This window comes from Geotrypetes seraphini, chromosome 1, assembly GCF_902459505.1.
Source record: "Geotrypetes seraphini chromosome 1, aGeoSer1.1, whole genome shotgun sequence".
Lineage (NCBI taxonomy): Eukaryota > Metazoa > Chordata > Amphibia > Gymnophiona > Dermophiidae > Geotrypetes > Geotrypetes seraphini.
In genome coordinates this window covers 243,910,667-243,982,755 of record NC_047084.1, presented here as the reverse complement: position 1 = coordinate 243,982,755, position 72,089 = coordinate 243,910,667, and positions in this window count along the sequence as shown.

The following is a 72,089-nucleotide window of genomic DNA, read 5'->3' as shown; positions in this document are numbered from 1 at the left end:
GCTAAACGCTAACACGTGCATGTTAGTCTATGGACGCATTAGCGTATAGTGTGCGCTAATATGATTAGCGCACCTTAGTAAAATATGGGTTTTGTCTTTCCATTTAAATATATTAAGTAATTTGATAAAAAGTACTTTATACACTCATTGTTGTGCAATGATTAAGAACTTGAACCGCTTTCAAAGGTGGGCTTTCTAGTTCACTGACAGGGTGTTTTTACCTTGTAACGGTTCTCTGAGCACAATACAAGTGTGACTTAGTAAATGCTGTGAATATTTTGATATATGCCCAGAGTGTATTCACTTGATCCATTTTCAAAAATGACCATTTCCTAGATGTGTTTGTTCTCAGTGCATCTATCTTTTTGGTCAATATATCAAAAAAGATTAGCAGATTAGCCACACAGACATCCCAGCGGAGCAGTGGGCATCCTAGGGGGTACTGCAGTGAACAGACCCGGGCTCTGGGCACAAGATCTTTTCTAAGAAAGTAACAAATTGTAATAGCAGCAATGTTATTTACATTTTGCAATGTCCCTGTAAAAAAATCTAGGTGGGCAGAACTAGCAGACCCATTAGAATCCGTCTTAATGAACACAAAACACGTATAACAACGATGAATGAGCAAGCCCCAGTCGTGGAACACTGGATAGAAAAACAACATACCCTAGCAGACTTAAAATGGCGAGTAATAGATCAGATTGAGGTCAGGTGGGAGGGTGGTGATCTTTCAAAGTTACTAAATTACAGGGAGCAAATATGGATCTTTACATTAAATACAGTTATACCAGCTGGATTAAATGTTGAACTAGAATGGATGACGTTCGTTTGAAATGAGGAGTGTTTGTGGGTGAGTTCTGTGACTGGATGAATGAGTAAAGAATGGGAAATAAGAGAGGAATTAGAAATGCAGCAGCCATTTTAGACATACACAGAGATAGTGGTATATTTTCTTAAATGGTGAGTTTATGTTCTTTAAGAACTTTAAATATGTTGAAGCATATAATTTATGACTTTACAGATATAGATTTGTTCAGTATACTGAATATTGTATTGTAACATTGCAGGGGAACTATCCTTGAAACAGCATATAATGCGAAACACTGAATTCACGTCGGAGCCCCATTCAGTGTATATTCTTAAAAATAAGATAAGTTTTTCACTAAATCTAACTTATATATTTATTTAAATTGAAGTCAAGAAAATTGTTCTATAGGACGATGAGGAGGCTGGCTACTGATAAGCTCTAGTGTTACATGAAATAGAACACTTGAGTGTAGCCGCTGAGGCCATAGAAGTCTGATGAAATGACTCTACAATGACTATGGAAAGATGAAATAGTATATGAAATGAATGAAAATTTCTGTAAATTCAAAAGTGGTATTGATAATAAGTAAATAGAACAGAGTGTGGCATGATTTGTATTGACTATTGACCTTGAATCTTAAAGAAACTTTGTCTGTGTATGTCTGTTAATTCTTGCTTAAAGATCCCATCTGTAAACTGTTTCTACTGGTTTGGTCCCTCTTAGACTTCGCTCGAAAACTCTCTGCCCCTCAAACAGCTGGTTTGACGCGGACCTCCTGACCATAAAACGAGAAGTCCGGAAACTTGAAAGAATCTGGCGTAAATCAGGGACTGATTTAGACAGACTTACCTGGCGACTGAAAGTCAAAGAATACAAAAAACAGATCATCGATAAGCGCAGTAAACACTACTCCCAACTAATAAACTCCCCTTCTCTAAACAGCAAAGCACTTTTTAGACTAGTTAACTCCCTATTCAACATAGACTCTCACAAACGCCCCACCTCCGACCTCCCTCCCTCCGCAATCACTCTAGCCGACCACTTCGCGAACAAAATCCACACTCTAAAACTGTCTCTTGTAGCTCACAGCCCCGAACCTCCACTCAACCTACACGCAGCAGATACAGAAGGTTCAATAGCCGACATGGCCTGGACCTCCTTTGAAAATCCTGACTGGAATCTATTCCTCGAACTTTATTCTAAATACGCCAACTCCAACTTCCTTTTAGACATTTGTCCTCCCACCATCATGAAATGCGCCCCCCTCTTCATTCAAAGCAGAACTCTTCAATTGGGTATCTCTATGCCTGTCCACTGGTCACTTCCCGTCTGAACTTGGCCACATCCTCATTTCCCCTATCCCTAAACAACCCAAGAATCCAATCTCTTCCATCACCAACTACAGACCCATCGCCAGCATACCACTCTTCCAAAAACTCACGGAAGGTCTTATCAACAATGACCTCACGAATTACCTTGACAAGTTCAATATTCTTCATGACTCCCAGTCTGGTTTCTGCCCAAATCATAGCACCGAAACCGTCCTAGCTGCCCTGACAAACTACCTCCTCCACCTGTTCTCACTGGGCAAAAGCGCCCTGATACTTCAATTCGATTTGAGCAGTGCCTTCAACCTGGTTGACCACGACATTATGCTCAACTGCCTTGACTCCATCGGCATCTCCGGACAGGTAATAGATTGGTTCACAGGCTTCCTAACCAACCGTACCTACCAGGTCCACAGTAATGGAGCCTTCTCCCACCACTGGCGTAACCCTTGTGGAGTCCCACAAGGATCTCCCCTATCCCCCTCCCTATTCAATATTTACTTGACCCCTCTGGCACGAAGCCTAGCAAACTCAAACCTAAAATCGTTCATATATGCAGATGACATCACCATCATTGTTCCCATTACCTCACTCACTCTAGAAACGGAAAAACTCATCTCATCTATCCTCACCAAGTTAGAACTGTGGACCTCAAAACTCAAATTAAAATTGAACTCTGAAAAAACCAAAATCTTCCTAGCGAGTCCCAACCATAAATTAACAAACACTTCCCTCAGATTGAATGGGCTAGATTACCCTATCCTACCCACTATAAAAATCCTTGGAGTCATCCTGGACCGCACCCTGACCTTCGATGACCATACCAGTACCCAGGTGAAAAAATATTTCTGTATCCTCTGGAAACTGCGCACCATCAAACGTTACTTCGACCACCAAGCCTTCCGTCTACTCGTTCAATCTCTGGTATTAAGCATATTAGACTACTGCAACATTATTTACCTGGGATCCTATAAAAATACCATCAAACGTCTTAGAATAGTCCAAAATGCGGCCATCCGCCTCATCTATGATCTCAAAAAATACGACCATGTTAGCCCCTACTACACCAAACTCCATTGGCTTTCAGTAGAGGCAAGGATCATCTTTAAGTTCGCCTGCCTCTGTTTCAAAACTCTAACAGGATCTTCCCCAATCTACTTGTCTGAACACCTTGAAATAGCAGGCCCCTCTCGCACACGAAACGCCCACTTATTCACCTTTCCCTCCCTAAAAGGCTGCCTCTACAAGAGATTCATTGATAGAACCCTAGCATTCCAAGCGGGCAAATGGAACAATTGCCTTACCGCCCTCATCTCCAACTCCCCGCCCTACCACCTGTTCAGGAAGTCACTAAAAACCTACCTCTTCGACAAATTCCGCTAACGCTGCCTTCCCTCCCTCCCTGCACCCTCCTGACCTCGATATGTCTCCATTCCCTCTGACTTCGCCCCCCTCCCAAGCCTCTACGGCCTCTCTTACTCAATCTCTGTTTTTATCTAATCGCCCTGCCTTTTCATTGCCTCATATTTAACATCTCTGTAAATGTATCACCGCTATAACATGTAACTCGCTGTATACGTACAGTCTCTTCTTTAGTATTTGCCTTTTTATTACTGCCATTTATGTAACATCTCTGTAAATGTAACAACACTGTAATATGTATCTTCGCTGTAAATGTACAGTCTCTTCTATTGTTAACCGCATTGAACTTCCATGGTATTGCGGTATACAAGAATAAAGTTATTATTATTATTATTATTTTATACCTGCTCTAAAAAGAATTAAATTTTTAGTTTATTGGTAAATGTTCTGGATCTTGGTCCTTGATTCATATATATTTAATTACAGAGCTGAGTGTTAATCAAACGAACTAACTTTCCCCAAATTAATAGTTCTTTATAAAATATATTCCTCTCTATGAGAGTGATATATTTTATTAGTGGAGATAATTTTTATAACATATTTTAATAAAGAGAACGTGGACAGTAATTATAACATAATAATAGTTTCCACTATCGCAAATCTCTTGAGCATGGGCCCATTTGTGCTTAATTGTAAGAAGCCACTGACTATAGCCCTCACTCGCAAATAGTATATATTAAAGCCATTTGATTTTGATGTTTCCATATCACATACATAAAATCTTATTTCCTTACGATTATCACATATAACAGACATGTCTAAACAACATTATTAATCGTCCCTGTTTTAAACGGGGATAGAATGCAAATTCAATGAATTCAGAAATACACGCAAGCACAAAAAATTAGCACACTTTCTTAAAAGGGTCCTTATATGTTACATGCATATCTCTGGCATTTAGACACTCGCACACAATTCTTTATTGAATGAGTGCCACATAGATGCTCTCTGGGTACCTAAATATAGGCAAACAATTATAGAATTTCCTTCTTATACTATGTTTCAATAATAGAGCACTCATTAAAAAAATTATATTAAAATGAATGTGCGGAACTAACTTTAAAAACACCCTAAACTGGGGAAATTTTTTTTTAAAAACCAGCCAATCTGATTTCCTCATGTACACTCGTAGCAATTGGTTTCCTTATTTCCACTTACATTTCAGTTTCTAAGTACCTCTGTCTGAAGTCTGAGTAGTATTGATTACACACAGTGAAAGATCAGCATAATTTGACTGTCTGAAAACAAATAGAAGCATGAAGGAAAATGTGATTTTTCAGAATGACTGTCTGTGTGGTTTTGTATTCCACAGTATTAAATACCTCTTGACAGACATATTGATTTTTATATTCTCTGGTAATATTGCATATACAAATGGAATTGGAAGTTGCCTAGTATGTCACACTTCCTACTATCTTAGTCCTGGTGCCTTAAGATACATATTCTTGAAAATAAAAAGAAGCCTAGAGAAGATATTAAAATTCTGTTATGTGATTGTGAATGAACAGGTGGTTTGTAATATAATTGATAACATATTAACACAGTCGATGTCAGCAAACAAGGACTACTTTGCCTGTCTATTTTGCTGATTTCTCCTGCTACAAGTATACCGTATTTCCCTATATATAGGCTGTGGAATATATATGGGTTTTGAAAGCCTGCCCAGTGGGTACGGCTTGCATAACTGGGGCGGTTTATACTGTTTTTTAAAAAAATCATCTCCCTCCCCTTACCTCTCTCGCTGGACAGCAGACGACGGACGGCTGCCTCTTCGAATTTTGCGGCCAGCAGTGCAGGGCAGAAGCGATCTTTTCAGTCTTCAGCCCAGTCCCGCACTGCTTCCTGCATGGCTTTGCCATCAGTTCTCAAGGGACCGGTTCTCACGGGACTCGCGGTCCCGTGAGAACTGATGGCAAAGGCATGCAGAAAGTGCGGGGCCAGGCTGGAGATCAAAAAGATCGCTCCTGCCCTGCACCCCTGGCCGCGAGATTCGAGGAGGCAGCCACTCGCCATCCAGCGAGGGAGGTAAGGGGGGGTGAGATGATTTTTTTTAAAACATTATAGGCTGCTCCAGTTACTGGTTGATAAGCCATAACTAATAAAATGGGGTGGCTTATCTACCAATTTTAAAACTTGCATAGGCATTTTCTGCGGCCTATACGGTACATGGGGGCGGCCTATATGTGAGGAAATACGGTACTACTGTAGCTAAGGGTAGCTCTCAACTGTCATAAACTCAAATCTCATCACCTACAGGATATGAGATTACTATTTTTATTGTTATTCTATGTCATTTGAACATATTAATGTAAACTGATTTTGAGCTCTATATATAGACAGTATATAAATATTTTGTTGTTGTTGAAGGGGGTGAGACTGGTTGACTGGGTATCAAAATGACAGATGATGTTGTGATGCATGTGAGAAAGAGGAGCCTGAACTACAGCTATGTGATGCAGGGTTCCACGTTAGTAGTCACCACCCAGGAAAAGGATCTAAGTGTCATCGTTGAGGATACGATAAAACCCTCAGCTCAGTGTATGGAGGCAGCAAAGAAAGCAAATAGAATGTTAGGAATTATTAGAAAAGGAATGGAAAAATAAAGATGAGAATGTTATAATGTATTTGAATTGCTCTATGGTGCTGCCGCACCTCAAATATGGGTGCAATTCTCATCGTCACATCTCAAAAAACATGTAATATAGCAGAATTAGAAAAAGGACAGAGAAGGGCAACAAAAATGATAAAAGCAATGAGACAACTTCTCTATAAGTAAAGGCTCAAGAAGCTAGGGGGTCTTCAGCCTGGAGAAAAGATGGCTCAGGGGAAATATCCAACAAAAGTCTTCTTGCCATGAAAGTGTGAAGAACTACAGATTCATAGGAAACACACTAGGGATATCTCAGAACGCTACTCTGATAATGTAATATCAAGGTAGCAGCAGTCCTCACCGTGTGCCTTTGAGTGTGTTCTCTTTGTATCTTTTTTTTATATTTTAAATAAATTTCTAATTTCTATGAGTTCATTTTGTTCTGATTAGTTTTCATGCATAACTTTTTATAAGATTTTTCTTAACATTCCACATTCATATGTCTTCATATATTATTCCTTATAAACCTTTGAATCCTTAAAGGTCAAAGATGCACTTAGCTTTTATGTAGCATTGTTCAACTGAATATTATACTGCCTCCCATCGACACGTTTCACCACTTCATCAGGACGGGGCTAGTACTATCACTACATCAAAACAGCAAACAAACTTCATATTAATACACAGCAAAACCTCAAGATTTAAACTATACTAAACTAAACTAAACCTTAGGTTTGTATACCGCGCCATCTCCACAAGCATAGAGCTCGGCACGGTTTACAGAGTTAGGATAGAAAGGAACTCCAATGAAGGGTTATAGGAAAGGAACAAGAAGAGAGAGAGAGGGACAAGGGTCCCAGAGAGCAGGAGGTGTTAGATTTTTGAAAAGATTGGAGCCAAGTTTTCAGGTGTTTGCGGAAGAATTGGAGGGAGTTTGAATTTCTGAGCGGGGATGTGAGGTTGTTCCAGAGTTCTGTGGCTCTAAAGGGGAGGGATGTTCCTAGTTTTCCTGCACGAGATATACCTTTTGTAGAAGGGAATGATAGTTTCAGTTTTTGGGAAAATCTGGTGGAGTTAGACGAGTTCCAAAGGAGTGGAATAACGGGAGGAAGGATGCCGTATAGAATCTTGAAGGCTAAGCAGGCACATTTAAAGAGGACTGGAGTGTACTGGAAGCCAGTGGAGCTTGGACAGGAGTGGAGAGACGTGGTCGAACTTGCCTTTTGCGAAAATAAGCTTAGCCATGACGTTCTGAATTAGCTGAAGTCTATGGAGGTTTTTCTTAGTTAGGCTTATAAAGTTGGAGTTGCAATAATCCAGTCTAGAGAGGATGGTGGATTGAACAAGGATGGCGAAGTGAGAATGATGAAAGCAGGATCTCACTTTCCTCAGCATATGAAGGCTAAAGAAGCATTTTTTTTACCAAGGAGTTGAGGTGGTCATTGAAGGAGAGAGAGGAGTCTATGATGATGCCCAGGACTTTGCTTGAAAACTCGAGCTGAAGAGTGGGGCCGGAAGATAAAGGGATGGAGGTGGGTAAATGTTCTAATATTGGGCCTCGCCAAAGTAATTTTGTTTTGGACTCATTCAGTTTCATTTGTACAGATTAGACCCAGGATGGAGGTTCATTATACATGCGGATATGTTCTCAGCGAGGTTAGTGAGGTTCGAGTCTCTCGAGGAGGATGAGGATGTCGTCAGCATAGGTGTAGAGAGTTTCTAGGGGGGATAGGTGGAGGAGTTTCAGAGAGGACATGTAGATGTTGAAAAGGATAGGAGAGAGGGGTGAGCCTTGCGGGACTCCACATATCGGCTTCCAGGGGGAGGATGAGGTGCCGTTTATGTTAACGGTGTAGGAGCGGAAACGTAGGAATTTCGAGAACCAATCTAGGACTGTGGAGCTGACCACTCATTTTCACTGCAAACCCACTGACCTGGTAGGTTATTCCTTTCCAATCATCTCATAGCCATTCTAGCAATTAAATATGGCCACGGCATCCTTCATATACCTTTTATATTCCTCCCCCCTGACGTCATCAAACCGACTGACTAACCCCAAAGCTACATTTCACTTCCTATGAATCTGTAGTTCTTCACACTTTCATGGCAAGAAGACTTTTGTTTGATGTTTAATAACGCTAGCCATTGCCAGTTTATCAGGGGAAATATGACAGAGGTCTATAAAATGCTGAGTGGAGTGGAACAGGTAGATGTGAATTGCTTGGTTTACTCTTTTCATTTTCTTTTTTTTTAAGTCTTTATTCATTGTCAAACTTACGATAAGTGTGACAGTAAGTTAAAACATTTTAACATTAAATATATCACTTAATATTCAGCAATAATACAAATCATATAACCTTAACTCCCTCCCTTCCCACCCTTTTATAATAAATATTTTTATATGATATACTAAAAATTATCCCTCCCCCACTCTGAATATTGAACTTATAAATTTAAGGGAAAAAAATGGCATCTATCCATTACAATATTTTGTTAACGGCTCCCACACGTCTTGAAATTTCCTTACATACCCCTGCTGTGTAGCTATTACTCTTTCCATTTTATATATATGACACTCTACTCCAGTTCTTTCAGTTACAAATAATTTGTTGTATGGCAACCTCTATCATTATAAGCAAAAGCTTATTATTATTCGAAGATATCTGACTCTTTGCTCTCATTGACATGCCAAATAATATAGTATCATAGGTCAATACCACTGGATTTTCTAATAAACAATTAATTTGGCCTCAAATTGATTTCCAAAAAGCCATAATAAATGGACAATAGAACAATAAATGGTCTAAAGTCCCTGCTTCAAGATGACAATGCCAACATCTATTAGACTTAGAGCTATCCAACTTTTGTAACCGAATAGGGGTCCATAATGCTCTATGCAACAAAACAAAAAAAACAAGTTTGTCTCATAGTTTGTCTCTTTTCAAAAATACTAGGACTAGGGGATATGCAATGAAGCTTCTAAGTAGAAGATTTAAAACAAACCAGAGAAAATATTTCTACACACAATGTGTAATTAAACTCTGGCATTTGTTGACAGAGAATATGGTGAAAGCATTTAGCTTGTCAGAGTTTAAAAAAGGTTTGGATAATTTCCTAAAAGAGAAGTCCATAGGCCAATATTGAGATGCCCTGGGAAAATCCACTGCTTTTTCCTAGGATAAGCAGTATAAAATCTGTTTACTTCTTGGGATCTAGCTAGGTTCTTGGGACCTAGGTTGGCCACTGTTAGAAACAGGATACCGGGCTTAATGGACCTTCAGTCTGTCCCAATATGGCAATTCTTATGTTGTTTTATTTCACTTTGCTTTGCTTATATCATTTTAATATTGTTAAAATATTGGTGGTGGGCAAGATGGCGTTCTGAGCAGTTTGCTGAGAAGAGAACTCCCATTCTGAGGACGAATTTTCTGAATTAATATAGGGGAAAACTTTTTTTATGCCTAAAAGAATGGGGAAACAGAGGGGTTTCCCTCCACCTACCTCTGGCTCTTCAACGCTTCGGCAGACTGTAATTACAGCTTTTACAGTCCAACTTTCTTCCACTTTGGGCGTATTCGCTGCTGCGAGTGGGGAAGCTCATAGCTTGGACAGCGAGTTGTCTCTCTCGCTGAGCCTGCAATGACCGCACACACCCCCAATGCCCGGAGAAACATTGGCAGGGCAGATAATGCAGGAAGGCTCGTCGAGCACATCGAATGAGGCACGCTCTGCAGCCGAGGAAGACCCGGAAGTGATTACAATGCCGACTCCTGGGTTGGAGCCGTTGCATCCTGTGAGTGTGGAGCCAGTGGGAACAAGCGGTGGTGAGGTCGGTGGAACCCGGAGTTCATTCTCCGGGGAAGAAGTCAAAGAAAATCCAGCAATTATCTCCCCCCTCAAGTCGCTTGTGAGACCAAAAAGCAGTAATATTGGATTCTATCTGCACGGCGATTGAGAACTTACACTCGCTATGCACAAACTTTGTTTCTATTACCTTAAATTGTACCTCTAGGATAAGTCTTTTAGAGACTTCTGTTCAACAGCACCAGGTGGACTTGAAAAATTTAGAGAAGTTAACAACTGAGACCAAGAATTTGGTTACCAAACAAATGACTGATAAAATGATGATTTTAAGGAAGATTGAAAACCTAGAAAACTAATAAAAAAAATTTGAATTTAAGGATTCTTAATTTTCTGATATACAGAGAATTTACTATTTAAAACAAATGCAAAAGGGAAAAGTTGTTGCAGCTGAAAATACACAAGTGGATGTTTCTGCTATATTGCAATCTTCTGATATTGAAATTCAGGGACGGGCGACATTATTGGTCTCTTGTATTTCTACAGGATAAAGAAATGCTGTTGAAATTATGCTTTAATTTTTTCCTTTGGACTGGATCAGAGACGGAACTGATCAATTTCATACAATGGATCAATACGGTAGACCCCAATCTAAAGTTTACTGCTACATATAATTGGTCTCAAATTGATTTTTTGGACGTCACAATATACAGAGTGGGTACTGCTTTTGAGACCACCCTGTATAGAAAACCAGTGGCTAGAAATACTCTGCTACACTTCGGTAGCTTCCACCCTCACAGACTCAAAACTAGCCTCCCCATCAGCCAGTTCTTAAGAGCTAGACGAGTGTGTTCAGACATAAATGAGTTCCAGAGGGTAGCTAAAGACATTAGCCAACGTTTTCGTTCCCGGGGCTATCCAGAGAAATGCATCCACCAAGCATATGTAAGGGCTCGTTTTGCCCATCGGGACCTCCTTCTTCAAGATTCAGACAGGGGCTCCTGTCCGGCTCGGGAGGAGGTCGAACTGGTCTGCGTATTACCATACTCGGTAGTTGTCAATGTCATGGTGAGATCTATTAGGGAACATTGGCACATCCTAAAAAATCTTAGGGGTCTGGTTGACTCTCCCCTTATTACATACACGAAGGGCATTACCATTGGTCAACTATTAAAACGTCGCAGACCAGATCACGAACCATCTGGCCTTCATGCTCCTTGTTCTCACTGCCAATGGTGTGACAAGACCATAGAGGGTCATGTTTGGAAGGACCCAGGCACCGGGAGGGTTATCCAGGCTAGAACACATACAACATGTAAATCAGCCTGGGTTGTATATGTTATAGTCTGTCCGTGCCCTCTGGTATACGTAGGTCGTACTAAACGTGCGATTCACCTAAGACTCAATGAGCACAAGTCTAGAATAGTGACAGGAAATTTATCTGCACCTTTAGTCCAACACTGGCAGTTGAAGCAACATCAAATAGACCACATTAGATGGCGGGTCATTGATTCTCTCAAGATTGAAGGGACACAGGGCAATGTGGAGGCTAGGCTTAACTATTTGGAACAACAGTGGATATACCGTTTGAAATCGGTTATCCCCCAAGGGTTAAACCTAGAATTAGAGTGGTCATCCCTTCTTTGATTTTCTGCTGGGAGTATAAATGTCCTCCCCGATACCAATATGATAGGAGGATAGGAGAGCAAAAAGCAACAATGTATTTACCTCCCCCTTCCCCCATTTGTGGGTGTGTGTAGAGGTTGGGTTTGTCCCTCCCCCTTCCCACCCCACTTCCGGGGTTTGGGATATTTAAAGTCATTTTCAAGCACGCCGCGGCCATCTTAGTGAAACTTAGATCGGGTGGCCAGCCGTGTAAAATTAACACAAAAGGTATGATAGTATATATGTATGGTGTGATTGATACTTTTATATGTCATGCTCAGCGTTCTGTATATTTAAACAAGGTTTCTTGTTTGCAGGGATAGTAGCCCTGAAGAAACCCCCTTTCTAGGGGTGAAACATGTTGGCATATGTATCCCTTACCAACAGCTACTAACCATCCCGGTGAAGCTAAGTATTGACCTTAAACTCATTAGCCATATTTATTGTTTTAAAATTAGTAAAGAGAGTTTAATACATACGAGCTAAAATTAGTAAAAGTAAAAGCAAAAAAACAAAAAACAAAAAATGTTCACATCATTGTCACATTTGATATTGACCCGATGACGATAGGGTGTGTAAAGCCAAGGGATATGATCATATTGATCCCTGGTGGCATCTCTGAGGGCCATTAAAATTGATTGAATCACTTTAGTCACAAGGTATAAAGGGTGATTTACCACATCACTTTAGGTGGCATAATTAATAATACCTTGTACAAGTACATTGTTTAAGCCTATTGTTTCCAATTAATTAAAAACAAGTCACCTATTTAGGTGAAAGGGTATATATATTCCCAGACATCTCAAAATGGACACAAGCCAGGAGGAAAGAATTTTTATTATTTCGTCCAAAAGTGATTGCCTTGGGGGCAGTGTTTCAATTGTGATTTCCATGTAAATGTTTTGTTTCTTATCAAGGGAGTAAATATATGTTTTTTCGAACCTGCCCAAATAGGTTTTTTCTTAGAGTGTAAAGGAGTCTTGACACAGCCAGAATGAAACATGTTATTTAGTGCGGAGTTTAAATTAAATGGGTAGGTTAACATCTAATTACTGCTCTATTTCTTCATTCCTTATTTTTTTCTTATTGTATATGAATTCCCTCTTCCCAAGGGGTTTTCCTAATTTTGCATCTACTCTCCAGATTGTGGACTGTATTAAGATAAATTTGTCATTGTTCTAATTCTTGGTGCTTAGTCTGAATAACTTACAGCCTGTTTTACAAAGCCGTGCGGCAACAGCCCTGAAGCCCTATAAATCTCTATGGGCTTCAGGGCCAATATGGCGTAGCAGCCGTTCATGCAGCTTTGTAAAACAGGCCCTAAGTGATGTTATATTTTTGTATTTCCTTTAACATCTATGGGCTCCTTTTACAAAGGCGCGCTAGCGGGGTTAACGCGTGTGACTTTTCATCACGCGCTAACCCCCGCCTGCTCGAGAGGAGGCGGTAGCGGCAAGTGCATCCAGCGGTTTAGCGCACGCTGTTACGCGATTAAACCGCTAGCGCGCCTTTGTAAAAGGAGCGCTATGTATACTGGATGTATTGAAATGATAAAGAGAGAAAAGAAAAAAATATTGTTAAAATATTTTAGGTATAAGTCGGAGAGTCATATGAGTAGGTAGGTCTGGAGAGAGCAATATATAATTTGTGTTCTTCTGGGACCTTTTAAATAATTTTAATAATTTTAGATTCCACTTAATTATATTATCCAAACTTCCCTTCGTAACAGTTTTGAGGGCAGGGCCCTCTTTTACTAAGCTGTAGTAGAGGTTTCTACCACAGCCAGAGCACTAAATGCTCTGACGCTGCTCTAATGCGCATAAGAATTTATGACCGTTGGAGCATTTAATGCAGTAGGTATAAACCTACTGCAGCTTATTAAAAGTGTGTGTGTGGGGGGGGGGGTTGTTTTGTAAGGGATAATTTGGTGATAGTAGGGAAGTTGCAAGGCTTTTGGGGGGGATGGGGCAATTTGAGAAGGTGGGGCAATTGTAGTTGGGTAGTTTTGAGGGGTTAGAACACCAGGGTTAGGAGGTAATTGCAGGGATAATTTGGGAGTGGTAGGGTAACTGCAGTGGCTTCTATTGGGTTGGGCAATTTGTGGTGGTGGGGCAGAAATTTGGGGATGTGACAGTTACAGGGGCATAGTTATGAGAGGTGGGGCTGTTATGGGATAGAAGGTCAGTTGTATGACACTGTTTTTGAGGGGAGGGGCAGTTTGAAAGGAGCAATGCCCTAACAGCTGTCTTTCTCTTTAACTTAGTTCCTATGCTGGAGAAACTGGAACTGCTTCTTCCGTAGAAATGCATTGGGCCGTTGGGGGGAAAGGGGGGGTTGTTGGCCAAATTCAGAAATGTGGTGATAGGAGTTCATTCAGAAAACTGCTGAAAACGCAATTATTTGTTGATGCATTTCTTTGAGAATTTGACCTATTGTAAGGATTGAATCTTTCTGCTTTTGCTTTTATCTGTTCTGACCTGTTTCAGTATTTTATGTTTGTAACTTTATTGTAAACCATTTTGGAATAAAACGGCATAGAAATTTTAAAAATAAATAAATAAAATAATTAATCTCTGGAATTTTTGGTCCACTTTGGTCCATTTTTTAATCTGTGATGTTCAACTGTAGTGTCATTTTTGTTGGGTTTCCACGTGTGCCAAGATTCATCCCATTCTGTAAAAGTTATTTTACCCCTAGATAGACAGGCAGGCAAACAGGCATTTGAAGACCTTTTTGTATCATTTTTTTCTAACTTCTTTTGAGTTGGAAAGAATGAAAAGGGTTTCGTGGGTGATCTCAGAAGCTATAGACTGGTGAGCCTGATGCCAATGCCAGGCTAACTGATTAAAGCAATACTACAAAAAATAAAAATAAAATATTACCAAACCAATAGATAATTATTTGGTGAAAATGAGTCAGTACTACACAATAACACTGTAAATAATGGCAGTCTGACCAACAAACTACTCTGTCGTAGCTCCAGCTACCCATTGCAACCATATCGGTAGCCAAACATGATGGAAGTCTTAGTTATATGTATATATCATCCCCAAATATTGGATAAATGAGCAGTTGAGTGTAGGGATCTTCCCTAAGTCAGGAGGCAAGATAGTACTGGCAACCATTAAGAAAAACAGAAAAAAGGAGATGGTTTTGATGTTGCAAATTATAGTCTTTCTCTGCCCTTTCCATCCACTGTCTGCCCTCTCTCTACCTCCCCCTTCCATATGGCATCTGTCCTCTTTCTATGCCTCTTCCACAAACTGTATGCCTTCTCCCCTTTCTGTCTAGTTCCTGCCCCCTCCAATTATCCTGCATCCCATCTCTCTTTTTTTACATGATTCATTCTAGTTTTACCCCCTTCCATTTTTATCTCTCTTATCACTCCCCCATGCTCTTGCATCTCTCTCCTCTCCTTCCTTCCTTCCCACCTCATGGTCTGGCTTTTCTGTCTCCTTCTATCTCTGCCTTCCCCCCACCCCATCACATCCCACTGTCTGGCATCTCTGCCCTCCCACCCCATGGTTTGGCATCTCTCTTCTTTACTTTCCTCCCTCCAGGTCTGTTATCTCTGTCTCCTTCCCTTCCATTTCTCCATCCCCCATGCTCTAGCACAAGGATGCCCAAAAGGTCGATCGCGACGGCAACACGAGTCAATCGCGGAACCTATCTTGGGATAGACTCTCATTGCCTTCACATTCTACCTGCTTCCCGATGCGATAAACAGAAGTGCCAGGCTGACCAGCTTCCCCTCCCCCCCCCCCCCCCGATGTCAATTCTGACATCGGGTGGAAGGCTGGATGGCCCGGCACTTCTGTTTACAGCGTCGGGAAGCAGGGAGAGCTCACAACTTGGCAGTGAGCGGCTTGGGGGCCTGTCCCCAGATGGTGGTGGAGGCAGTGGCTTGGGGGAGGGCAGGGAGAAAGAAAGACAAAGAAAGAAAGGGGGCAGGCAGGGAGACAGAAAGAAGGGAAACAGAAAGATAGAAAGGGGGGATAGGGAGACAAAAAGAAAGGGGACAGGGAGACAGAAAGAAAGAAGGGAAACAGAAAGAAAAAAGGGGACATGGAGAGAGAAAGACAGACAGAAAGAAAGGGGCAGAGAGACAGAAAGAAAGAAGGGGGCAAGGAGAGAGGAAGGAAAAGTTGGGGGATGGAATGAGGTATGGAGGAGAGGAAGCATACATGAAGCTGAAAGAAGAGAAGAAATATTGGATGCACAGTCAGAAGAAGAAATTGCAACCAGAGACTCATGAAATCACCAGACAACAAAGGTAAGAAAAATGATTTTATTTTCAATTTAGTGATCAAAATGTGTCCGTTTTGAGAATTTATATCTGCTGCCTATATTTTGCACTATGGCTTCGAGAGCAGTGCAGGGCATTCAGTGCAGCTCCCTGTGCTAAAAACTGCTATCGTGGTTTAGTAAAAAGGGAGGAGGTATATTTGTCTATTTTTGTATAGTTGTTACTGAGGTGACATTGCATTAAGTCATCTGCCTTGACCTTTTTGAAAAAACCCATACATTGTGCTTAGTGTTTTTTAAACATTTATTGTTGGTAGATCATTTTGACTTGGTCATTTTAAAAGTAGCTCGCAAGCCCAAAAAGTGTGGGCACCCCTGCTCGAGCATTTCTTTCTTCTCCTCTCCTTCCCTTCCATTTATTCCTCACCCTCCCTCTCCATGCTGTAGCCTGTGTCATTTTTCTTCGCTCTTCCCCTCTATTCTCCTCTTCTTTCCTTTCTTTCCCTCCCCCCTCCCCTTAGTCTGGAATTTATTGATTGATTGTTTGATTTTTAGTATTTATACACCCTGCAGGCTGCCTTTTGATATCTTCAGATACAGAAGCAGGGTGTTGCAGAGGGAAAGCTCCGACTTGGCTCCTGCTGCCCTGCCCTGCAAGTTGAACAGGTCCCTGGCAGTGGTAACAATTCCCATACACTGCCTGCTACTGATCCGGAAGCTTCCTCTCTGCTGCATCCCACCCAGGCAGAGAAACAGGAAGTTGTGACAAAGGGAAAGCTTCTGGGTTAGTAGCAGGTAGCATATGGGAGTCACTGCTGCTGCCAGAGGCCCATACAACCTGAAGAGATGCAGGGCTGCAGGAGCTGAGCCAGTAAACAAGGGGACTCAGGAAGGGTTCCCCATTACAACAAGAATGTTGCGATAATGGTTCCAGTTCCTGTGGCACTACTATGGAATGATATACTGTTACCGTGGTATTCCTGAGAGATTTTTTTAAAGTTCTCCCCATTACCACAATTACTACTACTACTACTTATCATTTCTATAGCACTGCCAGACATACACAGCACTCTGCATTAAAACATTCAAGAGACAGTCCCTGCTCAGTAGAGCTTACAATCTAATCAAACAAACAGAACAAGTAGGGGGCTAGAGAGTTTCTCAGGCATGGGTGCTTTACAAGCAAGGGGGGGTTAGGAGTTAAAAGCAACCTCAAAAAAGTGGGCTTTATGCCTGGATTTGAAATCTACCAGGGATGCAGCTTGACGTATTGACTCAGGCAATCTGCTCCAGGTGTATGGTGCAACAAGAGAGAAGGTACAGATAAGAGAGACTTGCCCAATGAATGGAGTCCCCAGGAAGGAGTATAGGGAGAGATAGTGAGGAGCTGCAAAGTGAAAGCACTTTTAAGTCAATAAGAGGAGTTTGAATCAGGGGCATAGCCATGGGAGGGCCTAGATGGGCCTGGCCCGCTCATTTTGGACTCGGGCCTGTCCACCAAGCAGTCATAGGTTGCCCTTGCCACCTCCCCTCCCCCCAGCCCTTGCAGCCTCTCTCTTCCTCTTCATGTCACCGGCAGCAGGTACTGCTGACGGTTGACACGGAAGCCTTCCTGCTGATGCATTTGCCTTTTGCATCAGAAGGAAGGTCTGTCTTCTGGGTCAGCCGCCAGCAGCGTATAGAACTGCCCTTGGCCTGAAGAGAAAGAGATATGCTGTATGAGTTGGGGGGTGGGAAGGGAGGGAAAGAGAGAGGCTGCACAGGCTGGGTGTTTGGGAAGACAGGGAAAGAGAGAGGCCCATCCACGTTGGGCTCAGGCCTGTCCAAAATTGGCTGTCTGGCTACGACACTGGTTTCAACTGCATACAGAAATGGATAGGGAGCCAATGAAGTGACTTGCCATTTCACTCTTTAGTGAGGACACTGCTGATTAGAAACAAATTTAGCATAGATCCCCTTTGCTCACTCTGTTTCAATTGAGAAGCTTAAAAATAAATGCCTGAATAAACTTTACAGAGTCCTCCCTTTCAATACCTTCTCACAAGCCAAAATTATTACATTGGGCTCCTTTTACGAAAGTGCGCTAGCGTTTTTAGCACACGCTACAATGCTAACCCCATGCTACATGGAAAATACTAATGCCAGCTCTATGGAGGTGTTAGCGTCTAGCGTGTGGCATTGTAGCACATGCTAAAAGGAGCCCATTGTTTTTGGTCGATTGTCTTCTCAAGTTTGCACTTCAGTTCGGTGATCCCTCATTGATTCTTTTCCAGTTGCGTCAGTTTAACCTGTGTAAACATTATATAGTCTTCCACTTTAGTAATCTGTTGAAAATTAGAAACCAGTGCTGAGAGAATTTGAAGAGCAGTGCATGATTCATAAACTACATCACATTGTCTTTATCATTTCTCTAATTCCTTTAAGCTCAGCCATTATTAGTAGTGCCAGACAAGCCCTGAAGTCTCAAGGCAGAGCAATTTTAGAGGGGGATGGTGAGTCATGTATGGCTTGCTTTACTACTTTTGCAACCACAAATGCCATTTCAATTTTATGCTGCTTGATACATGACATGGTGCCCAACCAATTTTGCTAGTAGACACTTAGGGGCTGATTCTATATAGGACACCGGTCTCGGTGGCCGCCTAAGAAGTGGCTGAGAATCGTGTACCGGCGTCCTGTACAGAATCACGTCTGTCTTTAAAAACAGGTGCCCATGTCACCGGCGCCGGTTACTGAATCTTGCCTCAAATGTTAAATGCAGACGTGGCCGGCTGAGCTGAGTGCAGGAAGGGAATCCCTGATCAGCTGAGCTGGCAGGACTCCCCGAAGCTGTGGCTTCGGGGAGTCCTGCCGGCTCCGCTGATCGGGGAGAAATACCCCTGCTATGATCAGCTGAGCCAGCTGTGACAGGGGACTCCCCAAGAAGTACCCTCAAAATCAGCAGGAGAGATGCCCACTCCCTCATGCTGCTGACCCTCCCAAAAAGCCAACACCCCCCAATCCATGAATGGCAGGAGGGATGCCCACTCCCTCCTGCTACCGGCCCCCTCAATCCCATGAATCCCCTGTTGAAGACTGGCAGGAGGGATGCCCTCTCCCTCTTGCTGCCACCTCCCCCTAACTGCTGACACCCCTGAACCTCAAGACTCTCCAACACCCTCCAATCCTCCAGACCTCCACCCCAGCACCCCCCAAACCTTCAGACCTCACCACTTACTCCTAAGCCCACTCCAACAACCCTGTACCTTTGTCAAAGAATGACCTTTTCAAAATGGTGGGCCTTCCCTTCCTGGTGCATCCTGGAATGTACCAGGTGCATCCTGGAATGTACCAGGGAGGGGCCTAAAGCCCTGATTGGCTCAGATGCCTAAAGCCCCTCCTATAGTTATATTATATATTGCTGGTATACAGTATTATATGGAGGGCCATTTTTGATAAGACAGCTAAATCTAACTTTAGACGTTTCCCACAAGATGTCCAAAGTTGGAGGCAGAGAAGTTACCATTTTCAAATGGGAAGTCCAAATAATTTTTTTTTTCAAAAATTGCCTACTTGGACATCTTGGTTGCCAGAATGTCTAGATTGACAGGACATCTAACTTTATTCATCATTTTCAACCACAAAAACATCCGAGATAGAAATATCCAAATTGGCCCAATTTGAATGTGGAAGGGGCCACCATTGTAATGGACTGGCCACAAAGACATGACAACAGAGCAGAGGGCATCTGATAAGGTACTGCTGTGAGCTTCACATAAAGGGTACCAGATGTATATCACACCATAATCCCCTTATAATATGTAGTGAGCCCTCCAAAACTACCCCAAAACCTACTATACACACCTGTCAACTACCCCAATAGCCTTTTATGGCTGTAAGTGGCATCTAAATGGCAATATTGTAGAGCTTTTGTGGGCTCATGCTTTTCACCATAAATGTAGTGCTTAGAGTGGCTTATGGGTCTGGCTCCTCCTCTCCATGATTCAGTAGCCTGCCCACCTGGCTACATAAGATACTGTGTGGAGTTCTACTAGGCTTTCCTATACCAGGTATGTACTGTTTCATTCAGATTTTTGGAAGGGGGTGGGTGGGAGGGGTTTATATCTTCATTCCAGTTCTGTCACTACTTTCTGCCCCTTGTATGCTGTAACACCATGCTACACTCCCCTGTGAAGTGACCCCGCAATCTGGATTTTGCAAAATGCTTCATCAGGAGGGGAAACTGAAAATACGCCAAAAAAAAAGCCAGTAAATATCTAACTAATATAGCACTGAAATGTCACTGAGACACCTCAAATTATCAAACCTTAAACATTCAAAAATATATATATCAGATCAGGGGATCACATCACAGGGGAGTGTGGTATGGTGTAACAGCATACAAGGGGTAGCAAGTAGTGGCAGAAATGGAATAACACCGCCGATAAGGCAAAGATAAGTATCTTGGCTTTATTTGAAGGTTTTGGGTGGTAGGTGACTTTGAGTGCTATGATGGTCCCATGAGCCACTGTTATTTTTATTTGTATGTTTGATGATTATGTTTTGTAATGCATGCTCTGTGATAAATTATTAGAGAAGTATATTTTTTTACACAGAGGGTTTTGTATTATATTTCTTCCTATTTTGGCCGATTATTATTCATTAACCTATTCTCTTCCTAAGATTGATTATTTTCAAAGTCAAAAACTTAAAACCCTTTCTCAGGCAATCATTTTCTGCCTACTAGCCTCCCTTCATCAGTTACTCACTGACCAATTTCCACATTTTGTAAAACAATTCTTTGCCTCTGACTCGTGTCTCAAACAAGCAATCACTGGTGTTTCATTTCCCCTTCCTCAGAAAGGCAATCACTGTTGAAATCTCTTTCCCCACAGTACTCAATCACTGCCATTAACCTGCCCCCAAAAACTCATTCACTGCTATTGCTTCCTTTCTTGTAAAACCAGTAGTGGACGCTTTTTTTTTTCAGAGATTCATTTACTAATGCTTTTATTCAATGTTTGTGACAGATATAGTAAGCTAGACAAGATCCTAAGTTCAGAGTGAGCTAGAGGGGTAGTGGAAGTCTTTTCATTTGGCTAGAGTTGAGGTTCTGGCCCAGAACAAAGGAATGGGAATGTTGGCAGCATTTTCTCTGGGTCAGACACACTAGAAACAGCACCTTGTCTCAGACTCTACTCTAGATAAGAATCCTTAAAAAAAGGCGTACTCTTTCCATGAGAAAAGTAGAGCAATACAGTTCAAAAAGATGAACTGCTCGAGCTGCACTTTTTGACAATGCAGAATGAATTTAGATTTTTCCCTGCATTCATAGGGCTCTTTTTTAATTAAGCTGTGGTAGAAGTTTCTACCACAGTCCAGCAAGGTAACTGCTCCGACATTCATAGGAATTATATGAGCGTCGAAGCAGTTAACGAACCGGGCCGCAGTAGAAACCCTCTACCGCAGCTTAGTAAAACCCGCAAATAATTAGCTGTGGCTCCCATCACAATAGTAAAATGCAACAGGTTAACAAATGGATTTAACAATTGTAGTTGGAAAATTTAATATAGATTATTTTTTTTAAATGGATTTAGCCTTTTCATATAACCATCAGACACAAAAAATATTGTAATTCTATTCCTCTTTTTGTTCTAATTTGGTTCTAACTTACCCTGTCCTTTACAAAGCCACACTAGCATTTTTAGCTCCGGCTGCCACAGTAACAGCTCCGACGCTCATAGAATTCCTTTGAGGGTCGGAGCTGTTCCCGCCACTAAAAATGCTAGCGTGGCTTTGTAAAGGAGGGAGTTAATTTTGAAAATGCCAACAACTAACGAAATCGTATATCAAAGCTTCTATTTTATTACAGATACACTTTCTACCAATCTAAGTTCTATTAAAAAATTATAAAGAAAACAATAAAAATTCCCTCCTACAACACAGTTTCTCTTCTTCCTGAAGTTCTGTGTTTTTAAGATTAAAATGAATCTCTCTTGAATGCTTTGTTTTCATGCCGCATTGATGATAAAGGAGGGTTTTAGTACAATTTCAAGTGTTCTACAACATATCATCAGATGAAAAGCCTCAGAAAGTTAATTGAAATGACTCTGCAACTGGATGGTTCCAATTTATTTTCTTTCACTTGCTGCCATATTCGCTCTGCTTTTGCAGTGAGAGTCTGTAAAGAATGGCTTAGTTTTAATTGATTATATGCAGGGCATGCTAGAAAGTTTTAATGTGAAGATGTGCAGGAATAATTTTGCTTCTGTGCCATGATACAAGCAACAAGAGATAATTGAACTGATACCTTCAACTTGAGAAATCTTTGCTCCCTATATTGTTTTTACTCCCTTTCTAAATTCACATGTAAAATTCCTCTTTATGGATTATTTCAAGCAAATATTTATTTTTCTTTTGAACAAATCCCCTACTGCTGTCTTCTGATGCCCTTGTGGCGTCAGTTGTCTTTTTTTCTCTACATGCCTAAACCTTACTGGCTCTGTAAGAGACAATAAAACATTGGTGGATAGTTTAGATCATATATTGATATAAATTTAATTGTTGAGGGAGCTGGGGCTATATCTTCTATTAAAGAAATAAGGGAAAGGATGAAATACATCAAATCCATGATTATAAGATCAATGTGGACAAGACACGTTACAAGGGGGTGCTACAAAGTTCTCAGCCCAACCAACCTACTTCCTAAATTCTGAGCATTATTTTACCACTGTAGCTGAAAAAGAATATCTTATTTCATGAAGAAACAAAATTCTATATTAAGACATTGTTTTAGGTCATTGATTGAACCATATCCATGTCATTCTCTTCTTGGCTGGGCTGAGAACTTTTCCCCCCTCGTAGGAATGAGAATACATTAGGGGGTCAATATTCAACGTAGTTTTACCAACTAGAAATGGCTCCTGGGTTGGCTAAATCACCTGGCTGGGGCTAACCAATAATTTTCAGTGGCATTTAACTGGTTAGCACTGCTGAAAAAAATAACAGTTGATGCCAAACTGAAAACCATATAGTTTGGTGATGCTATTTGGGCGGAGTCAGCATTTGGGGCTCATTTTACTGAGCTGAGTTAGGGCATTAATGCGCAAAATAGCGCACGCTACAATGCCACGCGCGCTAGATGCTAACACCAGCACTGAGCTAACCCCGCGCTAAGTGGCTAGAACTAACGCCAGCATTGAGCTGGCGTTAGTTCTAGCCACTTAGCGCGGGGTTAGCGCGCGCTAATCTGCTGCGTGCGCTAAAAACGCTAGCGCACCTTAGTAAAAGCAGCCCTTGGTCAGTTCAATGCTAATATTCAGCACTTACCAGCCAGTTTAACCACATAAAAGTCCTATCTTTATACAGTAACCCATAGCCACTTAACCCTTTCAGGACCAAGGGACATATTTGTCCCATAACTTTAAAATCCTATAAATTTTGATTGGGATAGTCTACAGTTCTAAATTTGATATGTACGGATTCCATATGATACTGCCTTTATGTAAACAAACTGGTTCCGACATTCATTCATTAGCGTCGTTGCCAGATTGACGAGAAGATTCACTTGCCACACTGTCCATAAGCCAGAAGTTTGATTTTTTTTAAAAAAAATAATGATATTTCACAAAAAAAATCAATTTTTTGGCATCTGCAAGCCCTTTTTACCATAAAAATGTTGTCAAAACCACAAAAATTGGCCTACGATCCTTATGGTCCTGAAAGGGGCTGAATATCGAACTTCACCGGCTATGTATTAGCCGATTCCGCAAAACTGGATAGTCAATGCCAAAGCCAAAGCCTAGCATTGAAAGGGAAAGTGGATGGGACTTGATATACTGCCTTTTTGTGGTTACAATCAAAGCAGCTTACATACTTTATTTATTTCATGTTCTATCCCATTGCCCCGAAGAGCTCAGAACGGCTTACAGGTTAAACATGCATATTATATAGTTGACAGACTACAATCTGACATAATTACAGAACAAGTTTATGATATAAGGCTGTATCCTAACTTGATACAAACTAGGGTTCTAGTGCAAACAATTAGATTTTCCAGGTTACAATTTGCATAGTTATCCTTGGCAGTGCATGTTTTTTCAATACAAGTTTTTAACCTAATGTGACACATATTGAGATCTAGTACCAATATACATTTCTCTGTAATCCATTTGTCAAGGGCAGGTAATGGCTGTTACTTCTTTTCTATGTACTGGAGCCTGCTAAAAATGTGATAATGTAAGGGACATATATGCCTGGTGTAACTATCATTGTCTTTAAGCCAGGTTTTAGTAGTCAGGTATATGTTCCAGTTTTTATCTACAAGTACTTCTTTTGTACCTGGGGCAATGGAGCACTTAGGGCTCCTTTTTACTAAGGTGCGCTAGTGGTTTTAGTGCGCACTTAGCGCATGCTACAGTGCCGCACGTGCTAGACGCCAATGCCTCCATAGAGCTTGCATTAGTATTTTTCATTTAGCACATGGTTTGCGCATGCTAATCTTCAGCGCGCACTAAAAACGTTAGCGCACCTTAGTAAAAGGAGCCCTTAGTGTGGCATGGAGAATCAGATGTAGTGTTACAATATTTTTTATTTTCTAAATGAGTAATGACTCATTCTTAAACGTTCATAAATTTATTTTATTGTACCTTCCCAATAAATACTTTAAAATTACTTTAAAACAATTTAAAACAACAGGTCAAAATTCTGTACAGATAAAGTACAAATTCCTTTTTTTTAATATTCTTTATTCATTTTTAAAACTTACAATAAGTGCAACAGCATATAACATCAATTTATATTTAAAAACATCACTTAATATCCTATTAAAATTTAATTCAGATCCCATAACCCTCCCTCCCCCATATACAATGACTTTCATCAAACATAAGAAGACATATAATAACCCTCCCCTCTCCACATTATTTGCACTTATAAGAAAACCAAATACCCCCCCCCCTTATTCCCCCCACCTTGGATGTGCATATTTAATGGGGAAAAATGATATTCATTCATTACAATATTTTGTTAATGGTTCCTAAATATCCTGAAATTTCCTAAAATTCCAATAAAAAGAGCTAGGAGCTACTCTATTCTAAACTGGATCCAGTAATCTAAATTACAGTCTGAATCACTATAGTCTGTTACAGAACAACAAGCTTCCAAGAAAACTTTCAGGTAAATATCTTTAAATTTATCTTTAAATTTTCTTCATATTTACTATTCAACATTCAATTCAGGTCTATTCTTTTTAATCTAAATTTTATTTTTCAATTATGGTGACCAGAGCATTTTCAGGTAAGTATACCGTAAAGTGTGTGTATGTGCAAGTGTCAGTCTCTCACAGCTAAAGTTATAATGTCGTTTCCTTCTTCTTCTACTTATCTCTTCTTCGGTCCCCTTTGTCTTCAATTAGAGAATGACAGGGGGAAAAAATCTGTCCCCGTCACTGCTCTGTCACTGGACCACTGTCCCCTTTACTGCCCCGTCCCCGCTGTCCGCTTCACTGTCCCCTTCACCGCCCCATCCCCACAGCTGCTCCCGACACTCATAGGAACTCTATGAACATTGGGAGCAGCACACAGCATTCAGATGTAAGTCCCAGCAATAAAAAACGCTAGCCCACCATTTCCCTCACCAGCCGTGAGACACCTAGGAAGTGGGGAAACTAACCCACCTGCACGACCACCCAGGAAAAGAACTATTAAACTGCCTGTCCCCAGATATAAAACATCAAATGCAAAGAGTAGGGAGGAAAAAAAAGGACCAGGAGGAGAAGGGAAAGATAAATTGGGGGAATAGAGTGGAGTGTAGATGGGCTGAGGGAAGAGTGACTGGTTGGAGAAAAGTGCTATGAATGGCTTGAATGGAGAGAGAGAAAGAAAGTGTGATGCAGACAAGCTGTGAAAGAGAGGAGAGAGTGGCAGGACCCTAACTTTTGAAATGCCCATATTACCTGCCCCACTTTTGACATTCAAATGCAGGCTGGTCACTCACTACCAGATGTATTTTGTTTTTCCTTTTTTTTTTTTTTCTGAATGAGTTGAACATCCTCAATCATTTTCAAAAAATTGGCTCCTATGAGTACCATGATCCTATCTGGTCTTTTGAAAGACCATTTGAGCAACTGTATTTAGAAGTAGCTGAATTCTTGCAAAGGGCCTGGATGTTAATCCCAAATAAAAATAATTACAGTAGTCTATTTTTGACAGAATTACAGCCTGAAGAGGTTTTTGCATGTCATCAAAAGTAATATAGGATCTCAATTAATGCAGATGTTTATAGCTTAAAGTACATAGCAGAGGACAACTTGTTCACATGAAAACACCAGATGAATTAGAGCCAATCCATACACCCAGACCTTTACTATGTTTGAAGTTGAATAGTTTTACCCTTTAGTAGTAGATTAGTGGAGGGAAAAGAATGAGATTTACCATTCACCCATAACAATATAGTTTTTCTGCATTTAATTTGTGGTGTTGTCAAACATCCACCTAAAAATTTTAGAAAAACAGTTATTTATATATGTTCAAATAGATCAAAATTTGTGGAAATTGCTGTGAAAATGATTTGCATGCTGTCAGCATAGATGTGGAAAGACAACTTCAAAGATTTAAACAATTTTTTCAGTGAACTGAAAAACACATTAAACAAGATGGGCGACAGGGATGTTCTCTGCGTCATACCGTACCCAGGGGTCCAGGGGGGAGAACTCTTATTATTCATATTTACCTTATAACTTCTGTTTCTAAAAATAGAATCAGTTTAGCTCTCTTCCAGATATGCCAAACTGGCTTACTCTATAGAGAAGGTTGTGACCAGCTACATCAAATGAGGCTGACAAATCTAATTGCATGAGAATAGGTGGAATTCCTTTATCAAATAATGTTCTTAGCTCAGTAATGAGAGACAGTAGACAAGATTCTGTGCTATAGTATTTTCTAAAGCCAGATTGATGATTATCTAATAAGTTGAAGGTATCCAAGGGCTCCTTTTACGAAGGTGCGCTGGTGTTTTTAGCTCACACACCAGATTAGCGCGTGCTATAGCATGTGCTAGCTGAAAAACTACCGCTTGCTCAAGATGAGGCGGTAGCAGCTAGTGTGCGTGGCATTTTAGCGCGCGCTATTCCGCGCGTTAAGGCCCTAACATGCCTTCGTAAAAGGAGTCCCAAGTGTTCCTGAAGTTGTGACCTATCCAAAGATTCAGTTAAGCTGGCTAAAAAAAAGGAAAATTAGCAATTGGTCTATAATTTGAACAAAGAGTTGAGGATTTAGAATCATCTTTAATTATTGGTAAAAGTAATAGAGGAAATCAAAGATTTAAAAGAAGAATCACAGTTTTTCCACAATATCCTGTCCTTATCTAATTTAGAATTCTGCTGGGTTTTCTCTAATTTCCTGCATTCCTTCATTTTTTTGTAAGAGATCAGTAGTGTACTATGGAAATTTCTTGCTCTTGCATTAAACTTTTTATAAGGGGCAACAGCATCCACTACAATTGAAAGATTTGTATTCCAATCTTCTTTCATGTGTTAAATGTAACAAATAAAGGTCCAACAAGATAAATGAAAGAATCAGTCTTAAATTTACTCATGACCAACCTAGGAAATGGAGAAAATTTGGTTTTTCTGATAGAGCAATCAATTAAAAAATTTAAATTAAGAACAGAATGATCCGACCAAATAACAGGAGAAATCACAAGATCTGAAATAGAGCTATATGAGGCAAAAATGCCATCTAATACATGGCCAGCAGTGTGTGCAGCGACAGTAGGCCGCCAGACCAAATTCAAAGAGGTCATAAATTAAATAAAATGGCTCACTGGTGAATCATTAGTCTTATCTAAATGCAAATTAAAATCACCTAATATAAGAACTCTCTTAAAGTGAACACAGTGAGAAATAATTCTGTCCATAAGTACTTTAATAGAACCTAATCTAGTAGCAGGGGCCTGATAGATCAACAAAATGCCAATTGAATTTGAAGTAGATAAACTCAGTGAATGACATCGAATCCAAACCATTATCTGATGAAGGAAGATATGTCATTGGAGTGAGAGATTAATTTCCACATGATGACTTGAGCATGCCATCTCCAAAAATGGAAATTCTGGATTCTTATCAAGAAGTTCTGTTCAGGTCACTAGTAAGAGAACACTCAGAATGCACCGGGACAGGGAAGGCCTGCCATTTTGGAGTAGCAGGACTGGCGACCAGAGGGTGCAAACATCCCTCTGGCTAGACATTCTTCTGGAAAGGTACAGGGGTGTAGGGGGGTGGGCTTAGTGGTGCTGACAGGTTTTTGGGGGGCTGGTAGGGGTGTTGCCATTTGGGGGGGGGGTTGGGAAGTTCTGGGAGGGTGGCGGCAGGAGGGAGTGAGCTTTGGGAGGGGTTTGGAGGTTCAGGAACAGGAGAGAGTGGTCATCCTTCCTGCCTGGATGCTGTGGGAGGGATTCCACAGCAGGAGGGAGTGGGTATCCCTCCTGCCAATTTCTGTGGGACTTGTGTATGAGGGGGGGTTCCCTGATACAACTGCTCAGCTGATCACAGCAGGGGGATTTCCTTGCCATGATCAGCTGATGGCAAGGGATCCTTTAATCAGTCAGGTGCGATTCTGTTAGAGAATCAGGATGGTTAGGCATCTATCTGTTAGGAAAGATGAGATTCTGTATAGGATGCTAGTCTGCAATTCTCAGCTGCTTCTTAGATAGCTGCTGAGACTGACATCCTATGTAGGATTTACCCCTTAGCGTAGCATCCCAGCACCCAATTATTGGTGACCTTTTGAGAATTACTTCCTAAGAGCCATATTCTATATATTTATTTATTCAATTTTCTATACCATTCTCCCAAGGGTCAAACGGAGATCCTTTGCCTCAGTGAGCTGGAAATCTAGATTTTAAGTCATCTGACTGCCCCATGAATTTATTCAGGTACCCAAGCATTTTCCCTGTCTGCCCTGGTGGGCTCACATCTGTCTAATGTATCTGGGTCAATGGGGGGGGATTAAGTGATTTGTCCAGTGTCACAAGGACCAGCATGGATTTGAACCCACAACCTCAGGGTGCTGAGGCTGTAGCTTTAACCACTGCGCCACACTCTCTCCCCTAGGCACAGCCTCCTATGGAACCAACACAAAGGTACAGCTTGGCGGTGGTGGAATATGGTGCTCAACAAATCATCACCAACTAGAACGGTGATTTTATAAAAGATATGCATACCTTATAGAATCACACCAAGAGCCAGTGCGCATCATAACTTTTAGACACACCAATTTAGACCAAGGAAAGCCAAGCCTAAATACTTGCATTTAACTTGTGCGCAGATCAGGCATATTCTACAACATTGTGTAGAACTTTTCAGAATCACCCACTAAAACTGATGCGCATCCTTTTATAAAATGCCGCCTACCAAGTTGTGCATGTAACTTCTAATTAATGCCAATTAACATCAATTATGAGGTATTAATTGTCAATTATCAGTGACAATGAGGCTTGTTAAATAACTTGTGTGGGCAAATTGGCTGTGTTCACCGATCTGTGTGCACAACGTATGGCGCTATATACAGAATTTGAGAGAAAATGCATTGCAAATAATTTATAGGTGCTCACTATCACCCCTTCAAGTGTTATCCACACCCAAAATCCATACATATCCCCACCCTTTTCCCACCTGTACCACAGCTGTGCTAATTTGCATGGTAAATGTTTGCCACACTTTAGTGAACAGGCCCAAAGGGCCGGATTCTGCAACTGGTGCTGATATTGGCCAGCGCCTCTAAAACTGATGCCAGTCACATGTCAATTATGTACCGGCATCAGCTGCAGAATCGCAGCCACGTGTAAAGTACATCCCGGAAACGTAGGCCAGGGTTTTACTGGCCTACATTTCCATCATCTACTTTACATGAGAAACACATCCAGAGGGGTTCCTACTGGCGCCTACTGTCACATCTGGTGCAAGCCTCGCCTACTTTGACCATAGGCACTGGTAGGCACTTCAGTGGATGGGGCATCAGTGGCCTGTTCTGTAGGTGCCTGCAGGTGCCTACATTTTAAAGCATAGCTTTTAATTGGTTGTAAATGATTCAGTCAATCACCACGTTAGTGCCAATTAAACCAATTAAGTTAGGCGACAGTAGGAAGCCTACTGCCGCCTAACTTTTGGCGTCCCTATGAGAATCAGGGCCTTAGTGTTTTAGATAGATAATGCAAAGCATTGGTAGCAAGTACCGGCACAGCAAATGAAACCCAACCCATAGGAACTGGACAGGCTTCGTCACATTTGCCGTGCAGGAATCGCTACCGCGGCTTTGTAAAAGGGACCCTTAGTATGCAATTAAACATATTTTATTTTATTTTTTTTTTTATTTTAATGTAATTTTTGAGCTGACATCAGTCTTTATAGCTTTCAAAAATGTTCTCCCCCACCCCCCCCACAAAGACTAAGCTTATTACGAGTCCACCAGGCATTTGGCTTTCTTTTCATGGCCCCTAAATTATGGAATCCCCTGTTCCAGTCCATCTGGAACCTCTCAACCTACTCTGGATTTAAAAAGGCCCTAATGACTTTCTTTTTGAAGCAGACTTTTAATTAAAGTTTTGTGCGAGGTGGCTCTGCAGATCCCTGTGTGGGGTGTGCAGCCCCGTTTTTTTTGTTGTTGTTGTTGTTTTGTAGAAATGAATGCATTTTGTCTGTGCTCTTTACTTTTGAAATTATGGAGTTCCTTTCTGTTTGGTTTTTTTTTTAATCTTAGATTGTATACCGCTGCGGTATAGCAAGTACTGAAATAAATTAATTAATTCAACCATTCCCATTATTATAAGTAACTTCAGAATTTTGTTACACTGATCCTCATCATACTGCCACATTTGCAGCATAACTACAGCAGAAACAACAGAAATGCAAGCCCTGGGGGTCAAGACTTTTTAAAAGATTGGAGAAAAGATTAGATGTGGTCATAAAAACACATCATTTTATTCTAAGAAAAATTATGGCAGCATAAAAAATAACATATTTTAGGCAAAAAAAAAAGGCAAGCTAGGGAAATCAAATTAAATAAAGGCCAGTCAGTATCTATATATATACTAATCAAGGCAGTCAGATTAATTTTTATATGTTTACTTGGGGGTTTGGAGAAAGGTTTGCTTGCTTTTAATTTCTTTTTTTTTTTTTTTTCTGAGGCAATATATACCATATGGTGAAGAAAATATGCCTTTCAGTGTATGCTTTACATAAATTGAATTTAATAATATGTTCAAGGCCAGGAAAAGAAGACTAGAAATCAGGATAGTAATTATGGTACACATAAATTCAAATGTATATTCCTTTATGTTATCCTTTTGTGCTGTTTCAACTTGCTTATAAAGAGATCAAACAAATAATTAACAGAGATTTCAATTAATTGCCTGGAGATCACCATCTTCTAAAAAGTGGTAAACTTCCCTTTTAACAAGGCAGGTTTAATGAGGTTATTTGAAATTTAAAAAATGTCTACACATGTAGATATTCATGTAATAGCTGCTATGTTAGATAAGCAATGGTGTGTCATCAATTACAATCCATGTAGGTTTCTGCTTGGATCGTGTGAAACTACATTACTTCAGTTTTGTTCACACCTTTTCATTGGTAGCTCAAGTAAAGTTATATTTCAAATGAAATAGATTTTTCCAAAACGAATGCCTCCTTTTACTAAGCCACAGTAGAGATTTCTACCGCAACTTGGCCTGCTAAATGCTCTGAGAAAAAAAAATCCCATGCAGCTTCCCCTCATAGGACTCAATGAATGAGCAGTAAAATTATAAGTTTTATTTGAGAGTCTATGGACAACCAATAGTAATGGGATGAATCGCATAACAAATGAAATGTTTTGTTTTGGACTACCTAAAGAGAAACAGGTAGCCCAAGATATACCCCCCCCCCCTTTTACTAAATCACAACAGTGGTTATTAGTGCAGGGAGCCGCGCTGCTCCAACGCTCATCGAGTCCCTATGATCGTCGGGAGCTGTGCGGTGCATTCAGCGCGGCTCCCTGCGCTAATAACCACTATCGTGGTTTAGTAAAAGGGGAGGGGGGGGATAGTAAATTACAGAAGTTCAAATCAGTGAACGTCAAGATCCGCACAACTGATGGAAAATCCTCCGTAGGACTCAATAGTTTCAAATGCAATCAGTAGCCATAATTTGACACACACAAAAAAAGATCGAATCCTACCATTTTGGACAGGTTACTGATCCCTTATACTCCAATCAGAACTCTGTGGTCCTCTGACCAAAACCTTTTTTTCAGTACCATCTCTTAAAGTTATCAGCACGAGATGAGCAGAAATATTTTCAATAGCTGCGCCTCAATTATGGAATTCTTTGCCTGGATATATTAGAGGAGAATCCACTCTAGACATGTTTATAAGTTTTTTGAAAACGTTTCATTTTTAAAGATGCTTTCGGAAATTAAAATTCACCAATCAAACTTATTTTTGTAGGTCTTTTTAAAAAAAAAACAGTTTTGCTTCTGCTTTTAGCCCCTCCACATTGTTTGACCCTCATTGTTATCTTTTTCAAAAAAATTTGGTGTTCCACCCCCTCTCCCATTGTTGTCTGTAAGTCTGTCTATTTTTTCTTAACATGTGTGTGAAATGTTCTTATTACCCATTTTTATATTTGTAATTCGCTTTGAAACTATGTTATAAGCTTTTGCATCAAATTTTAATAAACATGCAATATGAAACTGTGGTATGATCCTATAGCAAAGAAGGTTAAGGTGGTGGTGACCTACAGGTGGACTAGCAGGGGAGGGGGGTTCGCATTATATTTGGTTATTAATTAATGTTGCATTTACTTTGACTGGACATGTATCTGTATGAGATCTTGCTGGCTGTTTGTTTTTTGTTTTTATTCATTTATATCCCACTTTATACAAAGCAGTTTACAACAAGAATATATACAGTTTTTAAAACACATATACACACACTATACATGTTTGAAACAAACACAAATTATCGACCAGCGCTCAGACAAATATAATAGACTTAGTTCCCATATTTCATTTTACAGAACAAGTATCTCTTCAATAATCGCTTAAAAGTACATATGTTTTCCCATTGGCGTATATACATTGGTACTTCATTTCATTCCTGAGGGCCCATGCACCAAAACATGCTTGTTCTTGACACCTTCAATCTCAGGCACTTGACAGGTGGAATATGCAAGTCAGCGTGATGAACAGAACATAGTTGGTGTGGGCACCAAGTGTTGTGGTGCAGCATCAGCTCACCTGGGGAGGGGGGGTCCATCATCCTCTTCTGGGGCTATTGGTGTCTGCTGATGTTCGGGCTCTGGCAAAGGCTGCCTTCTTTGTTGAGCAAAATTATGCAGCATACATAATGTGACCATACGTCCCGTTTTGAATGGGACCATCCCGCTTTTAGATCCCTTGTCCCATTGTCCCCATGCACAGCTTCGAGATGCCAAAATGTCCCGTTTTCAGAGAGAGTGTCCCGAAACTCTGCGTGGGGACAACGGAACAAACGATTGCAGAGCCTGGGCTCTCTCCTTGCTTCCCCGTCCGCCGTCACCGCAACTGCCCACAAGCCAGTCCACAAGCCTTATCCCCGACATCTGGACATAGGTACGACGAGTGAGGTGATTAAATTTGCGGACGATATGAAGTTATTCGGAGTAGTGAAGACGCAGGGGGATTGCAAACATCTGCAACGTGACATAATCAGGCTCAAGGAATGGGCATCGACATGGCAGATGAAGTTAAACATGGATAAGTGTAAAGTGATGCATGTCGGTAACAAAAATCTCATGCACGAATACAGGATGTCCGGGGCAGTTCTTAGAGAGACCTCCCAGGAAAGGGACTTGGGAGTTATGATCGACAAGTCGATGAAGCCGTCCATGCAATGTGCGGCGGCAGCAAAAAAGGGCAAACAGAATGCTAGGAATGATAGAGAAGGGGATCACGAATAGATCAGAGAAGGTTATCATGCCGCTGAACCGGGACATGGTGCGCCCTCACCTGGAGTACTGCATCCAGCACTGGTTGCTGTACATGAAGAAGGACACAGTACTACTCAAAAGGGTCCAGAGAAGAGCAACTAAGATGGTTAAGGGGTTGGAGGAGCTGCCATACAACGAAAGATTAGAGAAACTGGGCCTCTTCTCCCTCGAACAGAGGAGATTGAGAGGGGACATGATTGAAACATTCAAGGACAGGTTGTTCACCCTCTCCAAGGTAGGGAGAACGAGAGGGCACTCTCTAAAGTTGAAAGGGGATAGATTCCATACAAACGTAAGGAAGTTCTTCTTCACCCAGAGAGTGGTAGAAAGCTGGAATGCTCTTCCGGAAGCTGTTATAGGGGAAAACACTCTCCAGGGATTCAAGACAAAGTTAGACAAGTTCCTGCTGAACAAGAACGTGCGCTGTTAGGGCTAGTCTCGGTTAGGGTGCTGGGCCGCCGCATGATGGACCACTGGTCTGACCCAGCAGCGGCAATTCTTATGTTCTTATGTTATCAATTCTGGCATCGGAGAAGAAGTTCCTGCCCCCTCTCTCTCCCCTCCCCAATTCCATTCAGTGTCTGCCTCCTCTCTATCTCTCTCCTCTCCACTCCATCAGCACCTGCTTCCCTCCTCTCTCTCTCCTCTCTGCTTCCATCCATCATCTTCCCCTCTCTCTTTCTCTCTTCTCTCTGCTTCTACCAGTGTCTGCCTACCCCCTCTCACTCCCCTCCTCACTTTCATCCAGTATCTGCCTCCCTATCTTTCTCCTCCTCATTTCATCCAGTGTCTGCTGCTCTCTCTCTCTCCGCTCCTCACTTCCAGTTTCTGTCTCCGTCTTTCTCTCCTCCCTACCTCTATTTGCATCTGCCTCTCTATCTCTTCTCTCTACTTCCACCAGTGTCTGCCTCCCTCTCTCTCTCTCTCTCCTCCTCACCTCATCCAGTGTCTTCTGCTCTCTCTCGCTCCACTCCCCACTTCCAGTTTCTGTCTCCGTTTTTCTCTCCTCCATACCTCTATCAGCATCTGCCTCCCTCTCTCTTCTCTCTGCTTCCACCAGTGGCTGCCTCCCTCTCTCTCTCCTCCCCACTTACATCTAATGTCTGCTGCTCTCTCTATCTCCCCACCCCACTTCCATCCACACATGACTTCACTTCCCCACCCTCCACCCCACCATACCTCTATCTCTTTGCTGGTGCGAGCAACAGCTCCAACCTGCTGCTCGCACCATCCTCGGAGCTCTCCTCTGATATTACTTCCGAGTCCTGCGACTAGGAAATGATGTCAGAGGGAGAGCCGCCGCTGACACGGGCAGCAAATTGGAGGTGCTGCTCGCGCCAGGGAAGCTAAGCATAAGGCTCCTTTTATTAAGCTGCGATAGCATTTTTAGCACGCGCTGAATTGCCACGCACGTTAAACCCATGCTATGCGGCTAGAACTAACACCAGCTCAAAGCTGGCTTTAGCGTCTAGGTCTAGCACGCACAGCAATTCAGCGCGCGCTAAGCACGTGCTAAAACCACTATCACAGCTTAGTAAAAGGAGCCCATAGGGTTACCAGATGTCTAGATTTCCTGGACATGTCCTCCTTTTCAAGGACCTATCCGGGGGTCTGGATGGTTTTTTCAAAACCCGGCACTTTGTCCAGGTTTTAAAAAGCTTCCTCAAAATAGTGTTGGGCAAAAGGACATCCGCACATAGGCGGATGCCCTCCTGCCCGACAAGAGCAGGCAGTGGGGGCTGGGGTAGGGCTGGGGTGATGCTAAGGCAAGAATGGGGAGGGACTGGGGCACAACAGGGCGGGGATGAGTGGAACTTGGTGGGCCTGGGGTGAGTATAGGGGGGTCTTGATTTTACTAAAGTAAACCATAGCTAAACAGGTACGGGATAAGGGAAGAAGTACACACGCACATGTCAGAAGTGGTGTGGAAGGAGCAGGGGGCGCTACTGCCCCTGACACCTCCCACCCATGGTGACTCCAGCCCTCACTATGCCAATGATTTGAGTCAACCTTATCCCCCCCCCCCCCATTTGAGGATTAAAAGGTTACCTGTTTATATTCGGATGGGTTTATATTCAAGTATATATAGTATTTAACAGCACTGCAGAACAACCATATAACAGAAATATGACAAATGTTGGTACAATTCAGATGATCACACTGATCCTCCGTATATAAAGGGCTCCTTTTACAAAGGTGCGCTAGCGTTTTTAACACATGCACCGGATTAGTGCGCGCTATAGCGCACACTACCTGAAAAACTACCACCTGCTCAAGAGGAGGCGGTAGCGGCTAGCGCGTGCGGCATTTTAGCGCGTGCTATTCCATGTGTTAAATCCCTAATGCACCTTTGTAAAAGGAGCTCAAAGTCTGACAATTATCCCTTGAAAATAGATGGAAATAGGGGAGTTTGTTAAACAAAAAACCCCTAATAGAATATAATGAGGTTTAATGTATTTTCAGACCAAAAGACCTCAAGTGTTCACAGCTGTCTGGGTCTGGAAATAAACCTGTCCAGACAGCCTTTCATGAACTATCATTGGTCTTAGTTGCCTTTATTTTATTTGAAACACTCTTTTTTCATGTTTTTTTTTAATTTAACTAAGTCATATTTGACCTGATATTTATAGTGATAGAAATGTTTCAGCTAGCTTCTCAGACCTATAGCACTAGTTACTCATCCAAGTTTACGTCTAACACTCATAGTACTTAGCTTGTATAGCGCTACTGAGATGCTAGTGCTGGTGATTATTTAATTATATTGGAAAGCAATTGATAGTCTTGTGCTCTACGGAGCATCTCCGTTTCACTCTATTAAGAGCTTCATCAGGAGATACTTTCCTTTTGGCAATCACTATTTAAGAAAAAAGAGAAAGATAAAGATAGCTAACTCTCCATTGTGGAACGCTATGTTGGAAAAAGCTATATAGAAATACTAGCTGTAATAATATAGAGCTCCTTTGTTCATATCAGTAACAATAACAAATAAGCACTTAAATACAATCAGTAGCAACATACAAGCGACATACGCTATTATTCAAAGTAACGGTTATTCTGTATCTTTAACTTTTTAAATGGCTAAAAAGCCATTGAATAAAATTACTTACAGGCAGCATACGATTAAGTTCTTGTGGAATAAATTCTCTAAAGAGAGAGACACAACTTATTTCCTAGAGCTGAAGAAACCGTTCTTTATCTTCCAGTAAGTTTCGAAATGGAGATCTCCGCTATTTAGCGTTCTCCTATGTATACACCAGGGGTCTCAAAGTCCCTCCTTGAGGGCCGCAATCCAGTCGGGTTTTCAGGATTTCCCCAATGAATACGCATTGAAAGCAGTGCATGCACATAGATCTCATGCATATTCATTGGGGAAATCCTGCAAACCTGACTGGATTGCGGCCCTCAAGGAGGGACTTTGAGATCCCTGGTATGCATGTACTTGCGTAATGACGTACTCTACATTTACGTTGCATTAAGTAGCTTAATGTGAAAAGTCTTTATGTAGTCACCAATTATACTTTAATTATCATTAAATGGCCGCAAGTATAAAAGACATTAAAACATTAATCTTATGGCTTTTAAGGGTATTTGATCCCATTATGTAAAGTTTATATTATAAACACTATTGTTTGGATTAAATATTATTGTTATAAAAAATATTATTTTTATGGGAGAACATGATTGCATCCCAAATTCATAAATAATTATTTAGGCCATAGGGAAATTAAAAATGAACTGAGTAAAGAGTTCTGAGAATATTTAATTTATTTTTCACCTCATCATATTAAAAAAAAACTTTAATTATTACCTTGATTATTAACTTGATCTAATAGAGATTGATAGAAATAAATAGATATTGCAGAAATTTAATCTAATTGAATAAGAGACCTAAAAGGTATAGCACCGACTTTAGCAAAAGTTATAAACTAAAAAAATATTTGCCAATTAATTGTAGAATTGAGACCCTTTGGATGTAAACATTGAACACGGTAAATCCATTTTTGCTCTATTTGGTCTGAAAATACATTAAACCTCATAATATTCTATTAGGGGTTTTTTGTTTAACAAATTCCCCAACAATTCAGATGATAACATAATAGCATGAGTAGACTGAATGGGCCATTGTAGATGGGAAGACTGGATGGGCCATTTGGACTTTATCTGCCATCATGTTTCTATGTTTCAAATATGATGTCAAATTAATCAAGTATGCACCAACTTGTTAGTAAGGGTCCAAAATATACACTAGTATCTAAATGGTATACATTAGATCACCAATCAATCTCAAACAATGGTTCCTGATCCTCAGAGACAACACACTAGGTTCAAATCAATCTTCTCCCTAGTGATTGACATGTCGCTTCGTCACAGGATCCTGTATTGCTTTTTTAAATAGTTTAAATAGTTTAAGTTAATTACTTCTCATCGGTACAATACCCTTAAATTATTTCATAAATATTTGATACAATAATTTATATAATAGTACTTTTACTTAGCTTTTGTGGTCAGTTTTGGAATTAGCACTATGTCAACATGTTTCACTGTAGTGTTTTTTCAAGACAACAAATCCCCTTTATTAAACCGCCGTAACTATTGACCACTTCTTCGAGGGAGGGAGTTTTTTCAATGCAAAATGTTTGACATTGCTAATGTTAAAGAGCTATGTGGAACTTGGAGATGCTAAGATTTAGGGTCACCATATGGCTCCAGAAAAAGGAGGATGGATTAAGACATCCAGGCTTTGCTTCCAGTGAAAGCAATGGAAGGAGGACAGACTGTAGCATCTGGATTTTACTTCCATTGCTTTCAATAGAAGTAAAACCCGGATGTCTCAATCCATCCTCCTTTTTAAGGATCCATATGGTAACCCTATTAAGACTAATACTAAAAATGCAAACAATTTTTCTTTCCAAATGCTATTTATAGCCATCCTCTTAGTTGTGTCTAGCATTTGTTCAGAACTGGGCTGGATCTTAGTTTTGAAAGTTTTAAATCACAGCATGGTACACTTGGACAAATGGATATAACCACACCTCCTTTTTACATTCTGTGTGCTCTCTCTCTTTATTTAATATCATCTTTCCCAGCTTTAATTATGGCTCAGAAGAGAAGGAACTGAAAAGTAATCCTCACAGCACAATCAGCTGTCCAACAAAAGTAGGAAAGGAAAAATGACCTCCAAATGGGATCCAAGACTTTAATCTGTACTTAATTGATTGGCAAATATGCTGACTCAACCAAACACTGACACATGTATGTAGAGTCAGCATATTTGTCAATCAATTAAGTACTGATTAAAGACTTGGATCCCTTGTGGAAGTCATCTTTCTGCCCATATTTTTGTTGGACTTCAGAAGAAGAGGAAGACACTCATCAGTATTATAGCCTCTCTTTCCACTGAAATCTGAACCAGATCAAATCCCAACATGAAGAGTGTTCATAAGATGTCCTAACATGTCTCCTTAGTTTTCCTACTGCAATTAGGAACCAGCTATGAACATTGCCTTTCTCCTTTCACAAGCACTCAGATTTTACTAGAACAAAGCAAATCATTTGTATGCAGGCTACCCTGCTAAAATCTGCAGCTTTATTGTAAATAAAAGTTAAATGACACATTGTAAGCTACAAATTTGAAATTAATAGCAGAATCATTGATCTGGCACAAGTAATACATCCTTTTTTTTTCCTTACGTCTGCCTTCAGAGCAGAGACTCGGACAATCTATACTGTGCTTCCAATGCTGATGTTTGTAAATCTATCAAAGTTTATTGACCTAAAAAGAAGTTAATATTTGTTCTAGTTCAGTAAATTCTTATTTCTAAGGTCAATAAATCTGGATAATTACAGAAAAGCAGAAGACTGGAGCTGCTTATTGCATGTCTTCAATAAATATGCATTAAGCAAAGTTTGTAATTTTTGCAGACTATAATATACTTTATTGGCCAGCAAAAATAATGCCCTTGAGCTTGTAAGGCCATGACACATGAGAAAGGGACAAGTAGTTTTGAAAACTCATGAACATGAAGACCAATGTACAAATGGTGGATAAGTATCTATGTAGGTTTTTTATGGAAAAGATTTCCATAGGTACAAGAATCTGACTTTGCATGGGATTCACTAAAATTGTAAATAAATATTGCAGATGTCTGGAAAATTATGCACAACAGGATTCGAGTGTTCATAGAATCCTTTTGACTCGCTCTAAACTTAGTATGCTTACTCAGTTTATCCTGCTTCTTGGAAAATCACTGGACTAAGTGTATGGCCCTCAATGGAGACTGCCTCAACTTTGTTGATTGGGTTGAGAACTTTTCAGCAGCCCCTCACAGTGGGTTTCATTAAAACATTTGTAGAAAATATGAGTATGTGTTTGTTTTTCTCTTTGCTTTGTGACCCTTTGATATACCATTTCCAGTGTTCTATTAAACAACTGAAACACTGCTGTTTTGTTTAAATAAAAATGTAATCTATCCTCTTCCATCTTCCAAGTATTCCTTCTTCCAATGATGGGAAGAAAAAGGAGTGATCTTGTAAGGGGCTTTTCACTAAGCTGCTGTAAGTGCTAGCATATGCTTACTGCAATTTAAAATGGCTTACCATGAAACATGCTCATGCTCAGGCAGTAAGTTCAAATCGGCGTGCACTAACCATTCACAATTTTTTTTTTTTTTTTTTTAATGGAGGAGGCATGTCTGGGGCAGAGAGTAGGCATTCCTGTGCTAATTGGTCGGTGCACCTGCATTACCAATTAGAGAATGACACGGTGACAAAATTCATCACCGTTCCCGTCCCCGCGGATAACCGCAGGAAACCATCTTCATGTCATTCTTTAAGGAGAGAGGGAAGAATCAGAGTATGAATGGCCACAGCCACTGACCCTCAAGCTTTGCTTTGAAGAATGCTGGTGTAGAAGGACTGAGGTTAAAATAGACACTATAAAATGACATGGGATTATTTCCCGCGGTTATCCGCGGGGACGGGGACGGTGATGAATTTTGTCACCGTGTCATTCTCTATTACCAATCACTAACTAATTGGTGCAGGATTAGTACATGAGCCCCTACCGCCTACAAAATTGGTGTTAGTAAGTGCTCATGCAGTAATTCTTTTTCATGGCCTTGCACTAATGAGAGCATTAGCATATGACCATTAAGGAAAAATAGAAAATCAGCCATTTTACTGCTGTGGTAAAAATTGTCTTAGTGCAAGGGAAAAACCCATGTAAGAGCAATCTAAGGTAGGGTGACCAAACGTCCGGGGAAACCCAGACATGTCCTCTTTTTAGAGGACTGTCTGAGTGCCCAGACAGACCTTCCAAAACCCAGTAGTTTAGGCTTTGGAAAGCCCCGACCTCTGGCCACATCTGGAGAGCCTCCGAGCATGCTCGGATGACATCATGTGCATGCTCAGAGGCCCTCCAGATGCAGCCCAGAGATCGGAGAAGAAAGATGAGGCTATGCGGGGGTGGGGCTGGGAGTGTAATGGGGCAGGGCTGAAGGCAGAACAGGGCGGGGATAGAGGCGGGGCTGGGCTGGGCCATGTGTCAGGGTTTCTGCGTTGTAAAATCTAGTAACCATACTCTATGGCAGTGGTTCCTAAACCTGTCCTGGAGGACCCCCAGGCTAGTCAGGTTTTCAAGATAGCCCTAATGAATATGCATGACAGAGATTTGCTTATAATGGAGATGCCAAGAATGCAGATCTGCTCCATGCATATTCATTAGGGCTATCTTGAAAACCCGACTGGCCTGGGGGTCCTCCAGGACAGGTTTTGGAACCACTGCTCTATGGCCACTTTTTACCACAACTTAGTAAAAGGATCTCTTAGTCAATAGGGTTAATAGGGATGATAATTTTTTTGATTACTTATAGAAGTATTTATAGAGCATGATTAGAACAGACAACTGATAACCAGGGAACCAGGGCTCAAGTCCAATTGATGCTCCATTGTGGTCTTGTACAAGTCACTCAACCCTCTATTACCTGAATACAAACTTATAGGTAGGGTTACTAATGTATATTAATACATGTTAATTTGCTATAGGTTAGTGGTACATAAGAATAGCTATACTGGGTCAGACTCATGGTCCATCTAACCCAATGTCCTGCTAGCAACAGTGGCTAATTTAGGTCACAAGTGTCTGACAGGAACTTAAATAGAAGCAAGATCCCATGCTATCAATCCCAGGGCAAGCAATGGCTTCTCTTATGTCTATCTCAATAGCAGATCATGTACTTTTCCACCAGGAATTTATCCAAACCTTTTTTAACCCAGATGTATTAACTGCTGTAACCACATCCTTTGGCAAAGAGTTATTTTTTTCCCCGTAAATAACGTTATTGAAAAAAACAACACAAATAACAGCAATCCTAAGGGCTCCTTTTACTAAGCTACGTTAGGGCATTAATGCTTGGAATAGCGCACGCTGAATTGTTACGTTCGCTAGACCTTAATGCCAGCATTAACGCTGGCATTAGTACTTGCCACGTAGCGTGCAGTGTAGCGCGTGGTAATATCCTGCATGCTAGCATTACTTAGTAAAAGCAGCCCTAAAAGTATAACAATACTTATAATAAGAACTTCTAATTAGTCCTGGGAAGTTGCATTTACCCTCAAATTATAACACAATCAAATAAATCTATGAATATATTACAAATATATCACATTAATTACCTTAATTTTTTCATATTTAGCAATAGAAACACAGCATATTCCACCAGATGTTATAATTCAATTTAGAGAAATCTTTCCAATTGATTAATATAAATTTAACAGTTATCATTAGTAAGTTTTTCAACAACTGCGCTTTATAAGTAGCTACTGCACTATCTAAACCAAGCGCCCCAAGTAGGACCCTTTTTTTTTTTTTTTTTAAGTTCACAAAACTTTTATTAGTTTTAGAATTATAACAGCAATACAAAGAAGAAAACAATATAATGTACTTCGGGGTACAGGACATCAGCACATATCATCAGGTACTACATAATGAATGTCTCTTCATATACATGTGAATATGTTGTGCGGATATGAATTATATAAGTCATTTTACCATATTAATATAATTCAGATATGTATCATACCTCAATATGCAAATAAGATATAGATAATAAAGAATTGAAACAACAAAAGGTCATAATTTAGTATAATCAATTAAAGGTTTCCAAACCGCTTGGAAATGAATCAATGTATTTGTCTTTTCGGCATATACTTTTTCGTATTTGCTTGTGATACATAGCGTATTCCACCAAGTGTTCCAATCTGCTTTGGTAAGATCTTTCCAATTGTGTAAAATTATTTGTACAGCTAAGGATATCATTACTGTAAAAAGGCTAATTTCAGTTGAAGATAGCGTCTCTGACAGGGCTTGATTTCTTATAATCAAAATAGGGAACGAAAGAGTATCAGAAATGTTTAAAATATCGCATATAGTTTTCCATACTCTGTCCCAATATGTTTGGATAAGTGGACATGTATATAGTAGATGTTCAAGTGATCCTGTATGTTGCATGCATGACCAGCATAATATAGAGGATTCACCATCTATCTTGTTAGCTAACACCGGTGTCCATACAGCTCTGTGCATCATGAAGAATATAGATTGCAGTAGTGACGCAGATCTGACAGATTTAGAGAATGATGACCATACTTCAATCCAATCTATAGCATCAGAAGGCAGATTTAATTGCTGTTGCCATTTAATTTCTGTTTCCAGTGGTCCACTAAATAAAGATTTCTGCATTAGTTTATACCAAAATGACGCCTTAAGATGAGAGGCTTCCATACTATTCAATGTGGTCTGTAGTCCTGGGGTATCTTGTGGCACCATGTCAGAGGGCATAGATTTTTTAATACAATGCTGGAGTTGCATCCATCGGAAGTGTTGTGACATGGGTAGACCTTTCTCAGATACTAATACTGTAAAAGGTATCCAATCTGCATCCGACATAATGTCCTGTAGGAGCCATATGTCACAGTTTTGCCAAATTCCCCAATTCACTATTGCGTTTTGAATTTTAAATTTCTCATTATTCCAAAGAGGAATCAAAGTAGAGTTTTTCCATTCCGTTGCGTAGGTAGAGTCTACTACATCTATAGCTTTTTTATAAGACGACAGTATGGGATCGAGCTTATCCTTTTTAGTTAAACCAGTACCAGCCAAGAACTTGAGTCTATGAATGCCATAAATTTCACTTTCCAGAGATAACCAAGCCGGGGAATCAAGGAGTCTAGGACCATGATATCCATCTGCCAATTGTTTCATAATGAAGGCGTGATGATAATGTAAGAAGCTTGGGAAATTCACTCCACCGTGAGACCTTGGTGCTTTCAACTTATATAAAGCAATTCTCGGTTGTTTGTTGAGCCAAAGGAATTTGGAGAGTAAGGAATCCACAGATTTGTAGAAGTTCGGCGATAAATGGAAAGGTAACATACTCAAAACATAGTTAATTTTAGGCGTTAGCATCATTCTAATAGTTTCCAGTCTACCCCACCATGTCAATGTCAAAGGTGTCCAACGGTTAATATTAGCTTTGAGTGAATCGATTATGTAGTCTTCATTGAGTCTGATGGTATCCTCAATCGAGGGTCCAAAGTACACTCCTAGATATTTCATGGATGAAGACACCCATTTTATTCCATACGAAGTGACATCGAATTCCGCAGCAGGGCAATTTATAGGCATAGCTTCAGTTTTATTTGTATTCAGTTTGTATCCAGATACCTTAGCATATTTTGTAATTGTGGATAACAGGTGCGGCATTGAATTTGGAGTGATGTATAGTAAGATATCATCTGCATAAGCTGAGATTTTTAATTCACGTTCTTTTAGTTTAAATCCCACTATATCATGGTTGTGTCTTATCCGCTGAATTAATGGCTCCAACGCCAAATTGAATAACAATGGCGACAGTGGGCATCCTTGACGAGTACCCCTGGTGGGATGAAAAGCTGTAGATAAGGAACCATTAATGAACACTCTGGTGGTAGGTCTCAAATAAAGTACCTGAAGCTTATTTATGAAATCCTCTGAGAAGCCAAACCACCTCATTGTTTGGAATAGGAAAGGCCATTCTATCCTATCAAAGGCCTTTTCCGCATCTAGGCCCACCGCAATTATTTCTTGTTCCTGTTGTTGAATGTGGGAGATAATATGAGCAAATGTTCTCGTATTATCGGCGGAATATCTCCCTGTGATAAAACCACATTGATCAGGGGAAATCAACTTAGTAATAACGGTCTGAAGTCTAACAGAAAGTAATTTAGCGTATATCTTCGCATCCACATTGATCAATGATAGCGGGCGGTAGTTAGCAATGTATTTGTTGTCCTTTCCTGGTTTCGGCAATACGATGATGGATGCTTCTGTAAACGTCCAGTTGAGATCCCATTGTCTATAAGATGTTCAATAAATTGTAAATAAAACGGACCTATAACATCCTGAAATGTTCTGTAAATTCAACGGTCAGTCCATCAGGTCCAGGAGCTTTCTTAAGGGCCATGGATTGAAGCACTGTGTTTATTTCAGAAAGAGTTATCGGAGTATTCAACAAATCATTATCAGATTGTTCAAGCTGTGGATGTGGGATGTCTTCCAGGAAGTCTTTGATATTTTGCATATTGCAAGATTGAGATGTATACAGAGCACGGTAGTAATCCATAAAGGCCAGGGAAATATCGGCAGGGTCCGAAATCTCTGTTCCAGATTCCAATCTAATAGTTGCAATGTGTGATCGTTCCCTACGTTGCTTAAGGAAGTTCGCCAGCAAATGTCCGCATTTATTGTTCTCTGCAAAATATGATGCTGATTGCTGGAATACAGTGTGAGCAGCTTTCTGGCTCCTAGCATTATTGTATTGAAATCTCGCTTTGTTCAGGTGGAGTAATATAGATACCTCAGATGGTGTGCATTGATGTTGTGTTTCTAAAGCCTTGATGTCCTCCTCCATCTTTTTCTGTTCTGCTTTCCATTGTTTATTTTTATGAGATGAGTAAGTAATGACCATTCCCCTTACGAAAGCTTTAAAAGCGTCCCAGCAGCATGGCCATGACGTATGTTCTGGTTTATTGAATTGAAAATATTCTGTGATTTGAGATTTCATTTGTAGACAAAATTGTGGGTCCATAAGCAGAGCATTATTAAACCTCCATTGAGAGTCGGAAACATGAGGCAACTTCTGTTTGATATGGATTGAAATAGCCGCATGGTCCGACACTAAAATAGGGAGAATATCCGATTTTAACACTGTGTCAGACATTGATTTACTAATCAAAAAAAAATCAATACGTGAGTATGACGAATGTGGGGGAGAAAAAAAAGTGTAAGAGTCTACATCATTATGCATGTGGCGCCAAATATCCAAGAGATTTGCATCATCTATCATATTACGTAAAGCATACCAAGCTTTAGATTTTTTGTATGTGCAGGAAGACTTCCTATCTCTCATGGGGTTCAGAATAAGATTAAAGTCTCCAGCTATTATCAATTGCGAACCCCTTCTCGTTCAATATTGTCTCTTGCAATGCATGGAAGAATTCTGGAGAATCGTTATTCTGGGCCATATATATTAAGGAGACAATAATCTGAGCCTGTATATTGAAAAACAAACCTTAACCCATCTCCCGTTAAGATATGCTGATGAAGACAGTATAGTAATCTCTTGTTTATTCCTAATTAGTGTAAGTACACCGCCTTTCTTATCTATGGCAGGTGATAGTATGATGGTAATGCCCATGAACAATGAATTTCTGCCGAAGCTTTTGAGTCCAGGTGGGTCTCCTGCAGCATAATGATATCAGGTTGTTGTTCCTCTAAATATGTTATGATTTTTTTCAATTTGATTTTATTATTGAGACCTTTTGTGTTCAAGGAAACAATATTAAGTGACATTACAATGCAGAAAGGTTATGAGACATATATTCACATGAGAAAAGTCAGAGTGCGCCATGACATAGGAAATAAAAGAAATTAGTGCAGTGCAAGCCTTTGAGAAAAAACATGACATCATAAAGGAAAGTACTTTACATGTTAGCATATTTGAAATATAACACCCCGAAACTACTATGGCGAAGGCTACTTCGCTCTTAACAAATATTGTGAGTGCGGCTAAGCAAAACTAAAACAGCAGCCCGAACAGATCCATCCCACACCCTATATTTGTAAATATATAGGACCATAACTGTAAAACCTGCAATAACACTCCTGCCCCTTAAACTTGGACAGTGTCAGAGCCATAGGACTGAGTGATCTTAAGTACACATATCAGAGAATATGCAGCGTAAATAGTCACTCATGCCTATGTGCCAGTAAACAGTTCTTCAGAGTGATAGTTTTCTTTAAACCTGGTTAATGGGGGTTGGTGAATGCTGTTCAATAAAGGTAGCCAATTCATCTGGACTGGTGAAGTCTTTAGTGCTGTTGTTCAGAGTCACCCTCATGCGAGCTGGATACATTAGACCAAATCTGGCATTCAGAGCTTTGAGTTGCGGTCTGTAGGACAACAGAGATTTGCGATGGCGTGCAGTGGTTTTGCTCAAATCCGGTACGAACATTAAAGTGGCTCCTTCGTGTTGAATCGGGGATTTGATCTTTGCTCTCTGCATGATTTGTAAAACATGCTGGTAGCGCAGGATTTTCATTACCACTGGTCTGGGTCTCCGGTCAGCAGGGACGCGATGAGAAGGCACGCGGTGTGCACGCTCAATTTCAAGATCACGTGCAAAAGTAAGATCAAGAACTTTTGGTAACAGATTCTCCAGGTAAGAAATGAGTTCTGCATCTCTCCCATTTTCTGGTAATCCTAACAGCCTAATGTTACATCGACAAGACCTGTTGCTTTGGTCTTCCATTTCTTGTTCTAGTGCTGCAATCCGGGTGCTCTGACGTCGCAGATCAGTTAGTTGTACTGTGGTCGCTTCCATTTTGTTTTCTAGAGTGCTTACCCTTGTCTGAATTTGGGCAAATTCCTCTGTGAGAGTGGTGAGTTTGCTATTAATTTCATCTGTGCTTTGTTTGGTGTCTGTCGCCAGCTCCTTTAATTCTCTTAATTCTGCTAAGATTTCGTGAGTAGAGTCGGCTGCCGAAACCGGAAGTGGTGTTTTCGACGGGGAGGCCGGATCAGGCTTATGGCGTTTATTGATTTTTTTTTTCCGACATTTCGCCGACGTCGCCTAGCAACCCCCGTTTAGATATCGTTTACCCTGAAAAGGATGGTAGTGCAGGAGTGCTTCGCTGGCGTAAAAAACGCAGAGTTAGTGATATTTATGCGGATTCTTTCAATCGGGTGCAGGAGCACGATGCTCAAGCTGCCATCACGCTCGGGCTCGGCCACGCCCCGGACTATTTTAAAAGTTAATGCTTCTGATAAGGAAAGCATCTCAGATACAGTTAACCAAAATTTTTCCCAATATGCTTTAACAAACAGACATGAAAAAAAAATCATATGTTCTAAAGTACCAATTGCTGACCTGCAAGTCCAACAAAAGTTCTGCTTCTAACATCTAATTTTGGACAATTTCAGAAGTGTCAAAAAAGCTTTATGCATTTAAAAAAAAGGACGATTGAATTATATTTGCTGAATGAAGTGAATTAGAAATAGATAACCATACCCTCTTCTATTGCATTTCTGTCAAATGTATATTCATGTCAAATTCCCATAATCCCTTTGGTTGCATATAGGTAATCTTTTTAAAACATTTGTATCAATACGAACCAGCACTTTTTTTGTTCACTAAAGAGGAACAAAGAGATACACAATCAGGTTGTTCATCCGTACATGAGAATTGCAGTTGAGTTGATTTAATACAATGCACAAGCTGAATCCATCTGTAAAATTGTTGTTTTGGTAACCCATAAATTTCTATTAAATTATGAAAGAGAATCCATCTTGTTGAGACAGCAAATGCTTAACCTGCCATATTCCAGCTCTCTTCCAAATCTTCCAGTCGATAGTAGTTCTTTGTATTTTAAAAATTGGGATATTCCAAAGTGGGGCCCAAGCAGAATCATTCCATTTTAAACAGCACCTTTTTCCAATTCTAGAATACGCTGTATGAGTAGCAAAAATATATATCATTATGAGTTAGATTATTCTTAGAACTAGCAAAGGGTATCGTCTACAAGGGTGTGTCAACCAAAATAGACTCTTCAAACTTCAGCCATACAGGTTGCATTGATAACTGATCTGAAAGGATCCATTTCGAACTTTGCCGAAGTATGAAAGCTAAATGATACTCACAGAAACTAGAAAATTTAACCCCACCACAATCTTTATCCCCTTTTAACTTTTTCAAACTAATTCTTGGAGGTTTACTGATCCACTATAATTTGAACAACAGTGCTTCAAGTTTGTTTATAAATTGCCTTATCTAAAATGGCAGGTAACATACTGAGTGCGTAATTTATTACAAGCATTATCATCATTTTTAATCATAGCCAAATGACCCCATCATGACAATTTTATGTTTTCCCAGTTTGCTTGAAGACATAGTAAAGTTAAGATGAATAACAAACTGGTAATATTATGATTAATTGACCAAGGTCCAACAGAGCAAAATCCTTAAGTTGCCATCTTGATGCTTCTCATTCTAATGCTTAACTATTCACTGAGTGAAAAATGTTTCCTCCTCTTCCCATTAAAACTATTACCTTGTAACTTCATTGAGTGTAACTTAGTCTGAAAGAGTAAAAATTTGATTCACTTTTACCCGTTCTACACCATTCAAGATTTTATAGACTGCAATCATAATTCCCCTTTAACTGTCTCTTTTCCAACCTAAAGAGTTTCCTCATATGAGAGGAATTCCATCCCCTTTATCGTTTTGGTCATTCTTCTTTGAATTTTTTCTAATTCCACTATATCTTGTTTGAGATACGACAACCAGAACTGAACACAGTACTCAAGATGAGGTCACACCATGGAGTGATGCAGAGGCATTATAATATTCTGTGTCTTATTTTATACAGTAGAATCTCAGTTATCCAGCACCCACAGGGATCAGTGGATACTGGATAACTGTTTTTCTGCTTAATTGAGAGTGTGTTAGAAACCTTGTCTAACACGGTCTCAATTCCTCCCCCTCCCTGCCAGAAGCATCAGTGCGGCAATGGTCCTCAGCCACAAAACCCTCCTTCCTTCTTCCCTCAAGCCCCAAAATGGCAAAAGCAGGTGACGATCCTGAGTCATGAACCCCCTTGCTCCCTCCCTCCCTCTCTTCTTTACCCGAAGCAAAGAGGTCAGCAGGAGGCAGCTTCAAAACAGGTTGCTCGCGGCCAGCCCTGGCAGGGTCTTTCCTCTGATGCATTGGAAGAGGAAGAGAGAGAGGGAGTGAGCGAGCGAGGGAGATCAGACACGTACTATATCCAAATCAAACTGGATTAAAAAACATCATAGCCCTGAGATGGCGCTCGTAAAACCTACTACTGGTTATTCAACCCAGTCTTGATTCTGACAGAAATATTCTCTCTCTCTCTCTCTCTCTCAGCTTTTCATTTGCTTTTGACCTTGTGGATTGTTCCCTTCTGATCTCATGTCTGGAATATATCAGAATTACATATGCTGCTCTGGTGTGGTTTGATTCCTACTTGTCAAATAGATGTTCTGTTGTTTTCTGGCAAGATGCATGTTTCTACCCTTACTCTCTTTCTTGTGGCATCCCTCAGGGATCCATAACAACTCATATTCAGTCTTTGAACCTCACATCTTTCATCTATGTGGATGACATTCAGATTTTAACAGCTATTGATCCATCCAATCCAACAGACATTCATTCTTCAAATTCTTGGCTAACAACTATAGTAGCAGTTTCATAACAATACATTATAGTTGAACCCCAAGAAAAACCAAGGCTATTTCATTTTGAAGAAATCCTTCAATAATGCCAATCTCTATTCCTGATAAGATCATTCTGTTGGTTCACTATATTAAGATTCTTGGTGTTATTTTTGACAATAACTTCAATTTTCAATTCTACATCTCACACCTTATTAGTAAGGTTTCTTTTTTATTTACGTTCTATATTGAAATTAGTAAATGTTTTTATACAATGAAGATGATTACACCATTTTGGACCCTCTTTGATATCAAGGACCTTTGGATACTACATAGTTCAAGCCTTTCCAAACTCTATTGTAATGTGTTGTTTCAGGATCTTCAGTTTAGTTGATCACCAATGGCTACAGCTCATCCAATATGCCACTTTTTAACTTCTTTTTTTTAACTTTATTTAGTTTTTAATGCCAACCCACCCCAACAGCCAATAATCCTGAACCCCCACACCAACATTCCCCCAAACCCCAGACCCATGACCCCCCAAATGCTGATACCCCTGAAGCCCTACCCTGATACCCCAAACTCCAACCCTTCTGAACCAATGACATCCAAATGCTGATACTCCTGACACCCCCAAGCCCCAAACTCCACACACCCCCAACCCCCATCATATCTTTTGCTGTAAAGCCAGTCGGAGGGATGCCTACTCCTTCTGTCCAGCTGGTCTGCCTCTTCAGGATGTACCAGGGAGGGGAAGGACTGCCATTTTGAAGAGGCAGGCCAGCTGGCCAGAGGGAGTAGGCATCCCTCCAGCCAGCCATTTATGTAAGGTAAGGGGGAGAGGGCAGGGGTTGTCAAAGGCATGCGGGTTTGCATGGTGGCAGGAGAGCTTGGACATCTCTCCTGCCAAAGGGGTATTGGGGATATGTTGCTTGGTGGCAGGAGAGATGCCGAGGGGCTGTTGCTTGGCAGCGGGAGAGCATGGGCATTGCTTCTGCTGCCAAGGGGGGGGGGGGGGTTGCTTGGCAGCAGGAGAGAATGTGCATCTCTCCCGCTGTCAGGAGAAGGAGTGTTGTTTGGCGGCAGGATAGAAGGCATCCATGCAATTCTCTCCCACTGCTGAGGGGGTGTTGGAGGTATTGTAAGATTTTAGAGAAAAAATATTGATATCCCTTTTGTTTGAAGGTCTTTTTTCTTTTTATGGGTGATGATGTGTATAGGCAAAGCAAAACATGACGTCTGAGCTTTGATCTCACCCACTAAAACGAAAAGGAAGTGAGTTAAGTGGCAGTCATTTTTGCAGAGCCTATGAACAGGTTTAAGTCATGCTGATGAATCAGTTTCATCACACAGAAAAGATTTTGAGAAGCATTAATGTGTATTTAAATAATTTTTAATTTTGGATCAACAACAATATAGGCTAAATGTTCCAATGCTGCTCCAACGTTCATTGGAATTCTATGAGCATCAGAGAATATAGGGCTCCGGGCCATGGTAAAAACCTCAACTGTTGCTTAGTAAAAGGGGTGGGGAATAGTTTTTCTTATAGATTTGGTCCTGTTAAACCCTGGTGCAGCAGTTTGCAAAATGCAGGCCACCATCGAAGGGACTAATTAGACTTTTTGCTCTGCGTTTGAGATAGGTTCTTTAAATTTGACAATAACATTTGTGCAAAGGATTAAGGGTCCTTTTACAGCCAACAACTCAACTGTAGGTGAATCTCAAGACATGATTGTATGTCAGGGCCGGTTCTAGACATGATGGGGCCCTTAAAGCTTGCTTGCAGCTTGAATCTCTTTCAGCTTCAGGCAGCATGGAGGACCAAAGCAATTGCCTTATTTGCTCACCCCTAGCAACATCCCAGCAGTATATACCTTCTATTACTCACAAAAGTAGACAGAGAGTATCAAGCCTCAGAGACATTGTAAATAATTTAGTTGCTTTTTTTTTTTTTACCTCTTGCTCTTTGTCTGCCTCTGCCACATTGGATTTGTCTTAGTAAATAGTTGCCTGAGTTATAGTGTTTGTGGAGAAGAGAAATGTAAGAAGCTGCTCCCAGTGATTATTGATCCCAACCCTGGGTCCCAATGAATTGCATATTGTTTACCGGTATATAGGAGTTCCTGTGATTACATAGGCATATCAGGACCCCCTGTTTCACTAGTGATTATCTAATTCAGTCAATTTTTTAAACCGGATAGAATTCCTTCTTGATTCCACTTTAATGCAGAACACTACGCAGAAACCATATTGATCCTAAGCAAAATTTGGGTCTTTTTTGTTCATGATATGTTTAAAACATTTGAATACCAGGCAAAAAATACTAATAAACATAATAGTTTAAGTTATGATAACTATAATCCTTAATTGATATTATGAAATTCAGAGTGGATGTCACTTTGAAAATGCATTTTTCAAGTTATGCAAAGCTAATGCATCCCTTTTATTAAATATAGGATGTGATTATTTTTATTTGTCAAACTAAGTGAATATCCTTGGGTTATAAATTTTTCTAAGTCCCAACTCTAGGTAAATCGAGCCCATCATGCAAACTCTTTCTGACAGTTCTTGATAATACTCTAACACAGCTCTGCAGGGTAATCAGATGCAGCCTGAGTTACCAATTTCCATGAATGAAAACAGTTTTAAAATGTAATTCAAATGCTAACTTCACAAGTTAAACTGGAAAAGTTTGAAAATGTGTGGAAGAAACCCAGGAATTTGCAGTGACCAAGAAAGCTGACAGAGGAAAAGTTCAGCATTCTGAAGAACTACAGTCAGTGAAACCCAGGAATTATTATATGGCCAATCATAGCTAATCCCTATAATCATGGCTGATAGAGTTAATGCCTCGTAATGTCATACTATCTTCTCTACATTATAACATTTACCGTACCTTTGCATTGGATAAAGGTGCATTTGTGCAATACTTTGGGGTTACGGATGTTCCCAATTTTGTGGGATTAGCTCTAGCTTTAGCGTAATGATACCTATTGTTCTTTGCACCATAATCAAATCTTGTTTCCTTCAACTCTTCTTTACACTGCCTTACCAATCCAATCAATAGATCTAGTAAGAAAGAACCATTTTGTTCTCTCTTCTTCACATACAAAGAAAATTGCATTTTTTGTTACTAAAACATAAAGGCCTTTGCTTCCCTAAATTTAAAAACAAAGGCCTGTAAAAACATCCATGCAATTGCTTCATCTTGGCTTTCTTATATGCAATCTCTAGGAGAGCAAGCAAATCATTCCAAAAATAATGAGCAGCCGAAAGTAATGTTCAAATGCCATCCAGTCTCAATCTGGTCAAAAGGTTTGCTTTTGAAAACAGACTTCAAGTACAATGGGATTCCAGTATACAAACATAGGAGAAATTCTATAAAGCAGGTGCTAGCATCTGTGCACGCATAAATATTTAGAATGATGGCACAAAGGTGCGTATGCATTCCCTTACACACACACACAAAAAAAAGGCAATCAAAAGAAGGAGCAAAGTAGTCCAGGTCTCCAAACCAAAAGGAATTTAATATCAATCATAGGAATAGAGCAATGGCCTGACTCGACACAGGCCGTGTTTCAGGTAAGAAGCCTGCCTCGGGAAATTAGAAAAATTAGAAACTTAAAAACACAATAAAGTCAAAAGCTTTAAGTTTCTAAGTTTCTTTTTTCACGCAGAATCGCACGTGTTAATATCATAACATGAGCAGATTCTCTAATGAGACTCTAGGACTCCTAAGGGAGGCTTCTTAGCTGAAACGCAGCCTGTGTCGAGTGAAGACATAGTTCTATTCATATGATTGATGTTAAATTCCTTTTGGTTTGGAGACCTGGCCTGCTCTGCTCCTTTTGATTGTCTTGTGTTTGTGCAGAGGCTGATATTCCCTATTGAATAGTGGATTCCCAAACACAATACATGCTAAAATTTTCCCTAGGGGACATCATGGAGGGTGAGGGGAAGCTGTGCGAGTAACTCCCCCCCTTCCCCCCCCCCCCCCCCGTTACTGTAATGGGTAGAGGGCCCTGAATTGGGAGGAGGGTGCCTCAGCAATGCCTCTGCTGAACAGAAGAGGGAAAGACTGACAAAGGGAGGGGAACAAGGCCCATGACAGATAAAGTAGGAGGAAACATCTTTAGGGGGCAAAGACAAGAATGGTGGTGAGCTGTGGAAGGTTAGAGAGATGACCAAAAAACACATCACTCCCCTTTTCCCTGTGCAGATGATGTGAACTTGGGGGCACTGGCAGGAACAGGTGCTGGAATGGGCCAAGGGCACAGGGAGGAGGCATTCTGTGAAGGTTCACTCCCTATGATAAAACATTCTTGATGAAAATTCCCTTCCCCTATTGTATTTACCCTCCCCCCTTTTCTATCCTTTATTTTGTTGTACTTCCCCCCTTCCCTCTTTCCCTATATGTTTCTGTCTGTCATAATCAGTCAACCTCCCCAAAAATTTTAAATATATATATTTCTATTCTTTTAGCTTTCACTGTACAGTATATAAATTGTAAACCGTCTAGATCAGGGGTGTCCAACCTGCGGCCCAAAGGCTGCAGCCCAAAGGTCCAAAGGCCCAAAGGCTGCATGCGGCCCCGGCGAGGACGAATTAGTGTTTTCCTCTGCTGCCCTCGGGTGTTTACCGTCTTGCCGGCTCTCTCTTCTGTCTTGCTGCAGCGTTTACACGGCCCCAATAAACATTTTGTTGGGCCAATGCGGCCCAGGAAGCCAAAAGGTTGGACACCCCTGGTCTAGATACTTGTGATTGACAGTATAGCAAAAATCTATTAAACTTGGAACCTTGGAACTTGGAGGCACAAGACAGACCAGAGGGAAGGAAGGAGGGGAGGAGGCACAGGGATCAAGGTCCACAGTTTCCCTTATGGTCTGTCCAACATTGCCGCCTGGATGTCTCACCACCATCTAAAACTGAATATGGCTAAAATGGAGCGGTTCATCTTCCCACCTAAACCTACCTCCCCGCTTTCCTCGTTCTCTGTCTCTGTGGACAACATTCTCATTCTTCCTGCCTTTTTTTTTGGGGGGGGAAGGGGGAGGGTAGGAGATGTTTGGGGAGGTGCCTGGTGCAGGGGTGGGCCTTCGATGGCAGGATGGAGTGGCATCCCTCCTGCCATTTCACTGCTTCAGGAGGGTGGTCAGCATTGCAAGATGGAATAGGCATCCTTCCTGCCAATTTTTTGTTAGCGTGGGGAGGGGGATTCCCAGTGCTGTGTTCATCAGGGGTCACTAGGGAGGGCTGTCATCAGCAGGGGGAGGTGTCTTTTTTCATTTTTTTTTTATGGTACAGATATTTTGAATGTGTAGCACAAGCAAAATATCTGTGACATAAAAATTAAAAAATTAAAAACCCAATTAAAAAAAACAGGCAGATCTGTCGTATTTTCGGATTGCTAAAACACTTGCTTTTTTTTTTTTTTTGTTGTACATAGCCAATGTCACCACCTATTCTTTTGCCGAGCGGTTTAGGCAGCCTTGAAGTGACATATGACTTAAACTCTGGCGTGAGCCCTTTGAAGTAGGAAAACCTAGGTTACTACCTAGCACAGCCGGTGTGTGTTTTTTTTTTATAGAAAATCCATTAGTCAGAAGGGCTTCAGTGAAAATTATAAGCTTTATTAGGCCACTGGCCTCAGCAACACAAAGCAATCCCAGTTCCACCGGTGGCATGAGCTTTACAAACTAGAAAAGAATTCTTCAAAACAAATATAATTCAATCTGCTCTGGGCTTTATCAAATGAATCACAATCTTAACATTCCTCTTCACCAGAGTCTTATAATTGAGTAGGCTAATTGCTATCAGAGTCAAAAGTTCCTTCAGCTTTGATAATGTCCAGTTGGAAATGGCTAGCTGGAAATACTCAATAAGGCTTGAGCTGTATTTACCAAGCAACAATAGAGCAGTCTTCTAGTCAGCGTTTTATTTAAACTTCAAAGGCAGGCATGACTAATTGCCTTTCACAGGTTTCTATAGCAAACAGATCAAGTTTATTAGGATTTATATACCGCCTATCAAGGTTATCTAAGCGGTTTTTACAATCAGGTACAGCTGTAAGCATGCACAGAGGTTTGGGTAACAAGACACCAGAGTACTTCTAGGCTGTCTTTCTGCCTAGCGTTGATTCAGCTAAGCTAAGGTTTGCACGTATAGGCTCTTGTGCTTTACTCAGCCATGTAATCAGGAAGCAAACTTGGCAGTTTCCAATAATACAACTCCCGCCATAACACTTCACCCATTTATCAGCAAGGCAGCAGAGAAACATGCAAGGTAAAATAATCTTTCCCTTTCGACTCACAGATCTTATGCTATCTCCATTTGTTCAGACTGGCTTTCAAATGGAGGTCTACTCTCCTCAATCACCATAGGCTCAGGAATATAGGATTCTGCAGGAGAGTTCACCATCTGCTCCTCCCTTATGTCTCAATCAGACTCAGAAACACTGTCCTGGCTGCTTCCGGGAAAGGACAGCCTCATGCTGGGCTCCCTGCCTCTGCACTATTCCTGCCTCCAGAGCTCCCTGGTTCCTTCCTCCTCCCTCAGCTCTCTATAGAGCCTCGCTTTAAGCTGAGGGAAGAAACCACTCCCCTGTAGCTGCAGAGGGGGGAGGGTTTCCTTCCCTCTGCTTGTAACGTTTCTCTCAGGAAAAACTGCTTGGCTGCCTTCTGTCTCCCAGGCACTGGATAATGAGAGAGCAGAGATTTCTGCTTTTGCTTAGACACTACATTAAGTAAAGTAAAGCTTTCTTGTTCTGTCTCCATGTCTTCCTCACTGCTTACAGGGTAGTCAGCTGACTTACTCTCTTGGGCAGTATTTTTGACACCTTAATTGTCAGAACTCCTGCAGAAGCTCCAGTGTTCCAGCTTCAAAAGCATGACCCTACTGGGGGAAATCTGAGGACTTCTGGGTGAGTTCTCAGGTCCATCTGACAGGCCTTGATTGTCAGAATTCTTGTAGAAGCCCCAGTGTTCCAGCTTCAAAAGCATGACCCTCCTGGGGGAAATCTGAGGACTTCTGGGTGAGTTCTCAGGTCCATCTGACAGGCCTTGATTGTCGGAATTCTTGTAGAAGCCCCAGTGTTCCAGCTTCAAAAGCATGACCCTACTGGGGGAAATCTGAGGACTTCTGGGTGAGTTCTCAGGTCCATCTGACAGGCCTTGATTGTCGGAATTCTTGTAGAAGCCCCAGTGTTCCAGCTTCAAAAGCATGACCCTACTGGGGGAAATCTGAGGACTTCTGGGTGAGTTCTCAGGTCCATCTGACAGGCCTTGATTGTCGGAATTCTTGTAGAAGCCCCAGTGTTCCAGCTGCAGAAGCACAAAATAACCGAGAAACGCAGCTATGGATATAATGTATGATTGTAAGCACATGCCCCTTTGAGCAACTGAGAAGCATGGAGTGGAGAAGCAGAAGGGAAGAAAGAAGAAGTTTGCAGCACTACTAGAGGTTAAGGGACTTATGAATATCCATCTTCGGTCCACACTGTGCACACTGCTGCTTGCCTTTAGAAGCTCTTGTGAACAACTCTCTGGCTGTTTCTCTTTCTTCAAAAGACGTATCCTTTCCCCACAACCTGAACCGTTAATTGAGAAGCCTAACGCTCCCATGGAAGAGAGCATGGTGGCTTCTCTACATTTTTGATTTACCTGCGTTGGAGTCCTCAAATGATGAAATCCGGATCTTGTACCAATTGCAGGTATCAGCAATTGTATCTTTTACTTTTAAGACTATAGAGAATACATCTGTATCAGCTGAACAGCAAGGGATATACTTAAAATATGGTTTTGATGTGGTGCCTAAAATGGACAAAAAATCTACAAGATAATCTTGTTAACATTTAGTAAACTGACCACGGAGTCTGCTGTTAAATTTGTTGACCGGGTTTTAAAAATCTCACAGTTGGAAAGGGGATGGGAGAAGCTTAGCTCTCGGGCTGTTAATTGCCAATCAAGTTTAGCAGCTGTGACTAAAGATGCCTGTAGATTCATTTACAAATAGAGGCTCTGGAGAATAATGCAACATGAGATTGTTGAATTTCCCAGTCACTTATTTTCTTTCTCCCTCTGAACTGTTTAAGAAGTACATTAAAGAAGTTCTTCAATTAAACTTTGAAGATTTAGGGGTGAAAACTTTGGATTAGCTTCCTAGGAGGCAGTGGCATACCAAGGGGGGAGGGGCGGTCCATCCCGGGTGCCAGCCATGAGGTGGGTGTTCCCGGCCTGGGAGTCATGGTCCGGGAACTTCCCTTCTCACGGCCCGGTGCTAAGGCCGTGGCCCCAGCATGTTCCTAGCCTTCTCTCCCTTTACCTTGCATGAAGCTGAAAAAACTGCGGTCTCGGCAGTGATTCAACTACGTTGCCCGCAGCTACCCTTCCTGCTTTCCGCGTCTGCCAATGATGCAACTTCCTGTTTCTGCCCAGGTGGATTGCAGAGGCAGACGTGGAAAGCAGGAAGGGGAGCCGCGGGCGACTTAGCTGAATCGCTGCCGAGGCCGGCAGTTTTTTCAGCTTCACGGAAGGTAAAGGGAGAGAAAGCTGGGAACATGCTGGGCCACGGGGACTATCCAGAACTTTGGCACCAGGCCATGAGAAGGGAAGTTCCTGGACCATGACTCCTAGGCTGGGAACACCCCCTCATGGCTGGCACCTGTGGGGGAACATTACTAAAACATTTTTTTTACATTGGGGGGGTGTCAAAAATGATGGCAGGGGGTGTCAAAAAATAATGGGCCCCGGGTGTCACATACCCTAGGTACGCCTCTGCTAGGAGGGTAAGATCTTAGAAGAGTGAAGGTGATATAGATTATTTGAATTCTCCTAGTTTGGATCTTACTAATTTCCTAGAGTCATCTCAAGAAAATATCGCTAAAAGGGCTACTTTATTAGGACCCCTTTGACAAAGCCATGGTAGTGAATCCCAACACACCAAATATAGGGTTACCATATGGCTCCAGAAAAAGCCACAGAGTTTACCGCAGCTTAACAAAAGAACTTCTTAGCCTGTAGATGTACCATATTTTTCTTTCTTGAATTGTCCTCCATAATGTGGGCTAGTTTGCCTGATGAAATATTTAAATTCTGAATTGGTACACTTTTTCTTTGCAATTTGCTATCATGTTATTCTTTGTAACATTTAAAAAGCCAAGTAAAAAGTAAAAACATATGCTTGTGATTAGTCTTCAGCTAATGCTCTGCTTTTATGCTGATTTACTGCTATATACCTTGCAGTGGATCCATGTAATTCAAAATATAACAATAAAGCTAATTTATAGTGCTAGGAAATCAGAGCATGTAACCCCATTTTTGAAGAAGCCATATTGGATGCCCATCATCTTGGAGATTAAGAGCCCCTTTTAAAAAAAAAAAAAAAAACGCGGTAGTGATGCCGCTGTGGTAAATGCACCAAAGCCCATAGGAATAGAACAGGCTTCAGTGTATTTACCGCAGCAGTATCACGACCGTGGCTTTATAAAAGGGGCCCTAAATTTAAGATCCTTATTTTGACTTGTCAGGCTTCATATGTCTCATCTAACAGCTTTGTCTTTCTTCCCTTCATGGTCCTTACATCCTCTCAGAAACATTTTCTGCCTGTCCTCCCCACCCCACCCCCCCACCCCAACTTCCCATTTTGAAACTCAGATCTGCACAATGTAACATGTTTTAGTTTTTGGCTCCTTCATGTGGAATTTGTTTGCTCTTGAACTGAGAATTGAGACGTCTTATACATATAACACTGACTTGAAAACTAGTTTTCTCTCTCTGGCCTTCAGTAGTTGCTTTTGGTGGATACACATGTCTTGCAGAGAGTGGTCTTTTCCTTCTCCCCTATGTCATCTGCATGCTGGTTTGAAAACCTTTTTCCATTACTTTTGTCCTGTTTTGTTTTTAATGTTCAGGCACCATTTTGTTTCAAACCATTCTGCATTTACAATAGCACTATCATGCAGCCAGTGTTAAGATACCGTTATTAATTCAGGCAGTTATCCAAACAGTATCATTTAAGCATTTAAACATTAAATAATTCTCTCGTATTTTGCAAGGTCTTCAGAAGTGCCAGTAATAGCCAAATGTTTTCTATGGCTAAAGTACTTTTTCAGCACTTGCCTCCTCATTAGACCTGCTGTTTTAATTATTTTTTTAATTTTTGATTTTTTTCACTTTGAAAAGTGCTCCGTGCTCATTCAAAACTTGCTCAATAGCTTAATAGCAATATAATAAAAGCTAAAAACTTATCTTTTATGTTCAGTTTGTTCATATCGGGAAGGGGCCTGTTGTTTCAACATGTTTCGTCAATAGGCTGTATCAAAAAAAAAGTCCCTTATACTTTTGTTCTGCACCATCCAGTGAGCTGGGTTTAAACAATTTCCAAATAGGCTGAAACTCCAAGGTAGAAGACCACAAGACCCAAGGTACAAGAAAAGGGACAGAAAAATAGGAAAAGGAATTGAGAAGGGAATGAAACTAACAAAAGTATGAAGACAGATTATGGATGAGAAATGGATAGAAGTGAGACAGAATCAAAATGAGGGATTGAGAAGTTAATGTACTAAAGGACATCAGGAAGAGACATCTCAGAGACACTGGAAAACCACATATTGCAACAAGAGAAGCACATGAAAGGCAGAGAGAGAGAGAGAATGAGATAGACAGAAAAGGAAGACAGATTGAACATAATGTAAAAGGAAACAGAAAAATAAAAGGACAGCCAAAAATATCACTGTAGACTGAGAAGCACGATACTAGAAAAGGAAGAATGTAGAAGAGGGCCAGAAAACAAGGCCAAAAACAACAAATGTTGAACTCCTTATATTCTATACACAGATAACAAAGCTAAGCAATGAACTACATGACAAATATCCAGTGACTTAATTCATTCTATACTGAGCTTTGCATAACTCTAGGTAGTTGGTGGGGTCAAGCCAAGTTGAATTTGATTGACCACTTTTGAATAATGTTTTTCTGCAGGAAATATGTACCAGTTTCAATCATTTGATTAGCTTAATGAATATGCAGTTGTGACAAAATATAAAGAATGCACCTTTTCTTAGATATCGGTAAAATATACATAAAGGCTAGAAGACTAATATTTAAAACAACGCAATGTTTATGGGCTCCTTTTATCAAGCCGCGCTAGCGGGGTTAGCACGCATGACTTTTAATCACGCGCTAACCCCTGCGCTGGCCAAAAAACTGCTGCCTGCTCAAGGCAGGCGTTAGCGGCTTAACGTGTGCTATTGCGCGCGTGAAACCGCTAATGCGGTTTGATAAAAGGAGCCCTATGTTTATTTAAAACTTATATATACAGTAAAGCCTTTTGTCAGGGAACAAAAATATACAAATAAAAGTAGCAAAGACAACCTCCATAAAATTGATAGAACAAACATCACTCAAAACAAGACCAGTCTCTCTAGACAAAACTGCTAATTAAATTATTATTTGGGAGCCAAAGGCAATAGTAAAGAAGTGAATTTATGAAAGCATTTAAACTTTTTCAAACATGCTTCTTTACAAAGGAGAACCGATAAAGCATTCCACCAGGCTGCTGCGATAAAGAAAGCAGAGTGGCAGATTATATAGAAACATGATGGCAGATAAAGGCCAAATGGCCCATCTAATTTATGTTTATGATTTATTAACATGTGATATACCGCTTAAGCATTTTACAGATCCAAGCGGCCTTATCGCCAGTTCTATTGAATATTTTTCTGAGCCCTTTGGCAAGACGAATCCAGGAACTGGGAATCAGTACATATATTTATGCAGATGGCATCTTATTAGTCTATAGACTATCAGTGCTACGTTAGATTTAGGTCCTCTTTTGGCTGGCTTAAACAGAATAGAAGAATGGCTAAATGAACATAAATTGGTTCTAAATATGTCTAAGACCATAGCATGTTGTATCTCAGGAGATAAAGCAACACCTCATCTAGATTTTTCTTTAAATAATTGTAGTATAAAACTAGTAAATAGCTTCAGGTATTTGGGGAGCAGGTTTCAACCGTGGTTGCTAAAGGTTTGGGGGCATTAAGACAGCTTAGAGCCATTCGAGATTTCTTGGATGAGAATTACTGCACACATTAATTCATGCCTTTGTATTATCAAAGTTAGATTATGGTAATTTAGTATATGCAGGCATTGGGTTAGGACAGTTGAAGTGCTTACAAACAGTCCAGAACAGTGGCGTACCTAGGGTATGTGGCACCCGGGGCCCATCATTTGTTTGACACCCCCCCCCCCCCAGTAAAAAAATATTTTTTGTAATGACCATGAAACGGAATAAATGGACAGAATAGAAACAGGCAGTGAAAATTTTCTTATATTCCAAACATAACATAACATAAATTATGTCTGAATTGTCATGACATCAGAAGTACATATGGAGTAGTTGCAGGTGATGCTTGGGACAGTTGTGATTGTGTTAGTTCAGTTTTATGTGTTTTTTGAATAGAAGGTTTTTATTTCTTTTTTGAAGGTTGTGTAGTCTGTGGTCGATGTCAATTGGTTGTAGAGTTGGGAGTCGAGTGTTGCAGCTCGAATGGCTAGGAGGTTGTCGAACAGTTTTTTTCTTTTGACGTTTTTGGTTGGAGGGTGTGTGAATGGTGCGTGAGTTCTCTATGTCTGTTTGAAGTGGATTGAATTATTTAGCTGAAGAAATTAGTTACCCCCTCATCCCACACACATTAATTCTCTTCCATTTTTGTTCCCATTATAAAAAAGTTCCCAGAAAAAAAATACATTAAAATAAGAAGTGAAAACAAAGGCCCCTACAGATAAAAACATAACATAAGAATAGCCTAACTGGGTCAGACCAATGGTCCATCATGCCCAGTAGCCCATTCTCATGGAAGCCAATCCAGGTCACTAGTACCTGGTCAAAACCCAAAGAGTAGCAGCATTCCATGCTACCGATCCAGGGCAAGCAGACACTTCCCCCATGTCTTAATAACAGATTATGGACTTTTCCTCCAGGAATTTGTCCAAATCTTTCTTAAAACCAGCTACACTATCTGCTTTATACCATAACTTCTGGCCACTTCATTTTTAAGTTTAGATCTTTCCTTTCAAACAGAGACCTTGCTAGATGTCAAATACAGCACAAGGTAACTTCACATGGACTTAGCTGTGCAGGAAATGTGAATCTCCTCATACACCCACCATATAGTGCAAAAATGTGCAAAGGTCTGTTTTTTTCTTTTGATCACTACATAGCCTAATGCCACACAAGCATATTCTGTAGGTCAATGCTAAGGATAACAAAGTTTCCTCCCTTGGACCAGAAGGAGATACTGATAAACCACTGGAAGAGATCCCAAAACAACACCCAAAGACCCACTCAGTGTGTGAACCAGTTGAGTGGAGTGGACTAACTGGGGGGTGGAAATGGGCCCGGAGTTTGCTCAGCAGAATTTCCCAGACCACCTCTTCCTCTCAACACATTGACACGCTGCCACCACCACCACTAGGAACACCTCACTGGGTAGGCCAGCTATGCTATAAACTTTATGAAACACATTATTATATTTTCTTATAAAGCACATATTTTAACTGAACTCTCTGACATCCTCAGCCTTTCCATTCACAAAAATAGAAGGAAGAAAAGTTCCCATTTCCTGCTGTCTCATGTCCCCGGCCTATACAATATTTTTTTTCTACAGACCCTTCAAAAGTCTGACCAAATCCTCGTTTCACTTGCATAATAAAGTACTGAGGATGCCATACTCTCCCCAATCCCAGGTCCTAAAGTCTAAGACAGTAGCGCAACCTAATGCTGCCAGATTCAGGAAAAAAAATTTCGATTCAATTCAGCCTATTGAATTGGTTTTTCAATTCGATTTTCCTGACCAGTTGAGTGATTTTTTTCAAAAACTCCTGGTGGGTTTTATAGCTTTTTCACACCCCTTTGGCTTCTCCTAACCACACTGGCGCTGTGGTGTAAATAAAATAAAGAAACAAAAAGGACTTTTCCTCCTCTCTGTTAAATCCTAGCTCACGTATGCAGTCCAACACCAGCTCTGGCAGGATACACATTTCAAATCCTTCCCTCCCTAAAATCCCATGGTTCCATCATCTCTCTCCTCTCTCCTCTATTTTCAGATCCATTATTTCTCCCCCCCCCCAAAGTTTGGCATATGCACGTCTCTTTGAACACCCCCTTCCCTCCGTGTACTTCTAAAACAGGGTCCCCCCAAAGGCCTGCCCCCCCTTAAAGGTCTGCCTGTCCCCCCTTGAAGGCCTGCACCCCCCTTGAAGGCCTGTCCCACCCCTTGTAGGCCTGTCCTCCCCTTGAAGGCCTGCCTGCCTGTCCCCCCCTTGAAGGCCTGTCCCCCCCCTTGAAGGCCTGCACCCCTTGAAGGTCTGCACATACCCCCCGAAGGGCCTGTCCCCCCCTTGAAGGCCTGCCCCCCTTGAAGGTCTGCACATACCCCCCGAAGGCCTGTCCCCCCCCCCTTGAAGGCCTGCCCCCCCTTGAAGGCCTATCCCCCCTTGAAGGCCTGTCCCTCCCCCTTGAAGGCCTGCACCCCTTGAAGGTCTGCACATACCCCCGATGGCCTGTCCCCCCCCTTGAAGGCCTGCCCCCCCTTGAAGGCCTATCCCCCCCTTGAAAGCCTGCCTGCCTGCCTGTCACCCCCCCTTGAAAGCCTGCCTGCCTGCCGCCCGCCCCACCCTGAAGGCCTGATGCCCCGACCCACCCCAAAGGACCGCCTCGCCCACCCTGGCCTCCCCGCCCACCACCTATGAAGCAGGCCGCAGCAGGATTGCGACATCAGCGATCCCTGCGCTGCTTCGGCGCTGCTTCCTGCACCGCGTCCCGCCCCTCCTCTGACAACGCAGTGCGCAGGAAAGCAGTGCCAAGCAGCTCAAGGATCGCTGACATCGCGATCCTGCTGCGGGCTGCTTCACAGGTGGTGCAGGAAGGGTCAGTGGGGCGAGCGGTCCTTCGGGGGTGGGGGGGACTGAACGGCAAGGCCAGGAGCACCCCCTCAGGGCTGGCACCCGGGGCGGACTGCCTCTCCCCAGCCTCCCACCCTTGGTACGCCACTGGTCCAGAATACTGCAATTTGATTATTAGGCCAGGCATATATTTGTGATGACGTGACACCTTTGGAATTAAAATTCCTTTGGTTACCAATGGCATTTAGGATCAAATTTAAGATCCTGATGTTGGCACATAGAGCATTATTTCAGCTATAGCCTTCGTATCTTTCTAACTTGGTGCTATTTTATGCCCCAAGGCGTCTATTACGATCTCTGAACGATAATAGGGTAGTCATTCCTCCACATCTCAAAGTCACATCTTTCGTCAACTAGAAATTGTGCATTCTTTTATTTAGTTCAGCGGTATGGAATAACCTGCCCGTAGACTTGAGAAAAAGGAGAATCCTTTATAAAATTTTAAAAGACGTTTAAAAGCGCTTTTTTTTTTTTCAATAGGCTTTCTCAAATTAGAATGGATTTAGGGACTGTGACCTGTGTTTATGTAATGATTGATTTTGTAATGGAGGAATTTTTAGCTGTATGTATAAATTATGGTTCATTGAGATTTGAGTGTTTTATTGTTTTGTCATTAGAAAGGTTTTTATTGAGATGTAGTTTGTTATAATATTTATGAAGAAAATTTTTTAACTTTTGTTCATAATCTTTTCTTTCTATTTTTTATGGAGTTCTTTTCTTGACGAATGTGATTTATGCATTGTAAACTGCTTGGATCTTTTTATACCGTTATGCGGTATATAAAGTTTTTAATAAACAATAAGATAAAGAGGTAGGATATAGCTAATAATACAGAAAATAGAATGTGCCCATTCCGCAATAACCATTATCTCTTTCTCTCTCTCAGAGATCCCATGTGCCTATCCTAAATGGGCCATAAATGGAGGAGAAAGACATAACCGTTGTTCAAACGAAGAGTATAGGCTATACCCACTAACTGCAGAAGAAATCATTTGCATTAAATAAGAAGAAATTATTTTGTAAAGGTCCTGGTGGGTCAAAACAAGTATCTTACATTGATAATGAAAAGAAACCAGAAGCCAATTAAGTTTTGTTAATAAAGGAGGAATAAGATCGTATTTAGTTGCATTACAAAGAAATCTAGCAGCTGTATTCTGCAGGAGTTGGAGATGATAAATCTGATTCTGGGAACCAGAGCAAATCCAGATATTCAGTAACGTTTGATGCCTGAAAGCTATTGAAGCAGTGTACATTCAAGTAAAGTGCCTTGGGGTATCAAGGCAGACCTCTATGGCATTACTGCCAGGACAGTATGGGGGCAGAGTGAGGATGAACCCAGATGTTCTTAGGTACCATAGATATTTGGTGCTGGTGCCGGTGCCTAAATAGTTAACTGGTCGATTGGACTGCATATAGAGAACCTTTTACTAAACCATGTTAGGAAATGGGCTTAGCAGGCTTTAACACTGGACTTTCCCATGTGCTAAGTTCATTTCTAAACTGGCAGTATATTCAGGATCTTTGTTTTGCTTTGGGGCTCTTTTTGTGTTTTGTAGGTCCCATGCTTATTTTTCCATTTAGTATATAGAACTAGCAAAACAAAAGAAAAATGATGGCAGATAAAGCCCATGTGGTCTATCTAGTCCTCCTAACTATGTCATCTACTATCCCCTCCTCTCCTGTATCCCAAGCTGTCTTGAATGCAGATACACTCTTTGTGTCTGCCACCTCCACCAGGAGACCATTCCAAGCATTCACCACCCTTTCTGCAAAAAAGTATTTTCTGAGGTTACTGCACACAATTCAGAATGTGCTAGCTGGATAACGCACTTTTACACCCATGCCCTGCCTATGGAATGACCCCCCTCCCAAAAATATACAAAAAAAATAATAATGCACGATTAGCACACACCGACAAGCAAAATGCAATAAAATGCTTTAATGCATTTTGTGGTAAGCATTTAATGCATTTTGTGGTAACTAAGCCTTGTGCCCATGTTTAGCATTTTATGCAGTCCTAGCTATTCCCAATTAGCTATCTGGGTACAGCACTGAATGTCGGCCATTCTTGGATAACCTCAAAGTGCCACCAAACACCCAGATATTCAGCACTGGAACCCATCAAGGTGCCAACATTGAATACCAAGGCCTAATTCTTCCCATGGCAGTCAAATCTATGGGGGGGGGGGGGTAAATCCACTGACTGCCATGGGCTGCATATGGTCTGGTTTAACTGCTTAGTTGCTGCAATCATTTCTTTCCTGTTTCCCCCTCCCACACACTCAGTAACCTCAGTTATAATGTGTATGACAAAGAATTTCTGTGCAGAAACAGAACTGGACAAAGCAATACAATGATTTAATTAAATCTACCAGGTCCTTTCATACTGTGTAGCATAAAATCCTTTCCTCTTTTTGTGGCTCAAGATTTTGTGGCATGCATGTTTTTTAAAGAAGTATAATAAAACCAAGCTTCCTAAAATATAAACCCTACAAAAGTTAGAGACCCAAAAGTATGAACTAAACATACTATAAGGGAAATGAATCACACTGTGATTAAAGACCACCGAGTTTTATGCTCTCCAAGAATACCATAACCCGAGAACACCATATAATAAGAATGTAGTGATAACAATGAAATCTGGATAGCGCACACTGCTACACAAGCATTCATATGGTTACAATTTCTCTGAGGACAGGGAGGTTAAGTGTCTTACTCGAAGCCACTTAATCCCCTCTCTGAGCTCCATGGTTTGTCACAGTGCCAGCAGTTTTTCCTTCTTGTGTGCCTCACTTTTGTGCTTGCCCCAAATTACTTTCTTTATTCATTTGCTCTTCTGTTCAGGACAAATTGTTAGCAAAATAATCTTATTTTTCTCGATCCATTATTTTCTTTGAGAACAAGGGAATAACCCAAGCAGCTGCTCTTCCACATGTTCATTATTCATTCTGAGCTCATGAAGTATCCAATTTAAAACCAATAGCTTTCCTAGAGTGCATATGAGTTATTCGCAATTTTTTCTTCCTTTTAACTAATTAATTTATATCACACAGCAAAGCAATGAAAGCGAAGCAGTGAACGAGTCGAACCACATACATCTAGAGAGGTCTAATTCTCTCTTGTTATTGCCTCACTCCTGTATTCATAATTGAAATGTTTATATATGTAAATTATCATTCTTTTGAAAGCGCTGTATTAATACAACTTGATCTGCTTATTAATAATCAAAATGCAGTGACACAGGCATGTTTCAAATATTATTCCATGGACTACATGCTTGCTCTGATGCTTGAGAGGCTGTATGAGTTTTGAATTGTAAAGTGACACTTTGCATTTCAGATTGTAAATAGGAAATCTATAATTTAATTCCAAGTAATAAAAGGTGTTTGTTCCACATCACAAAATTCAAGGATTAGGATGTTAAAGGTTAGTGCTTCCATTTTTTAAATATAGGGGATTATGGCTATCTATTAATGTCCCACTGGTGTTTAAAGAGCCAAAGTTTTAAGAAGGGGATTCTGACAGCTAATCTCCTGAGAAGAAGAAATTATTGGTTTATCAATTATCACAAATATATTTTATTGAGCTTAACATGAAAAACTCACAAAGGTACAAGATAAAGCAATGAACAAGCTCAAGCTATAACAAAAGTACTAGAGACAAACACCCCCCCCCCAACTCCCACCCCCGGTCCTCTTTCCAGTTGCAACCCAGATAATGAACTTCAGTAAAGTACAAGAATACATATTTATACATAAGGAAGGAATACAACAGTATATAAAACAGAATATCAGCAATTAAGCAATTGGCTACGAGCCAAGGGAGTCATGGTGTTCCAAAAAAGTTCCCAAGTGCGCTGAAAAAAAGTGCCCCGGGAGAGAGGAAAAGTCCCATATATTGGTTTATCAGTTATAAGAATCTTATATACCCCCCTTATCAGTGTACAAACACACTCCTTAGCATCTCATATACATGCATAGAAACATAGAAACATAGAAATAGACGGCAGATAAGGGCCAAGGCCCATCAAGTCTGCCCACCCCAGTGATCCTCACCATCCATCTTTGCGGATAGATCCCACATGTCTATCCCATCTGGCCTTAAAATCCGCCACACTGGTGGCCTCAATAACCCGAAGTGGAAGACTATTCCAGCGATCAACCACCCTTTCAGTGAAGAAGAACTTCCTAGTGTCACTGTGCAGTTTCCCGCCCCTGATTTTCCACGAATGCCCCCTTGTTGCCGCGGGACCCTTGAAGAAGAAGATGTCTTCTTCCACCTTGATGCGGCCCGTGAGATATTTGAATGTCTCGATCATGTCTCCCCTCTCTCGACGCTCCTCGAGTGAGTAGAGCTGCAAATTCCCCAACCGCTCCTCGTACGGGAGCTCCCTGAGTCCCGAGACCATCCTGGTGGCCATTCTCTGGACCGACTCCAGTCTCAGCACATCCTTGCGGTAATGCGGCCTCCAGAATTGCACACAGTACTCCAGGTGCGGTCTCACCATGGATCTATATAGTGGCATAATGACTTCAGGTTTACGGCTGATGAAACTCCTGCGTATGCAACCTATGATTTGCCTTGCTTTGGATGAAGCTTGCTCACTTGGTTTGCCGACTTCATGTCTTCCCTGACAATCACTCCCAAGTCTCTTTCTGCTACAGTTCTTGTCAGGATCTCGCCATTTAGGGTGTAGATCTTGCATGGATTCTGGCTTCCCAGGTGCATGACTTTGCATTTTTTTGGCATTGAAACTGAGTTGCCAGGACCTAGACCAGTGCTCCAGCAGAAGTAAGTCATGCACCATATCGTCTGTCATTGCTTTTTTGTCTGTTGTGCTTTTGCTCACTACATTGCACAGTTTGGCATCATCGGCAAACATCTCCCCTTAGTAAATCCATGTTGGCGGGGATCCCGCAGATTCTCCTCGTCCATGATCCTATCCATTTGGTGTTTGATTAGGGTTTCCATTAGTTTGCTCACTATTGAAGTGAGACTCACTGGTCTGTAGTTTGCCATATCCACCCTGGAGCCTTTCTTGTGTAGTGGAATGACGTTAGCCGTCTTCCAGTCCATCGGGACGTTACCTGTACTAAGGGAGAGATTAAAGAGCGCGGATAGTGGTTCCGCCAAGACATCTCCCAACTCCCTGAGTACCCTAGGGTGTAGGTTGTCAGGCCCCATTGCCTTGTTGACCTTGATTTTTGACAGCTCGCAGTAGACGCTGCTGGGTGTAAATTTGAAATTACTAAACGGGTCTACTGATTTAATCCTTGTATGTGGTTGAGGGCCGATTCCCGGCACCTCGCGGGTGAAGACTGAACAGAAGTATTCATTTAACAGTTGGGCCTTTTCCGAGTCCGTCTCCACATGGTCTCCGTCTGGTTTTCTGAGTCGTACTATCCCGCCTGAGTTCTTTTTCCTGATCACTAATATACCTGAAGAAGGATTTATCTCCCTTCTGGATATTCTTTGCTAGAGACTCCTCCATGCGGAATTTGGCCTCTCTAACTGCCCGCTTTGACGGCTCTTGATTTGGTCAGATAATCTACTCTGGAGTCCTGTGTCCCTGATTGTTTGTAAGAGATGAATGCTTTTTTCTTCTCTTTGATGAGGTCTGAGATCTCCATAGAGAACCACTGTGGCTTGTTGTTCCTACTTTCGTTTGCTTACTGATTTAACATAGCGGTTTGTTGCTTCCTGTATGGTGGTTTTCAAAGTTGACCACATTTCTTCCACGCTGTCGGTATCTGCTTGGGTTTGTAGCGCCTGGTGAACGAAGTCTCCCATGTCCTGGAAATTTGTGTCCTTGAACTTGAGAACCTTGGTCAATGTGGTAGATTTCGTGAAACCTTTCCTGAGATTGAACCAAATCATATTGTGGTCACTGGAGATGGGCATTTCTGTGTTAGTTATTTCTTTTTGGCACAATTTGAGGGAAATTCCGTAAATGACGTCTACAAAGAAAGGCACAAATACTATGTATATTTATCGGGATTTATTGACTGCCTTTTCATGAAGAGATTCACCCAAAGCAGTTTCCAATACATTGAACAGAAATCAGGTCCTTAAGTATTTTTCCTGTCTGTCCTGGCAGACTCGCAATCTAGCTGTAGTACCTGGGGCAATAGCAGATTAAGTAACTTGCCCAGAATCACAGGGAGCAGGCTGGGATTGAATTCGTAATCTCAGGGTGCTGAGGCAGCAACTCTAATCACTAGGCCACTTCCCATTTAGGTGTCCATTATAGGATTTCACCTACTGGTAGAGAATGACACAGGGGGCAAATTTTTCCCTGTCACCGCAGGAACTCAATTTTCACATCCTGTCCCTGCAAATTTTGTCACTGTACCTGTCTCTGCCCCATTCCTTTAAGCTCTGCCTTAACTACACAAGCCTCGAACACTTATGATTTTAAAATGTTTGAGGCTTGTGCAGATGAAGACCAGAGCTTAGGCAATGGTGGAATGAGGCATTATGACATCACAGTCTGAGCTCTAGAATGTTGCTACTTA